Source organism: Lycium barbarum, chromosome 5 (genome assembly GCF_019175385.1).
Source record: "Lycium barbarum isolate Lr01 chromosome 5, ASM1917538v2, whole genome shotgun sequence".
Lineage (NCBI taxonomy): Eukaryota > Viridiplantae > Streptophyta > Magnoliopsida > Solanales > Solanaceae > Lycium > Lycium barbarum.
This window is the reverse complement of record NC_083341.1, coordinates 128,362,022-128,425,943: the sequence shown is the minus strand read 5'-3', so window position 1 is coordinate 128,425,943 and position 63,922 is coordinate 128,362,022. Positions and strand designations below refer to the sequence as shown.

The 63,922-nt window shown below is 39.1% G+C and overlaps 4 protein-coding genes and 1 non-coding gene across 7 annotated transcripts; 3 read left to right on the top strand and 2 right to left on the bottom strand.

The window, feature by feature from the left end:
* The first annotated feature begins 5,784 nt into the window (after positions 1-5,784).
* Positions 5,785-11,665, top strand: LOC132641513 (protein TWIN LOV 1). 3 transcript variants are annotated; one of them, XM_060358539.1, is made up of 9 exons: positions 5,785-5,977; positions 6,098-6,801; positions 8,163-8,370; positions 8,459-8,523; positions 8,699-8,778; positions 8,952-9,007; positions 9,098-9,161; positions 11,064-11,157; positions 11,251-11,665. In XM_060358539.1, exons 2-9 carry the CDS (start codon positions 6,225-6,227, stop codon positions 11,286-11,288), a joined length of 1,182 nt encoding a protein of 393 aa, XP_060214522.1. In that variant the 5' UTR covers positions 5,785-5,977; positions 6,098-6,224; the 3' UTR covers positions 11,289-11,665. The 3 variants fall into 3 exon arrangements, with proteins under 3 accessions (XP_060214522.1, XP_060214523.1, XP_060214521.1); XM_060358540.1 differs by lacking the exons at positions 11,064-11,157; positions 11,251-11,665 and adding an exon at positions 10,200-10,354 and having other exon boundaries at positions 5,789-5,977; XM_060358538.1 differs by lacking the exon at positions 11,064-11,157 and having other exon boundaries at positions 5,790-5,977.
* A 10,511-nt stretch (positions 11,666-22,176) lies between these two features.
* On the bottom strand, positions 22,177-23,174 carry LOC132639783 (uncharacterized). Its single transcript, XM_060356206.1, has 2 exons — positions 23,118-23,174; positions 22,177-23,031 (listed from the first exon to the last, which is right to left on the bottom strand). The coding sequence occupies exons 1-2, from the start codon at positions 23,172-23,174 to the stop codon at positions 22,177-22,179; spliced, it is 912 nt and encodes a 303-aa protein (XP_060212189.1).
* Positions 23,175-28,710: 5,536 nt separating this feature from the next.
* LOC132641512 (aldehyde oxidase GLOX-like) lies at positions 28,711-31,784 on the top strand. Its single transcript, XM_060358537.1, has 3 exons — positions 28,711-29,313; positions 29,772-30,562; positions 30,693-31,784. The coding sequence occupies exons 1-3, from the start codon at positions 28,940-28,942 to the stop codon at positions 31,316-31,318; spliced, it is 1,791 nt and encodes a 596-aa protein (XP_060214520.1). The 5' UTR covers positions 28,711-28,939; the 3' UTR covers positions 31,319-31,784.
* A 1,368-nt stretch (positions 31,785-33,152) lies between these two features.
* Positions 33,153-33,225, bottom strand: TRNAA-AGC (transfer RNA alanine (anticodon AGC)). Its single transcript has one exon. It is a non-coding gene; the product is annotated as a tRNA-Ala (tRNA).
* Positions 33,226-34,695: 1,470 nt separating this feature from the next.
* Positions 34,696-35,568, top strand: LOC132639782 (inorganic pyrophosphatase 2-like). The gene has a single exon (XM_060356205.1). The coding sequence runs from the start codon at positions 34,696-34,698 to the stop codon at positions 35,566-35,568; it is 873 nt and encodes a 290-aa protein (XP_060212188.1).
* The last annotated feature ends 28,354 nt before the right edge of the window (positions 35,569-63,922 follow it).

Sequence of the window (63,922 nt, the reverse complement as noted above, 5' to 3'; positions counted from 1 at the left end):
CTCATTGTCACATGGAGGTGGAGCAAGGATGGAAAAATATGAAAATATTATCGGATTCGTCAACTATGACTCAAATATATGTTTAACAAGAGAATAGCTCCTTCTTGGAATGTAATTACTATTTGTGAAAATATTTGACATTTTAGCTGTTATCTAGATGATGTAACTTTTATATATATATATATAAGTAGACACGCTAATGCGTGTAGAAATATATTAGTTAAGTTAAAGTTATCACTATTTCATGAAGTCTCTTGATCTAAAAACTTTTCATGTTGTGTTGTCGATGAGGCTTCTTCCTGCTTTGTACAATTGACTTCGGTCTGATTAAAAATGCATATCAGTTTTGTGTAAAAAAAATTGGTGTCACATAGAGGTGGCTGTTTAAACGTCATTTTCTCACTTTCCTCGTTCTTCACAAAAACAAGTTGTATATGCTTTGTCCCAGTTATACTTTTCCCTAGATACAGCTATAACTATAAAACCGACAAATTTGGCCACAAAATTATGGAGTATTATTCCCTAGTTCACCTTATACTATTTCTTCGCTAACATTCTTATCCAACCAAAATGTCACATCTAAAACAGTCATCACCATGTCCGCACAAATCAGTTGTCTTTAGAAATTAATTGAAAACTATTATTTTTTTAATGTTATAATCATAGTGTCCATATAAATTTTACTAATATCACGAGATACCTGCTACCTCCTACTGGTATTAGTACATGTATGGATAACTTTGTCAACTAAAGCTTAAACGTATGAAAAAATATCGCTTAATATTTGTGCCGTCGTTAGAGATTAACCTAAAATCTTATGATTCTCAACTCACTTTATGACCATTAGGTGAATTCCTCGAGTAAATATATACCGAGGGTGTTCAAAATATCTGAACAACCAAATTATTTAATAGATAATAATATATGTAATTTTATATAATAAATTAGTAAATGTGGCTCTATAATATAAAATGAGCAATAAATAACCTATTATAACACGATAAGCCACATTGTTGATATAAAATTCCGTTACGTAATCGGTGCAACTTGAATCTTTTATTAAGACAATCGTTTTTGGTATGCCAATAAAACAAAGACATTATAGCAACATGGATTCCCCACATAAATTATGTCCTCATAATAAATTATTATCAACTTTAGAGATCAATTTTCGTTTAATAATAAAGTATACAACTTTGTTTTTCATTAATTATTTCTTTACTCTTTGAAAATGAAGTACAATCTCTCTCTGATGATGAAAAAGGACCCTTTGGAATTTTTGAAAAAAATCTAAATTCGATTGGATGGAAACATATTTTTTTAAATCATAATACGTCTTTTCCCTTGAATGAAAGAGCACATTCTGTTGGATAAGAGCCTTTTTTTTGGGTTAATTTTAATTAATTATCATGGGAATTTTGTTAAAACATTGAGTAAGCTTTAACTTGTAGCCTAGATTCCACAGATCTGAATCTTGTTGTAGCAAATATAAGATGAATAATTCATATTGATTTATGTGTTATTCATATGTCACACAAATAGTGAATAAATACAACACAGACAATGAATATATTCATTAGGCTTATTGGACCACCCCTGTTTGTCGTAAACAAAAAAAAAAAAAAAAAAAAAAAAAGTAGAATAAAAAAATATATATACGTGTAACCGCGGCTATAAGCCCCACCGTTCATTTTCTGCATACACTGAAAATAATTAAAATAAATTTATTCTGAACGGTCACTAACCCAAGATGACTTTTCCTTATTTATTTCCTTTTTTTCTTTCATTCCCAATTTATTAATGTTTGCTTCATTCTAAATTTAATTATCAATTCTATATTTCTTTGTGTAGTATTTCCTTTGTCAAACTCATTATAAATGTCATTGTCGATAAGAATAAATTATGTCTATTCCGGATAACAAAACGTTTTTTTTTTCCTTTCACGTTATCTTGTTTTCCTGTACAATTTTTTTGTTTTGTTTTAAGAGATAAAATTGAATAAATGAAACACAAAAATAAATTCTCACACATTAATTTCAAAGTCAATACTCCAAAACTACACCAAAATAGTTGCAAAAAACATTATTTTCTAATTCAAACGACATTTTTTTTTTTAAATAAAAGAGTGTCCACAAGAGGGGGCGTTGATCACGTGGGTGGATAAGTCCTATTCTATAACACCTAAGACAAGTTTGGACTGTTGCATTGGCTCTAGCTAAATGACACTCTTTATTTTTAATATTATCAAAATTTGTGGCGTATATTAAAAAATTATTATGTACTTGTGTTCATCACACATCTAGTCCTCTTATGCATACATCTGTCTTGTAATAATTCAGCATGATTCTTGTGAAAGACCAACAAGAAAAATAGAGGAAAAAAAGGGGTGTAGCCTATATGAAGTTCCATCTTGGAATTAATTATTTTTTGGTATCTGGGGATTAATTCATGTAAATATTCATAAGAAATCATATCTAGCTCCATGTGTTTAATTCAGGTAACCTAGTCGCACTTAAATTTATAAAATATCCTGTTCATTTGGTTTAAACATGATTCTCATTTTTCATTTGAAAATCAAATTCATTCCTTTTTTATTACAAAAAGGGGTTCCAAGAAATAAATCTGAACAGAAATAATAATAATAATAACTATTAAATTTAAGCTCAACTAATGTTATCACATTAAATAAAAATAAAAGTGAAAATAAGTTAAATGTATATAAATAAATGTGTTAATAATAGTAATAATAACATTAAAAGTCCTCTAACAAAATTAAACATGATTGTCAACTAGTCGGTATTACCTATATGGATGTATTGGTGGTGGCAAACTAGTCGGTATAGTTCAGGGGTCATTTGATGTATTTTGCTAACAAGTTTGATTATAACTGTTCTTCAAAAATAATCTGTATAAGTCTAAATAAAGTTTCTGAATGTATAAAACACTTAGTAAAAGCTTATTACACAATCTGTAAAAACTAAAAAACCAGTAAATTACAGAAAATGGACAAATGAACAGAAACAGTGTTAGAAAAAAAAATATATTCAGAACATAATCGAGCCCACTTAGTTCAAAGTGTGTCCTTAAGGAAATTATTCCCCTCACAGTACTCGAGGTTGATGGAATATCCCCTCCCAGGATAGAACGATTATCTTACCAAAATAGTAGTACTCCAAATTCTGGTAGCGGCGAACCACTCAATGGCAGTATATCACACAGAAAAGAAAACTTGTAAGAAGAGTAGAAGAATAGAGGATTTCAGAAAAATTCGTGAGTAATAATCTGAATATTAACTGGAATTTATAGCCATTAACGCACTGGTTGGGAAAAGGTTTGCACCTTTTCAGAAAGGTTTGCAACCTTTCAGAAAATGTACGTTTTAAAAAAAAAAACGGAGGGAAATTTAAATTAATCTGGGGAGAAACGGGTCGCGGGTCAGACACGCGGATCCGGGTCACTAACGGGTCAGAATCTGGAAATAATTAATTAATTAATAAATAATTAAATTAAAATTTAAAAGAATTTTGGTCCAAAAAGATTATCAATCAATCAGATCATTTGACCAAATCCAAATCCAAATCCAAATCCAAATCCAAAGCCAAAGCCGAAGCCGAAGCCGAAGCCAAAGCCGAGCCGAGCGAGCGACGACGACGGCGCGTGGGGTCCTTTCCCCCTCAACCCTTTTAGCAACTAGAGAAGGTGTAATGTAATATGTACACCTCTCTTTTTCTCTTTTTTTCCTATGTGAGACAGATGCTTTAACCAAAGCACAAGGAACCTTTTACATTTCCCAAAGCAAAAAAGGGACCTTTTATATTCCCTTCACTTTTCATCCCATCATTTCCCATTCACCAGTATCAAAAAACCCAACAATCCCCCACATGAATGGGGAATGGCCATAATATAAAAGAATGCGCGGACAAGTGTGATATACAAGCGAAGATTGACTGCATCTGGATAAGTAGGTTTCCCTTTGAACTTTCCGTAGTGAACTTACATCGGATATACTCGATCAATCGGTAGATTTGATATCTTTGAACCGTCGAACTTTGTTGTATACCTAGACAACATAAATCACACAATCAACCTTCAACCATTTATGGTTCTCACGGTTGTGTTCGTTTCAGCCATGAACACCGCCTGGTTTCATGAGTGCATAGAGAATGGGCCTTCACTATCATTCCCTTTTAAAGCGGCTTACACTTAACACTCACATAGGTGATTTCTAAACATGTGGTCTTATAGCCACATTATCTGGTCATACACTGCCAGATTTAGATAATCATTAAAAATCTTAATGCTTTATTAACTCATTAACAAGCCATAAAGTTTTATCCTTATTTCTGAACATTGTCTTCATCCGAGAATGGGTTGAGTTGTTTGACAATGTTGAACCGTCAGTCATAACTTTGTTTGATCTCTTTGAACCTAGTTCTTGGGATCTCCAGTCTGCTAGGTAGAGTTACCGCCATGATGACTTGTCCTCGGCCTTAACCCCATTCCCATTGATGATCTACTAACTCCCTCTCTAGATAAGCCTTTTGTAAGCGGATCCGCTACGTTATCTATTGACTTTACATAGTCAATCGTGATAACGCCACTAGAGAGGAGTTGTCTAACGGTATTGTGTCTTCGTCGTATGTGACGAGATTTTCCGTTATACATTACGCTCCCTGCCCTTCCTATTGCTGCTTGACTGTCACAATGTATACATATAGGAGCCAAAGGTTTGGGCCAGAATGGAATATCTTCTAAGAAATTCCGGAGCCATTCAGCTTCTTCACCGGCCTTGTCTAAAGCTATGAATTCAGATTCCATAGTGGAACGGGCGATGCAAGTCTGTTTGGATGATTTCCAAGACACTGCTTCACTCCCAATTGTGAAAACATACCCACTCGTGGATTTAACTTCAGACGATCCAGTGATCCAATTTGCATCACTATATCCCTCAATCACTTCGGGATATTTATTATAATGCAAAGCATAGTCTTGAGTATGTTTCAGATACCCCAAAACTCGTTTCATTGCCATCCAATGTGTGTAATTGGGATTACTTGTAAACCGACTCAGTTTGCTAATGGCACATGCTATATCTGGTCGTGTACAATTCATGATATACATCAGACTTCCCAACACTCTCGCATAGTCCCCTTGTGATTTACTTTCACCTTCATTCTTTTGAAGTGCGTAACTCACATCAATTGGAGTTCTGGCAATCTTGAAATCCAAGTACTTGAACTTGTTAAGTACTTTCTCTATGTAGTGAGACTGTGATAATGCTATACCTTGTGGAGTTCTATGAATTCTGACTCCTAAGATTACATCAGCAACTCCTAAGTCTTTCATATCAAATTTGCTAGCCAGCATGCGCTTTGTAGCATTTATATCTGCCATTTCTTTGCTCATTATCAGCATGTCATCAACATACAAACAAACAATGACTTCGTGACCTGGAGTGTTTTTAATGTAAACACATTTATCACACTCATTGATTTTAAAGCCATTTGCCAACATGGTTTGGTCAAATTTAGCATGCCATTGTTTGGGTGCTTGTTTAAGTCCATAAAGCGACTTTACAAGTTTGCACACTTTATTATAGTTAATTAATATATATTAAATGACAGACCGATAGTTACGTACATTTAAATATATTGTGTATCCATTGATTTTCTATTTATTAAACACTTTTTTTTTTGATCTCTTCCTTCTTTTGGCAATAAAATAATTAGAGATAAGACTTTCACATTTCCAAACCACAATTGAGAATTGAGAAATAAGCAACTAGTAACCATAGACTAAAATATCTGCCATATGAATATTTCAAGACTTCGTTTCCAACTCTCTCTTTCCAATCATATTCAATTACTTCATACATATACTAATTCATTCACCAAAATAGATTGATGGGCATACCCCAATTCTTCTTGTTCATTCAATACCCTTGATATTTTTCCTAGTCAGTTAAATTTGCCTCTATGTAAGTAAGCTTAAAAAATATTCTTTTGTTTTATTAGTATGTGTGGTTTATTCAATTCTATGTGCTCTTTCTATGGTTTTCTTGATTATTGATGACTTGTTTGTTGTTCTTGTTTTGAAGTTTCCAATTGCAGGTTTATTATTGTTGTTATTATTATTATACTAGCTGAAAGTTGACACATGGGATTGGGGTTAATCTTTGGTGATAAAGTTACAATCTTTAAGCCAAAACAAGTAGTAGAATCAGTATGGAATCACAACTGGATTTAATTGAACAACAATTTAATGTTAGATACTCAGATGGGGTTGAAGAAGCACTTGATGAATTGCCTGATAGTTTTACAATTACTGATCCTTCTATTTGTGGACACCCTATTGTTTATGCATCAAAGGGTTTCTTGAAAATATTTGGTTATTCAAGAAATGAGGTTATTGGTAAGAATGGAAGGGTGTTTCAAGGGCCTAAGACGAATAGAAGATCAGTTATGGCGATACGAGAGGCGATACGAGAGGAGAGAGGTATACAAATCAGTTTGTTGAACTATAGGAAGGATGGGACACCCTTTTGGATGTTGTTTCATATGTGTCCTGTTTATAGTGAGAAGGATGGAAGGGTGGTTCATTTTTTGGGAGTTCAAGTTCCTATTTTAAGGAGGAGAAAGTTATTAGGAGGTGGAATTGGGAAAAATGGAGGAGTATGTAATGATGGAGGTAATTGCAGGGAGTCTGCTTATAGATGTTGTAGGAGGGAGGTCTGCTCGAATTCGATTATGGAATTGGATAGAGCATTATCAGTTGATTCGGTTTCAGGGTCGGACCATACAGGTATATATACTTGTTCTTTGTTTTTATTATTACTGTTGTTTCTTTTACTTTGTTTATCTCTAATATTTTTGCTGTCAGCACTTTTCTCTCTTCAATAATTTCATCATAGCTTTTTACTCTTGCATTTCTTTAAAGCCATGTGCTGAAAAAGCCGATAGTCTATCAGAAACAACCTCTCTACCTCACAAAGGTAGGGGTAAGGTTTGCGTACACCCAACTTGTGGGATTATACTGGGTATGTTGTTGTTGTTGTTGTTGTTATGCTTCTTAAATAGTCTATGCAATTTTCCAGTGACATTGTAGTGAACTTATTGTTTGACCTTCATTGTAAATATGCCCACAGTTGCTACATGATTGTGAAATTTGCTGCACTGATCTCCAATCATCTGATTATTGTCGTCTTTATCTTATGGTCCTAATTTTCTTTTTCATGGCTGCCCTTGCTCCCTCTCAAATAACCAAATTGGAAAACTAGAATAGACAGCCTATTTAGGACTTCGTTAGCATGGAGCTTAAATAACTCACTCAGACCGCTTTTTAAAAGATCACGCGATACAATTTGGTCAAATAAACCCTTCTGGAATAAGGATTCAGCTGCTTGCGAACCTACGGTTGACACTTTAGGGCCTATAGATACTAGTACAGCGTATCCTATTCATAGGTCTGTGCCAGCCTTCAGATAGTTGGATACCAAATTATCTATTTTTGAAACCTCCTATCCTGTTTTCATTTTTTTCTTTTCTGGGAATGCCTGCCCTGCTGCCTCTGCTCTCGTTGGATCCCCCTAGAATCCCTTGCTTTTGGCTAAGATCTTTATTTACCTTTTTTTATTCTAGCTGCTTCATTTGTCTGAAGCTTAAATTTATGTTTTGAGTCAATTTCTTCAGTCGCTTGAGTTAGATTGAACATATTGTCATTATGCTTTGACAGTGGCGGATTTAGATTTTAGTTTATGGGGTCGCGGGAGCCCGGTAGCTTTTGCGTAGACTCTTTTTATTTTTATTTTTTATAAAGATATTAATTATATATCTATAAATATGTAACAATGAGTTAAATCATCATTGTATATTAACTTGAAGTCGTTCTAGGAACCCATAAACTTCAAATCCTGAATCACCTTTGTGCTTTAAGGTGCATACACTTTTCCCATTTACATTGTGTTGGAGTTTCAACGTGCAAATGCAGTCCAAGACAGTATATATAAAAGGGCAATGTTTCACTTTTCCCAGCTACCTTTGTAGTGCACAAGGGCAATGTTTCACTTTGTTTCCCGTTTTTGTGCATTTGGGTTATTTCTTTCCTAGTCTTGTTGCTTGAGGTTCAATTCATAGGATTCCTTTCATAAGGCTTATTTATCACAGAAGTAGACGTTGAAGGGCCATGTGAAGCAAGTGATCAAGAGAAGACAAAAGCCAGTGTTGCTGTTAACAACATAATGTCCGTGTTGGCACATTACAGCGAGTTGACAGGCAGACTAGTCAGTGACAAGAGATGCTGTCAATCCGGAACGAGTCTGCTCAGTGCATCCTTAAATATATCTTTTGGTAGAATAAAACAAAGCTTTGTATTGTGAGTTTTTTTGAAATTCCTAATTTTGTTGTTTTGATGACCGATATGATTGCTCTTGGATGGACTTACCACTTTCTGAAATGTGCAGAACTGATGCGCACTTACCTGACATGCCGATTGTCTATGCAAGTGATGCCTTCCTAAAATTAACAGGTGCTGAAGCTGTAGCTAATTTATACTAGTGTAAACTTTTATTCATTCAATGGGATGTTCTCATTTTTACGGGGTTGGTAGGGAGTACATAAATCTATTTCTTGTGTTCTTACAAAGAGCATGAGGGCTTACTCTAACTAATATTGCTAACAGGAACCGTTCTTTTCTTCAATAGGCTTCGCGAGACATGAAGTATTGGGTCGTAATTGTCGGTTCTTAAGTGGAGAAGATACAGACAGAGACACACAATTTCAGGTAATAATTTTTTTGTTGATCTGCTCTTATTTGCTTAATTTCGTCGTCTGCATATGCTAGTTGCCACATTTTGGGATAAGAGATTTAGTGTCCTTCTTAAGATTAAGATTTTCTTAAAGGTATGCGGTTGAGCAGATGATCTCAATCCTTTTCGCCTTTTTTTCTCTTTGCAGATAAAACAATGCATCCAAAATGAACAACCATGTACTGTACATATCTTAAATTACAGGTTGGTTCTGGTCGTTGCATGATATTCAGATAAGGATTGTTTCCTTGTTCTTTAGGCTTAATCTCTTGGTGACTGCATGTTTCCTTTCAGAAAAGATGGAACCGCATTTTGGAATTTTCTTCACATTTCACCGATCCGGAATGCTTCAGGAAAGGTATTATTTTTAACTAATAAGTACATATGGACCATCCTTGTTTTCATTTTGTAGAATGTTGGCCTAAAATGAATTTAAGTTGGGGACATGGTCACTGAGGATTCATATAGGCGACCACGACTTGTTTGAGATTTGAGGCATAGTAATTGTAGGTACATATTTACCATCCCATAAAAATCTTAAGAAATGCCCTGTTGAGGCAGCAGAGGTATCTTTTAACATGTAACTTCTCTAGTTTGTTTAGATTGCATTTGTTGGTCGAGGGAGGAGTTATAAATTAATAATTTCGTAACGACGGGGATGTTGTATCATGAAAGAACGCCGAGCATGGGTGTGTTTGCCATAAACTTGATAAAAAGAAATTAACAATTTCGTATCTTGTGGATGAACTTCTTCCAAATTCACTTTTGTAGAGCACTTGGTTTAGATAAAGAAGTGAGCCTAATCAATTTCTTATTTTCTTTTTTCGTGTCACATTAAAACGAAAGGAAGCATACCAGAAAGAACTGTTGGTAGTTTAAACAAGTAGAGATAATTTATCTTTGACTAAACAAGCTCCGAACAATTTTTTATACTCCCAATAGTATGTTGGCCGAAGAGCTGAAACGAGCTACGTTTGCAGTAGTTGAGTTATGGTGCTCTAATGATTCCCTCAGCCAATCCAGGTGCTACATAGTCTATTAACAGAACATATCCACATATTTTTCTCAATGTAAACAACCATTCCACAGGTTGTTTTAGGTTGAAGACTTGGTTTTTTCCAGTTTCTGGTTCCAGAATGTTTGCATCTGAACAAACGAGTCATCGGTCTGAGGAAAGAAAAGGACCGCCCTTTTTGTTAGTCTTTCCAGTTTTACAAAATATAGGGTTATGAATTAGAAATTTATCGGTTACCTTTCCGTACATTATGTTTATTTGAGATATCCGTTTGATGGTTTCCTGTCGTGAGAGATGCTTCAATCAAGATTCGAGATACGAATTGGTTCTCAGGTGTCAAGAGTAACAGATAGACTAAAATTCTTCTTTTCTTTTTGTTAGGAGGAGTAGATCTGAGATTAGTTCAACGTCTTCCTGAATAATGAGTGCTTGAAAAGATTTGAGTTTTTGTCCATAGATTTGAGTAATGCTCACAACAAAAAGTGAAATATCTGTAACTAAAGAACAGAATGAGAAAGCTGGTATGGTTTTCATTATGTGATCTTTGTCTAGTTTGTGATGATTAGTGGTAGCCATAATGTTTTCAGAGTATGAATAAAAGGGATTTTTTGATGTCTATACAGTCTAAAAGTGGAGATAATGCTATTATGAGTCATGTAGATCTGGTGCAAGAGGCTGCCCCAATAGACAGAGAAGTTAAAAGAAATACCATAGAAGAAACGGAAAGTATAAAGCGAAACCAGTTAATTGTTTTGTTTAGGCAGGAGACGAAGCTGACATTTATGTTGGGCAACGTCTATACGAGTAGAATACATAGGTGTATAGTTCGGGTAAAGAAATCAGATTATGAAACGTATACCTTTTATTGGAAACCTACAAAGTCGCAATCCTGGCAGATCTTTTGAGATTTCTTCTTGCATCAAAGAGCGGCGTAATTCCCATTCATCCTTTTTAGTAAAGAAGCGAGGCATTTTGGGCCGAGCACTATGACTACAGGCCCATCTTAATACAAATTAACCTAATGAGGCTCAGTCTCAATCCACTTTTCAATATTGGATTGAGGCAAGTATGCATGGAGCGACATGGACAACGAGGGTTCACATAGTCAACCTCGACTAACTTGAAATTGAGGCATAGTTGTTCTATTGTTGTTGTTATTGTTTGTTGCTGGAGCTCAGTGACATGTCATATTAGACATTTAAAGATCATCATTTATGCATAGCTTGTTATTTTCTTTTTTTACAGAAGTTTGGGGTAGAATTCTTGTTTCCAAAGCCAATCCATTTTCTGCACATAATCAGAACAAATGAAGCCTCACAAAAATATGCGCATAGCTTAGGTCGAGCCTACCTATATACCTACTGGTATTTGTCGAAAAATGTATTCCTACTGGTGCTAACCGGTTGTAATTATGTCAATTTGGCTTGCATAGGTTGCATACTATGTTGGTATTCAGATAGAAGATACTAGCGAGGTTCGGGGGAAACAAGGTTTAAATCCGGAGATTGGGCAGCGCAGTGTTGTTGCTGCTGTAAAGGTTGCTGTAAGAGGCTGGTCAATGGGTGCAAGCACCTCCTAGTTCTTCAACAAATTTGTCTTTCCTTTTTTGTTCTGATAAACACTCTGGACTCTGTTAGAAAAAAATGTACTGTCTCATATAGCTCATTAGCATCAGAGTAAAAAAGAAAAAAAAGAAGAGTATGTTATGGTAATTTAAATTTGATATTTTCTTTGTCATATATGAGGATGCTAGTGCCTGAATGTTAATTGAATCCAATAGCCTATTCGTTGCAATTTATTCACCATACATCTACGGTAATTAAATTCAATCAGTCTAATATTTAAAATCTTGTACTTGGACTACTTATTTCATTTTTATGCAGAAAGAGAGCCTCATTTCATATGTCCAATTTAACTATACTTGGTTGATTTTCGTGATAAAAATATAAGAACTGATCATAATATTCTCAGGGGTTATTTGGTTTAAGATATAGAGAAAGATAATCTCGGTATAAAATTCTGAATACCTAATACAACTTTTGGTTAGTGACATAAAGCTTCATACCTTTTTTTGATAACCGTGGTTTGGAATCTTGTTTACGTGCACCTCAACTTATTCTACGTGGTACTTGTGACCTTTCATCAACATAAATATTGAATAACTCCTTCCAAGCTTCATATTATTGACTTAACCTTTGCATAACTAATGTTACATTTGATCTCTTGGTATAAGACTCTACTACTGCAATGGTTGGTTTATGGTAGTATTAAACTTTGCATCACTAATACTGGTATAATATAATATTCCGGAATGTATTATTTGGTGCAAAATAGAATGTCCAATGAGAATACAAGTACATTAATAATATTTTGATAAGAGTATTTAACAAAAACTGCCCTTCAGGCAGCAGTCCTCGTATTATAGTTATTTTGCAGGGTAAATATCTCAAAAGGTCATTGAACTTTGAGAAATTATGTAGTAAAGTCATTGAACTTTGCTACATATCAATAAAATCACTCAACTTTGACCTCTTATCTCATAAAATCACTCAACTACATATGTCATAAAAAAAATCTGACATGGTAATATTAATTAATTATTTTATGCCTTGTAGACGTGGGCCCCACAATAAAATAAAATAAATCCATATCTTTATACTCACGCCCACTCACCAACCCTTCATCCAAAACCCATTTTTCCCTTATCTATTCCTTCTTCTCATTATTTCCTTAAAATTAGCTTGGATCAAAATAATTACTTAATCAATATAACTTAGAGAGTAAATCAAAATAATTATGGTAATTTACACATATCTTATTACCTCAAACATGAACAATTCCACTAACATTCCAACCTGGATCAACTTAAAAATATGGAAATACTTTCTAGCAATGTGCTTAGGAGATTAGTGGAAATTGTCAAAAACCTCAGCCAGTGGCGGATTCAGGATTTTCATTCAGAGTGTTCGGTAAAAAAAAAAAAGAAGCTAAATATAATTTATTCAGGGTGTTCAAAAGTTAATATATGCACATAAATGCAGAAAATTTATCCTATATATACACTGTAATTTTTTGCTGAGGGTGTTCGGGTGAACACCCTCGACAACATGTGCATCCAGCCCTGACCTTAGCACCCTTATGTTTCAAGTAAAGTGACTTAATTTGAACAGTTGGGTCGCGTTTACCACTTTCCTAGCATAAATTCGAAAGGGGCAGCTTTGACTGTCGGGTGAGTGGGTGTGGGTATAAAGGTATGAATTTATTTTATTTTATTGTGAGGCATACGTCTACATGACATAAAATAATTAATTAATATTGTCATGTTAGATGTTTTTTATGACATATATAGTTGAGTGATTTTATGAGATGATAGGCCAAAGTTGAGTGATTTTATTGATATGTAGCAAAGTTCAATGAATTTACTACATAATTTCTCAAAGTTCAATAACCTTTTGAGATATTTACCCTTATTTTGCATATAACATTAATCAACTCCCATTTTATTGTTCATTGCACGATAATGCCTGCATTATAATTAATGTATAATTAGTCCCTGAACGCAATGATTGTGTAGAGTACTTAATGGTTTACGATGGGATTCGTTCCTCTTCGATGGAAAATCACATTGTATATATATAATTTATTTTAATGTATATATAGTAGATGTTGACCCCGAACTCCCAAGCTCCATACCTAATATAATAGCCTTGACCCATCCTCCTATTTTACATCTCCCACCTCAAGTTTTAATTTGTTCCCAATTTGGTGTTTGTTTTTCCAATTTTTTCTCTCAATGGCCATGAATAATTGTCTGTATTGGGTCTATCGTATATTAAAAATTTAAAATACTTAAATTCAATAAAATATTAACATTTTCTTCAACTCAGTTTTCTTTAAACAAATACTACAACAAATTTTAACTTCTATTCTTGAACTGCTTTCATGTATTCCGATTTATTTATGCAACAAGAGCTGCGGTATTTTCTGCCAAACCTAAAGATCATCTAAAAGATTAGTGAGCCAATTTTTGCGCAAATACTACAAAATATCTTTGTGACCATCTAGGCAGCCGCTATCCTTCGGGTGGTGCGCACAAGGTAAATCTCGCTCCATCATGTAATAGCCCGCAAATCACACAGGAGAGGTAAAACCGCATTAGACAAACTCCTTGCGACGAGCTCGACCGAGAAAACAAGCGTGGGCTTTCGAACCTGAAACTCTCTATTTGAGAGATCGCCTGCTCAACCAACTCAGCCACCCTTAGAGGTCATATCGAGTATCATTAATGGTATAAAATTTTACGTCATCGGTGCATTTAAGTTCAATCCCAAAATCAAGAAAGACTGAAATGAACATAACCGCATATGTAAAATGCATTCTTTCAGACCATAAATCAAGAGTTATTTGCAGCTACAACTTGCATTAAATTCGAGCCTTTTAAGAAGGTCCATGCTGACCAACAAAATATTAATGTTAGGGGACCCTTATGATACCAATTTACTAGTTCTACTTGACTTGACTGAATCTTAATAGTGCCCTTCTGGACTTTTTAAAGCTATTTAAAATTATTTAACCCCTGAGACCAGTCGGTGAATCTAAGGAAGAAATATCATACGTGAATTATGTCATCAAAGGATAAGTACATTTAGATTCAACATAATTAAGAAATCAATGCAGGCGAGTCGATAAAATCATAAAGTATACTTTCTTGTTACACTTGTATACGGTGAAAACCGAATATGAGCCAGAACGGTGATAAGGTAAATTGGTGATGGAAAAGGAGCGAGAACATACCGGATGCTGTTCAGTCCTACCCGGGGAGGGCATCTGTACCGGAGCTAAACGAGTCTGTCTTCTCCGTCATCGAAACAGCCAAGTCTGCTGATCCGAGCGTCTGTGGTCGTTGCTCCGAATAGCCGTTTGACCGAATAGCCGTTTGACTGGGTGGCCGTTGCTCCGAATAGCCGTTTGACCGAATGGCCGTTGGACCGGGTGGCCGTTGGTCCGCGTAACCGTTGCATGCGGATCTCGCACCAGTGGCGTGCTGTCATAGTCAACTACCTACCATGCGTGTGTCAGACGGCGCCGTCAGTCTAATCCCACCAAATCCGTGCAGGGCTGTCATTGTCATGATTATTTTATTAGTCTTCATTTGTGTGAGATCCAGAGGGGGGCACTATAAATAGGGCATGTCCTCCTTCCTTATGGAGGTTGGTTCCTACATTCTCCCCAAGAACACTTGTAATAGAATAGCTCATATATATAATCTTTCCTTCAATTTCTGATCCGGCCACGACTGTTTTGTTCACGTTTTTAGCGTATTTAATCCATCAAGCATTCTATGCTGTTCACAAGCATTTGTGTTCGTAAACAAACCGCCATCATTAGCCGTTTCATTAAAGAACTCTTGCATATATATTTTCTCTATCTCATATATATATATATTAAGATCCAAGCACATATCCTATACCCGCTTATAAATTCAATTGATTATCCGATTTCGGGGTAAACAGTTTGGCGCCCACCGTGGGGCTAGGATAATAGTGGCTTTCGATCTTGACTTATACCACATTCATCAAAATCTAAAACGCCCCTGCCCATATCCACGAAAACGGACTAAATGGCCGACGCTGAGCAATCCGGTCATGTCAACAATACTGAAATTGTGGCGGAAAACGCAGGCAGCGGATTACGGAGATTGCCAAACCCCGCTGACCCGAACCTCGTCGATTCAAGGGAGGGACTCGACCGGCAAAATACCGTGGATCAAGAGAATGCCGCCCTGCCGGCCACCGATCCTCTAAATACTCACAATTCCGCTACGTTGTCTCGGACCCAAGGCCGAGGAAACCCGGATGCGCCAAATGACGGTGTGAGCTTACGTTTAATTTTTGAAATGTTGCGGGAACAAAGAGCGACGATTGCCGAGCAAGCGATAGCGATTGCCCGGTTACAGAGCGGGAAAGGTGAACCGGGGCCGGAAAAGGCAAAGGATACTGCCGAGATCGAAAGAAATGAGACACGAATGGTTGAGAGCGACGGTTCCGGAGCCGGCTCCTCTACCGAGGTTCTAAAGATGATCGAAACTTTGGCAAAACGGGTAAATTCGACCGAAAAGAGGGTCGAGACATACAATTCTCGGGTAGACCAAATACCGGGGGCCCCACCTTAATTGAAGGGGCCGAATTCGAAAAGGTACATTCAGAGACCTTTTCCGCCAAGTGCGACCCCAAAACTGATCCCGAAGAGATTCAAAATGCCCGATGTACAGAAGTATGACGGCACAACGGACCCGCACGAGCATGTGACCTCATATACCTGTGCCATAAAGGGCAATGACATGGAGGAAGATGAGATCGAGTCGGTGTTGCTGAAAACATTTGGCGAAACTCTGTCGAAGGGGGCGCTGACGTGGTATGACCACCTACCCAAGCATTCGATCACTTCCTTTGAAATGCTCGCCGATGCCTTCGTAAAGGCACATGCCGGTGCCATAAAGGTGCAGGCCTATAAGGCCGACATCTTCCGAATAACCCAAAGGGACGACGAGCTACTGCGGGAGTTCGTTAACCGGTTTCAGAGGGAACGAATGGAACTCCCCCCGGTACCTGAAGAATGGGCCGCGCAAGCTTTCACAAAGGGGCTCAACATGCTAAGTTCAGCTGCTTCTGCCAAATTGAAGGAAAATTTGTTAGAATATGAGCCCGTCACATGGGCCGATGTCCACAATCGGTACGAGTCAAAGATTCGGGTGGAAGATGATCAGCTCGAATTCTCTCTGGTAAAGTTAAAAGTGAATGGAAGCTTCGAGAAACCGAGGAAGGGTTATGAAGGGAAATCCGAATCATCTAAAGAAAGGTTTCGGCCATACTCACACTCAGAGAGATCAAATTTCAGGTCGGAGAAGCCAAGGGAAGGCCCGAGCCGCTTCTCAGGTCGAGGTAGCAAGCAGGTCGAGCGCCCATCAAACAGCCGGGGGCTCTCGTTCAGGAGCGACGCCGGAAGTTCTGGCAGCAATAAGGTCCCACCAAATATCTTGGAGTACAACTTCAACGTCAGTACCTTGGATCTTGTCTCGGCCATCGGTCGCGTCCCGAATGTGCGGTGGCCGAAACCACTAAGGACAGATCCGGGACAACGGGATCCGAATATGGTGTGTGAATATCACGGAACCCACGGTCACAAAACTGAGGATTGCTGCCAGTTTAGAGAGGAGGTAGCCCGGTTATTGGAAAACGGCCACCTCAGAGATCTATTGAGCGAGCGAGCCAAAAACCATTATAAGGAAAGGGAAGCTTAACGGAGGGTCGAACCGGTTGAACATCAGTATACAATCAACATGATAGTAGGGGGTATCGACATCCCTCGGGGTCCGGTAATGAAGCGGACCAGGATTTCCATTGTTCGGGAAAAATGCACCCGGGATCATTTACCCGGGGGTTCTATCTCCTTCGACGACGAGGACGCAGAGGGCGTCATTCAACCGCACAATGATGCGTTGGTAATTTCTATACTTATCTTTAAAACTAAGGTTAAACGTATCTTGATTGACCCAGATAGTTCAGCCAACATCATTCGGTGGAGAGTGGTCGAACAACTGGGGCTGTTTGATCAGATCGTACCAGCAACCCGGGTACTCAGCGGGTTTAACATGGCAAGCGAAACCACAAAAGGGGAGATCTCATTGCCCGTGAACGTTGAAGGCTCCATTCAACAAACTTTGTTCTACGTGATCGAAGGGGACATGAAGTACAATGCATTATTGGGCAGACCTTGGATACATAGTATGAGGGCAGTGCCTTCAACGCTGCATCAGTTGCTGAAATTCCCCACCCTAGAGGGGGTGAAAACCATCCACGGTGAGCAACCCGCAGCAAAGGAAATGTTCGCTGTGGAGGAATCAACGCCCCGGTCCAAGGAGTCGGCTCACGAAGAAAGGGGTGTAACCGGAGGGGAAGCCCCCCAATAGCAATCAAAGAACACCGGGTCAGATCCGGTATATGAAGAGGATGACTTCGGGGTACCCAGATCTTTTGTCATGCCGGATGACTCGGACGCGACCAAATCGACCGTGGAGGAACTGGAGCAGATCATCCTGTTCGAGTTCTTACCAGACAGAAAGGTATACCTGGGCACGGGGCTCACCCCGGAGCTCAGGCGCAAATTAATTGAGTTTCTTCAGGCTAACGCCGATTGCTTTGCGTGGTCGCATATAGATATGACAGGTATATCACCAGAGATAGCATCACATAAACTCAGCTTGGACGGGAGGTTTCCCCCGGTGAAGCAAAAAAGGAGGCCCATGGCGGAGCCAAAATACGCCTTCGTCAAAGACGAGGTAACAAAGCTTTTAAATACAGGTTCCATCCGGGTGGTAAAATATCTGGATTGGCTCGCTAATGTGGTGGTGGTGCCCAAAAAAGGTAACAAATTTCGAATGTGTGTCGATTATAAAGACTTAAACAAGGCATGCCCGAATGATTCATTTCCGTTACCTCACATCGATAGAATGATCGATGCGACGGCCGGACATGAAATGTTAAGTTTTCTCGACGCTTACTCCGGGTATAACCAGATCCGGATGCACCCGGAGGATCAAGAGAAAACATCCTTCATTACCCGATATGGGACTTACTGCTATAATGTCATGCCTTTCGGATTAAAAAATGCCGGTGCTACTTACCAACGCCTAGTTAATGAAATGTTCGAATAACAAATAGGGAAAACGATGGAAGTTTATGTTGACGATATGGTTGTCAAGTCCCTGGAAACAGAGGACCATTTAAAGCATTTGCAGGAAACCTTCGATGTGCTCCGCAGATATGGCATGAAGCTCAACCCGGAGAAGTGTGCCTTCGGGGGAAGGTCCGGTAAATTTCTGGGTTTCATGGTGTCAAACCGGGGAATTGAAATCAATCCGGACAAGATTAAAGCCATCGAGGACATCGAAGTTGTGAACAACATAAAAGGGGTGCAAAGGCTCACCGGAAGAATAGCGGCATTAAGTCGCTTCATATCAAGGTCCTCCGACAAAAGTCACCGTTTCTTCTCCTTGCTCAGGAAGAAGAACGACTTCGTTTGGACACCGGAGTGTCAAGAAGCTCTACGGGAGTTGAAAAGGTACCTGACCAGCCCTCTGTTGCTGCACACGCCGAAGGCCGACGAGCCGCTTTTCCTCTACCTAGCTGTCTCTGAAGTAGCGGTAAGTGGCGTTTTGGTCCGGGAAGAATCAGGTACGCAATTCCCTGTCTATTATGTAAGTAGAACTTTGGGGGATGCGGAAACCCGGTACCCTCATCTGGAAAAACTGGCATTAGCATTGGTGAGCGCTTCCAGAAAACTCAAACCTTATTTTCAATGCCACCCTATATGTGTAGTGACCACTTACCCTTTAAAAAACGTCATGCACAAACCGGAGCTGTCCGGTAGGTTAACAAAATGGGCTGTAGAAATCAGCGGTTACGAAATCGAATATAAACCACGAACGACCATCAAATCCCAAATCTTGGCCGATTTCGTGGCAGACTTTGCCCCAGCTATGGTCCCCGAGGTCGAAAAAGAACTTTTGCTGACCTCGGGAAAAAGCACGGGCATCTGGACCCTGCACACGGACGGAGCCTCGAACCTTAAAGGTTCCGGGCTGGGAATCGTCCTTAGAAGTCCAGCCGGGGATGTCATTCGACAGTCCATTAGAACTGCTAAATTGACTAACAATGAAGCCGAGTATGAGGCTATGATTGCAGGTTTGGAGTTGGCTCGAAGTATGGGAGCCGAAGTCATCGAAGTTCAATGCGACTCGCTCCTGGTCGCAACCAGGTGAACGGCGTTTTCGAGGTCAAGGATGAGCGGATGTAGAGGTACCTTGAGAAGACCCAAGTGGTACTTCACCGATTCAGAGAATGGACCGTGCAACACATACCGAGGGAACAAAACAGCGAGGCCGATGCCTTGGCAAATTTAGGATCCTCGGTCTACGGGGAGTAAATCAACCCCGGGTCAACGGTGCACCTGTCAAACACGGTTATAGAAAACGAACACGCCTAGATAAACACAATGGGCCTAACTTGGGATTGGCGCAACAGGTACATTGACTACTTGTGTGATGGTAAGCTCCCAAACGACCCAAAAGAATCACGGTCGTTAAGGACAAAGGCAGCCCGATTTTGCTTAGTAGACGGTCAATTGTATCGACGACTTTTCTCGGCCCCCTGGATAAATGCTTGGGCCCCGGCGAAACGGAATATGTTATGAGAGAGGTGCACGAAGGAACCTGTGGCAACCACTCCTGTGCTGAAGCTCTGGTCCGAAAAATCATCCGGGCCGGTTATTATTGGAATCGGATGGACGAGGACTCTAAGCATTTCGTCCGAAAGTGTGACGGATGCCAGAAACACGCCCCGATGATTCACCAGCCCGGGGAGCTACTGCACTCGGTGGCTCGCCCTGGCCTTTCATGAAGTGGGGAATGGACATTGTGGGCCCGTTACCACGGGCACCAGGTAAGGCCCGTTTTATTTTGTTTATGACTGACTATTTTTCTAAGTGGGTTGAAGCGCAGGCCTTTCAAAAAATCAGGGTAAAGGAAGTCATCAACTTCATATGGGACCACATCATCTGCCGATTCGGCATCCCTGCCGAGATAACTTGTGATAATGGCCCTCAGTTCGTAGGCAGCAAGGTCAACGGTTTCCTCGAAGGCTTGAAGATCAAGAAAATCGTATCAACCCCGTATCACCCATGTGCGAACGGGCAGGCAGAGTCCACGAACAAAACAATAATCCAAAATCTGAGGAAGAGACTTGAAACATCGAAGCACCATTGGTGGGACGTGTTGCCGGAAGTGCTGTGGGCTTACAGAACCACATCCAAATCGAGCACCAGGGAAACTCCATTCTCGTTGGTTTACGGGGCCGAAGCCCTTATCCCCGTAGAAGTCGGTGAACCGACCCTCCGTTTCAGGTATTCCACCGGGGAGTCAAACGAGGAAGCCAGGACCGTGAAACTCGACCTCACAGATGAACTACGCGAAAGCGCGTCTGTCCGCATAGCGGCCCAAAAACAGAGAATGGAAAGATACTACAACCGAAGAGCGAACTTTCGACATTTTCAAGTCGGGGACTTGGTGCTTCGAAAAGTTACCTTGCACACCAAGAACCCCAACGAAGGAAAGCTGGGTCCGAACTGGGAGGGCCCGTACAAGGTAACCGGTATAACGGGCAAAGGATCGTACCAATTGGAATCAATAGACGGGCAGCGTCTGCGCAACAACTGGAACGTGGCCCATCTAAAGAGATACTACTGCTAAGGTATGGCCCGTACTCTCTCATTGACTTTTCTCTTTTGCAGGGGGACGAGAACGGGAGAAAAATAGAATTTAGGTCTGAAAACACGTGTTGCACTCTTTTCCTTGGTGCGGTTTTGTCCCAAAAAGGGTTTTCCCACAAGGTTTTTAATGAGGCAACAAGTACAACGTGTTACTGAACAAACAAGAAGAACATAACAGCACTCACCCAACCTAAAAAGCTCGGATCAGTGCTGGGGGAATACTATGCCCGTACCGAAGATGACACCGATCAAAGTAGACGGGGAGACTCAACATTTACTACGGCAAAACAAAGGCCCGGCCATCGGCCTTAGCCTTCAATGTGAGGACCAAACGATCATAATGAATCGTGTCCCATCCGATATTTGCTACGGCAAAACAAAGGCCCGGCCATCGGCCATAGCCTTCAATGTAAGGACCAAACGATCATAACGAATCGTGTCCTACCCGATATTTGCTACGGCGAAACAAAGGACCGATCACCGGCCATAGCTTTCGATGTAAGGACCAAACGATCATAGTGAATCGTGTCCTATTTTTACACTTGCTACGACAAAAGAAGAAAGAGTCAAAACTTTCATATGAACAAACGTTTTGCAAAATCAAAATTGTCAAAATTTACTAAAGTTAGCAGCTTTTACTAAGGCCGAAACTCGGCAAAGGCAACTGGCCAAAATTTGACAAACTCCCCAAAGGGGGGCTGCCACATCAAAAACTTTGCTAGCCAAGGCTGAAAAGACATCGGTTCTAAAATACAGCCGAAGAAAAACATCGGCTCTAATAAGACGCTCCTCGAACATTCGGAGACGACAAAACTACCGAAACATCGGCCAAGACCCAAACGAGACCGATGAATCAATGACTACGAGTCACCTCGTCCCAAAACGGACCAGCAATAAACAACAAAAATAAGGACAAACAGTCAAAACGAGGAAGCAGAAAGATGCACTTTTCATTTATACAACGAATGATTCTTTACATCAAAAGAAGAACAAAGCACTATGAAAACAAAAATACCAAAGTACTGGCCCTATGCTACCCGGTACGACTAGAAGAGGATGAATGCTCGGACTCGGTCCGCTCGGAGTCGTCTGACTCGGACCCGAGGGTAAGGTTAGCCTCCTTCTCCATTCCTTTGGCTTCAAGTATCAGGGCCGGAAGACCCTCCAGGCCGTGCTCAGCTTGCTCGAGAGTAAGACGCCGAGACTTCCATTTCTCATATTCAGCGACAATAGCGGTATGAGCCTCGGCCGCCTCCACACTTTTCCAAGCTTCCTCCAAATCGGCCTCAGCCTTGGCCAGTTTGGTTTCCAAATGAGCTCGGTTCCTCTCAAGATCATCCCTCGTAAGATTGGCCGCATCCAGCTCGGTCTTAAGGGTATCATTAGCGTTAATCGCCTCCTCAAGTTCAGTTCTAAGGCCCTCGCATATCCGAGCCCGCTCCTCGGCTTTCTCTTCGAGTACCCTGCTGCGCTCGTTGAACAAAGCAGCCTCGGACTCAAGCTGCCGGCTCCTCTCGGTCAAGCCCGTAGCATCAGCCTTCACCGAGTTAAGTTCTCCCCGAAGTTGGGAAACCGTGGTCTCGAGTTCATCTAACCGCAAAGAAAATTGGGTTTTATCCCGGAAAAGGACGATCTTCTCGGCCTCGAGGCTCCGATTGTAATCAGTCATGGCGGCCAGATCACTTTTCAATCGACGGTTTTCGTCCTTAACCGCATCAAGATCGGGGCGAAGGTTGGCCAGCATGACCGCCCGGTTTAATTCTTCTTCCTTCTCCCGAAGAAGGTGTTGGTATTTCTCTGTCTCTCGGCCCTGAGCATCGAGTTGGCCCCGAAGATCGTCTATCTCATGTCGGGAACGAATGAAGGCCTCATTGACCAGCACCACACTCTGCAGATGAAACAAACCAAAAGACTTAGGCAAGGAAAGGATGACATTCTCAAAATGAAATGTATAAGAGGGGCTAAAAATCTTACCCGGTTGCCCGCGTGCATGCCCTCGTTAATATGGAATTCCCAAGTAACCCCGGTCATTTTGCGTTTGTCCGAATCTGATACAAGGGGACGCAAATAGCTCGCTACGCCCACCGGACGTGATAGGAAGCTGCAGTCCTCGGGGACGGTGACTACTGCTGATCGGGTTCTCCTTGGCTCCACGCTCGGGGCTGGGAAAATGTTCACCAAGCTATCCCTGGCACCGGAATCGGAGGCCCGATAAGCCGGCCTCGTGGCTCGAGGGATAGAAAGGTGATCGAATCCCGCTGCTTCACAGGACGCGGGGGGAGTTCTGGAGAACATATCGTCAAAGTCATCCACCCGCGTAGCCGGGGTAGATGAACTTCGAGCAGTCTCGACAAATTCGGCAAAGGCTGAGGGCTCCACAGTTGTAGCGGGCTCGTGCTCGGGAGATGGACGCGCGCCTGTGTGGGCTTCGATCTCCGGTGCTGGTTCGGTCCTTTTTTCGGTTTCAACAGCAACCGCTTCCTCGGACCTCTTTCTTTGAAGGGGAGCATCTTCCGAAGAAGTTTCACCTGAAATGTCGACAAAGTCAATCGACCGAAGAGGAGCTGGTGAAAGTATTTCTTCCGCACCTGGATGGCCTTCGCCAATGGAAGGAAGGGGCGGAACGGAGATCGCCTCTTCCGGTATTGAAGACACGGTGGGGACGGAGCCGACTCTTCGATCAATGATGTCGAGCTCTGCCTCTTCCCTCGAGGGGCGGCCAACGCTCCTTGCTTTCTTTCCTTTCGGTGTCTGCCCCTTTTCGGAGGGTCGCTTCCTTTTTACGGCCTCGGAGAGGACGCGGGAAGAGCCTGCTGTGTCAAATTCGGGCGCCGATGCTGATGGGGCGGTCCCCGATTCCGACCTGGGGGCTACCGAGCCCTTAGGCAAACTTGAAAAGACGAGAGGTTAGCAGAAACCAGAGGGCGAAACGAGTAAAAGAAGAATACGGTAGGATAAAAATAGGGGGTTACCGTGATTTTGGGCAATCCATTGGCCACGGGACAAGTGGGCCCATGTCCGGTCTTCATAGGGATGCTGAGAGAGAAGCACTGTGACCCAGTCGTTCAAATCCCGGATGACCGGAGGAACGTACCCATTGGCTAGCAAAAGTAAAGAATTTCAAGAAATAATCAAAAATTTGACAAAGCAATGCCAAAGCAATTGTTCGAGGCTTGAAACCTACGTTTGTCATTCCATTTCTCCGGGAAAGGCATGTGCCCAGCCGGAATTATGTCCTCGGTCTTCACCCGGACAAATCGCTCCAACTATCCCCGGTCTCTGTCTTCGTCCATTTTCGCAAAGAAAGGATTCCGGCTGCGCTTGGCCAGTTTCATTACGCCACCTCGAAACAGCCTGGGGGTGTATAGGCGTATCAGGTGGGCTAGTGTGAACTCCTTCTCGGCATTGTTGGCCAATGACCGGAAACACGCTACGACCCTCCAAACATTTGGGCCAATCTGGGCCAGCGTAACGCCGTAGATGCGGCACATGTCGAGAATGACCGGATCCACCGGAGGGTTCAGTCTGAGAGTGAAGGGGTATGTGTAAATGTACAAAAACCCTTCACGGTGGTCGGTAACGGATTCATCAGGTCCGGGAGCGAAGACCCGAACAGGACGGGTGTTCCACCCGCAATCGGCTCGGACTGTGTCAAGCTTCTCCTCGGTGATGGACGAGGGATACCGCCTCACGTCGTATCCCCTGTCTGAAACGGAGGAAGGCTTTTCGACCTCAAGGTCTTTGTTGAAATTAAACTTGGCCGGTATGATATCCGATGCTGTGGGCTCGAATTTAACCGGGGACGCAGGCTCGACTCCCGAGGACGATATCAATGGGGCATCATGGGAAGTCGATTCGGACATCCTGAAAATGTGAAAGAGAGAAGGCCGAAGAGAGGGATTTAAGAAGAACGAAGGAGCTGATGGTTCGATAAAAGGCAAAATTGAAACAGCAACGCTCGAACAAAGGATACTCGACAGTAGCAGTGATGAAGTTGACTCCTGTGCACACGATATGAAGCAACAGATCAATAGGGAGACCAGATTTGAAGTTGGTTGTGTGTTGATCAAGAAGAAAGAAGAACACAAAATTGAAGTAGGGTTAAAGAGGAGGCAAAAACGTGAAAATGGCAAAATGAAGGGGTAGAAGGCCTTATATAGGCATGTTAGGGGAGGAACGGCTCCTGAGGACGACCAATCAGATGGCGCCACGTGCCCCATCATTAATTTGAAGCGACTCGAAATGACGTGAAAAAGGCGGTTGACAGAAGCGGACCACCAGTGTTGAGACACGTGGCAGGTAAAGGGCATGCGTTACGCGCTCGTTCCCGCCAAAATACGAAGGAGAGGTCGGGATGAGAGAGCCACCGATTTAGGAACTTATCCACTCCCCGTTACTCCGATAGATCGGGGATCCGGGGAGCGTCGGGGCTATCTGTATACGGTGAAAACCGGATATGAGCCAGAACAGTGATAAGGTAAATTGGTGATGGAAAAGGAGCGAGAACATACCGGATGCTGTTCAGTCCTAACCGGGGAGGGCATTTGTACCGGAGCTAAACGAGTCTGTCTTCTCCGTCATCGAAACGGCCAAGTCTGCTGATTCGAGCATCTGTGGCCGTTGCTCCGAATAGCCGTTTGACCGGGTGGCCGTTGCTCCGAATAGCCGTTTGACCGAATGGCCGTTGGACCGGGTGGCCGTTGGTCCGCGTAACCGTCGCATGCGGATCCCGCACCAGTGGCGTGCTGTCATAGTCAACTACCTACCATGCGTGTGTCAGACGGCGCCGTCAGTCTAATCCCACCAAATCCGTGCAGGGCTGTCATTGTCATGATTATTTTATTAGTCTTCATTTGTGTGAGATCCAGAGGGGGGCACTATAAATAGGGCATGTCCTCCTTCCTTATGGAGGTTGGTTCCTACATTCTCCCCAAGAACACTTGTAATAGAATAGCTCATATATATAATCTTTCCTTCAATTTCTGATCCGGCCACGACTGTTTTGTTCACGTTTTTAGCGTATTTAATCCATCAAGCATTCTACGCTGTTCACAAGCATTTGTGTTCGTAAACAAACCGCCATCATTAGCCGTTTCATTAAAGAACTCTTGCATATATATTTTCTCTATCTCATATATATATATATATATTAAGATCCAAGCACATATCCTATACCCGCTTATAAATTCAATTGATTATCCGATTTCAGGGTAAACAACACTCATTCATGCAAAGTTGATCTTAATTTTCAAAGATGGAGTAACATAGTTCTCTACGCCAATGACATTATGACAGGCAGTGACGAATCTAGAGCATAACTTACGGGTTCAGGAGAATCAGTAATTTTTGTTAAAATTATGTGTAAATATTAAGAAGTTTATTCAAATATCTATAAATATTTGACTGGGTACCTAATTAGTATTGTATATTAATTACCCTCCGTCCATTTTTACTTTTCATGTATTGACTTGACACGCTCCTTCAGAAGCCATGAATAGAATAACAATTTTACTATATCACCGCTAATTATTACTAAGTCATCTAATGGTTGAAATCAATAAAACATGCTTTAAAAGTTGTGCACCACTAACAAATTCTCGAAGTTTCCAATTCAATAATTAATAATAAGGGAAAAATAGGTATGAAATCGTCAATTATCCCTTGATTTTCTAAACCAGACAAGTAAAAGTAGACATCTATTTTTAATATGCATGACAAGTAAATATGGACGGGGGAGTAATTAACTTGATGTCTATGTACCAACAAGGGTTGTAGTGGATTTAAGTGGTAAGTACTCCTTTATTCTTAATCAGAAATCTCGGGTTTAAGCCTTGATATGGAGTCACCTTTGTTAGTTAATGCTTTATCCCATAATCTGAGACTCTTCGGCGCGAATTCCGAGTCGGGCCACTACTGCACATCGGGTGGGAATATAAGAATCTTTGAACTTTTAATCTTAAATCTGCCTCTCATGACAGGTCCAAAGCTCTTTAAACTTTTTTTCATTATTATTTGAAAGTTGCACAAGTGCTAAATTTTAGGATTTTAACTTATTATTGTCCTGGCCACGGTTCATATGACTCTTGTGGAATATCATCTAAAAAAGCAGCTTAATTTCGTGTGGTTAAGCTAACTTTCTTTTGTGAGCATGGACAAAAGATGCCATGATTGCTTTTATTATGAGACATTTTATGGTGCAAAACGAAAAAATATATATGGAGTTATTATAGACTGTGATAGGAAACCAAAAGCAATGGGGCAATTGTAAATTGGCAGTATATTCAATATATTCTACGGTGGGAAAGCCTCTGGTCGGTATAGGAAACGCCCTATGGCGATTTTTTTTAACCATTTGATTTCTGGTGGTTCGATTAATTGTGTTATGTAAAATTCATTTAAGAAAAAAGCGCTCACTATCAGAATTATTTCTACACTCCAAAACTCAAACTAGAAATATCTAGTTGATCTATTGGCAAATGTAAGCTTTAAAGGTTCTAAATTCTAGGATAATACATCAAGTGTTAATAATCGAGTTTTGAATTTACTTTTATACATATTTAACAAAATAATTAATATAAATATAGAGTTTGAACTAAACCTACTAAATTCAGTTCAACCGTGTGATAATCTTCTAGCTTCCCCTGCCTATTGATTAGTTAAGTGATATTTTCACTCCCAAAGTTTAACTGGGAAAGTGATACGTCCATCAGCAAACCAGCACTATAAGTTCTCTTTATTACATCCAAATCAAACAGCTAGTAAGAATACGAAATGAAATTGGCAGTAATTAGAGGCAACCAACTAGAGTAAAATGTAACTTATTAAGTGCTTTCGCTGTCTCAAATTATTTGTCATGGTTATTAAAAAAGTTGTCTCAAATTATTTGTTGTTTTAGGAGTTCAAGGCGCAAATAATTATTTTTTTCCATTTCATTCTTAATAGAATTTTGTCATTAATAGAGATGATTAGTAGAATTTTATCATTAATGGAGATGACACATAAATATAGTAAACATTTAATGATGAGAGATTATAACTTAGTCATAAATAAAGGCAAAGTTAGTCAAATTAACCCTCGTAATTAATATTATTCTAAGGGACGTGTAAAAAAAAAACGACAAATAATTTGAGACAGAGGGAGTATCTAAAGAAAAAGAAGGACTTACTTTCTTTTTCTTTAAATAAATCAATAATACTCCGTCCGTCTCATTTTAAGTGTCTTACTTTCCTTTTTGGTCTATTCCGAAAAGAGTACCTCTTTTTATATTTAGTAAGTTGACATCTCAAACATCCTATATGACAAATTTAGAACCACAAGATCCAAAGTACCTTTTAGTACATTACGTACATCTTTAAATTAGGATCAGAAGATTCAAAAGTCTTTCTTTATTTCTTAAATCCCGTGGCTAGTCAAACTAAGACATTTAAATTGGGACGAAGGGAGTAATAAATACTCCTAATATTATTGGTGGAAGTCAAATTATTTTAAACCAATGCAAGAACTTCCTCTCTCCGCCTATCCATATATTTAGCAACTGATCAATTTCACCCAATCCGTGCATGCATTTCTGATTTCCCTACTCTCTTCGTGGACCAATTTTTTTTTCCCTACTCTCATCTATTTATATTCATCTCTCTTTCTACTTTCACACTAATCAATTAATTTCATATTCCTTCAAGAACTCTTTACCTATCAAACTACTAGCTAGTATTCCTTTTTGTTACTTATCCACTTCCCATTTTTTAAAATCACCTCAAAGAAAAACATAAATTTGAATTTGAACTTCTTTTTTTGTTATGGCATTGATCAAGATTCTATCGGTTCCTTTCCTTTTTGTTCTCCTTCTTCTTTTCCCTCTCTCATATTCATCATCTTCATCTCACAAACATGGTACTAGCAAAAAAAGCCACCGACAACATTCATCACTTCCTAATATTATTCAAAAACAGTCATCACTTTCCACTTCTTTTGACTTCAAATTCTCAGGTTCAGCAGGGCCATTATTGAACCAAGAAACCTCTGATCATAGAAGTGGTAAATGGATTCTTCTTCAAAAATCCATTGGTGTCTCTGCCATGCACATGCAACTTCTCCATAATAACAAGGTTGTCATCTTCGACCGCACGGATTTTGGTTCTTCTAACCTTTCCCTTCCTCAAGGCAAATGCAGGTACGATCGAATTGTCTGATCATCTCATCTCTAATTTGAAAATTCAATAGGATTTTTGGAAATACAAATTATTTGAAAACCAATGCTTGTTTTGCAATCGTGTTAAGTATTTCAACTTCAAATATTGGTCTAAAGCATTTCAAGTGAATTAACACTTTTTGTCAACTTCCAAATACGCTTTCACAGCTAGAGACGGATTCAAATTTTATGTTTATGAGTTCAACAACTCTATTTGTTTACTGGGTTTGAGATACATTATACACATATTAACTAAATTTCTTAAGATAAATATATAAGATTTGAGCTAAAATTATTAAATTTTACCAAACCCCATAACTTATAATATGGGATTCCTTTCATGTTCAGCTTACTATTTTTTTAACGTCAATCAAATATTGTCTAAACGGGGAACTGTTAGAAATAACACACTTTAATTTATTTAATTATATTTTCAACAGGTACAATGACGAAGCCCTCAAAGTAGATTGTACCGCTCATTCTATCCTTTACAATGTTGCCACCAATACATACCGTCCTCTCATGGTACACACGGACGTTTGGTGTTCATCTGGTGCCGTTAACTCTAACGGCACCCTCATACAAACGGGTGGATACCATGATGGTGAACGTAAAATACGTTTATTTTCGCCGTGTAGTGAAGATGAAGAAATTTGTGATTGGACGGAACTTTCACAGAATCTTACCGTTAAAAGATGGTATTCTACGGATCATATACTTCCAGATGGACGTATTATAATTGTTGGTGGAAGAAGTGCTTTTAGTTATGAGTTTTTTCCACAAAATACAAACAATAATGGTACTTTTTATCTTCCATTCTTGAAGGAAACAACTGATCCAGAAGAAAACAATCTTTATCCATTTTTGTACGTTTTACCCGATGGAAATCTTTACATTTTCGCTAATCAACGCTCCATAGTGTTGGATTACGTGAAAAATATAATTATTAGGGAGTTTCCCAGAATTCCAGGTGAAAAAAGGAATTATCCGTCGACTGGATCATCGGTATTGTTACCGCTGAAATTAGTCGGCGGTGATAAGTCACCAGTGGTAGAGGTGATGGTATGTGGTGGTGCTAGCAGTGGCACGTTTTCACAAGTGGGGCAGGGTGTATTTATGCCTGCTTCGAGGACATGTGGGCGAATTAAGATAACGGATCCGGAGCCTGTATGGGTCATGGAGGATATGCCAATGGGTCGGGTCATGCCCGATATGTTGTTATTGCCTACAGGTAACGACTGAGTTAATAAATAAGTGGGTCATTGATTAAGTCTAAGTTTTAAGTTCTTTGTCAGTTTTCTTATAATTTGTCTGAGTACTTTATAAAACTTTTTTTCTTATATGTTTGTTATTGCCTATAGGAGATGTAATTATATTGAATGGAGCATCAAAAGGGACAGCCGGGTGGGAAAGTGCAATTGACCCGGTATTGAACCCGGTTCTTTACAAGCCAAATGAACCCGACCCGAGTGAGAGATTCAGTGTGCTCAAGCCTACCAGCATTCCAAGAATGTACCACTCAGCAGCGACGTTATTGCCAGATGGCAGGATATTAGTGGGTGGAAGTAATCCACATGTAAGGTACAACTTCACAGGCGTAAAGTACCCCACAGAGTTAAGCTTAGAAGCATTTATACCACCATATTTGAGTCCACAACACTCTCATCTTCGCCCATCAATCTTGACCGTTAAAGGACCCATATCGTACGGTCAGGAATTCTCCATCACATTTACTCTCGGGTTTTCTCAGCCTACAAAGGACCTCATGGTAACCATGATTGCGCCCTCATTTACCACACACTCTTTCGCTATGAATCAACGGTTGTTAATATTGGACATTGTGAAAGTTCAACAACTGTCAGGGTTCGCGCAAAGGATTACAGTGTGTGCGCCTCCATCGCGTAATATTGCACCTCCGAGTTATTACATGGTGTTTGTGGTTCACAAAGGCGTTCCTGGACATTCAGCTTGGGTAAAAATGAAGTAATTTTGATAACCACATTTTTTTGGCGTTGGCTTTGGCACAACAACTCAGTGTAATCTTATAAGTGTGATCTGTACGCAGACCTTACCCCTATCTTTGTGGGGGTAAATAAACCGTTTCCAATAGACGTAATGGAATTGGCATCGTGTGGAATTTAATAGGTGCATTACTATTTCACCTATAGGTAGCTGGAATACGAAATTTGGTACAGTTGATAAAATGTCACCATTTTTTCCCAAAGTGGGAAAAAAGGATTGGCGTAGCTTGTAGTCGGTTATATTTTTGTTTAGAGGATTTTTCCTTCTTTTGGTATAGTTGCCTAGCTTTCACTATAGAGGCCTAGGTGAGTTATTGTTTTGAATACAAACAATAAGAGGGGCAGGGAAGAAGATTCCTCCTTTTTTACATGTAAAACTATGTTTCGAGCATGTAAAGTTTTTAATACTATTGCTTTGATTATGTGCACAAATTCTTGTCAAAAGGGGTAATGTAAAGAGAGAAATATGGAAATTTATCATATATGAACACAACATTCGACTCGAACTATATATAAAGTATATATCTACTGTCAAAGAACTTTTTTTAATTACTAAAAAAAGTTATGCAATCATGCAATAATGCTTAGCTATCGTTTAATCAAAACTACTCCATCTGTTCTAATTTATGTGACGATGTTTGACTGGACACGAAATTTAACAAAGAAAGAATAACTTTTAAAATTTATAATATAAAATGACCAGAAACAATTGTGTGGCCGTAAATCGTTTCCTCAAGATAAAATCAAATATTTAAAATTAATTTGAAATAAACTAAAAAGAAAAGCATATCACATAGATAAAGACGAAAATAATAATTTTGTATCACTGAGAAAAGAAAAGGAATATTACCACCTATATACAACTCATATATATAATTTTGAGATTGAAACTTAACAGGCTGGTGGAATTAATGAGAAGTTGTAAAGCAAGTGGGGAAGGGACCCTTAGATTAAAAACACAATCGAGGGAGTCCCCCATCTTTGTTTTATTGGACAGTACAATTTGTCACAGGGCAACTGCCCTATATTGGACCATTAATATACCTTTGTGATTTAGTGGGGTTCAAAAGTGATGAACAAAGAAAGAAGAGTCCCTACTCTTAACTCAATCCCCACAAGCAGCTTCCCAATATTTTCTTCCTTCTTAATTGATGTGATGGGCATAAAAATTATTCATTTGGCCATAAAAATTATTCTTTTTTTTTTGAAATAATTTTTTATTTGATTTGGAATCAATGTTTGGCTATGAAAAATTTAAATTTAAATTGAAGTTGTATTTCAAATATGAAAAACAGATTGATATGTTTACTTTTGAAGTTGTATTTAAGTATACTCTAGCATGAACATTATTCCAAATATTCTTTGCAAAAAATATAATCAAACACAGCTTCATCTTCAACTCCGTAAATTTCAAATAAAATGAAAAATATTTGAAATCTATGACCAAACGCCTATTATTTTTTTTCAAATTGAATTTTTTATTTAAAAATAAATCGTATAGCTATAAATTATCTAATTGAAAGTATGTATGAAGTTTAGAGTTAAATAATATCTAAATAAAAAAGTATATACTTTATTATTAGAATGGCAAAAAATGTACTCTCGCCGTTTCAATTTCTGTGATATAGTTTTACTAAGTACGAAGTTTAAAAGAGAGGAAGAAGTTCTAAATTAAATTATTTCTAAACATCAAAATGTATCATTCTTATTAAGGCAGGCTAAAAAGAAAAATGTATATCACATAAATTGAAACAACACACAAATTCAAATGAAGAGGAAGTACATAAAGCAAAAAAGCAATGGAGATGCGGGGTATCGATCCCCGTACCTCTCGCATGCTAAGCGAGCGCTCTACCATCTGAGCTACATCCCCTGTATGCTTAGGAGTTCTAGAATGTCCTAGAAGGTATCTGGCTTTTTATTTTTGCCAACATATCTAATTTTTTTTTTGGCTACAAGATATCTATTTTTTTTTTCTTCAAGATATCTAATTTTATCTTTTTTGTTACAAGATATCTAATGCACCTGAAGACTGTTGGACAGCGAGTAAGGGCCGTAGGGCACTTTTCTTCTAAGGAAAAATTACTTGGTGTAGCTTCTTCGAAGAGGTAATTATTGATAATAACTATCTTCTGCAACAATTACATTTTGTAGCTAGATTCTCATTTCGTATCTACATGATACATCAAGCGATCGTGGCTGGAGTGGTTATTGGGTGTGGGCTCTGCCCCTGCACGCAGGTTTGAAACCAGCCGACTACATTATTTTTCATAGCTTCTTCTCCTTGTATTTTGAGTGTATTTCGTCATATGTATTTGACTTCTTGTATCTCATTCAAATACAGTGAATACATTCAACTTCACGGTAGCTTAATATGAAAAAGATAGTTATAGATGATTAATTGCTCCTAAAAGGTAGTTATTTATGTAAGTTGCCGTTCTTTTAACGACTAAAAATGATGGTTAATTTTTTATAATATTATTCCCAACTCAATAAGATTTGAAGTCATTATATATTGTTAGAAAGTTGACTATGATCTCCTTTTACATAAATGATTAGAAAATCAACTGCGTAATCATTATACGAATCAAAATACATGTAGTCCTCCTAAATATCGAAAAGCATAGAAGCAAAATGAGTTGCCTGTGTTCTAGGAAAAAGCATATGCTTTGATAGTTAAATAGTGTATTCTATGTTAAGAGTCTCTTACGTAACATAGAGCCCATTTAGATAGTTGATTAAAAGTTAATAAGTATATATGCAGCGAGCTTCCCATACATAAATTTATATGGCAATTAAAAATACATACAATACACGAATTTAAATGGTGGAACAGTTAATGATTTTGAAAATTTATAAATATTGACAAACAAAAGTGACCAAAGTATATCATTTCAAGTAATTGAAAATTAAATTTGCTTAATCAAATATCATAAGTACGAAAATTCAAATTTACAAATAATTGATAGACTATAAATGCTATTAGCCCAATTAAGCACAAGGAGTTTCCTAAAAAACAAATAAAGATAGAACAAGAATCTTTAGATCTCCTAATTTGACTCAATCTCGGAAAACCTATCTAGTCCTTCAAACTATTTATTTCCATAAACAACTCTTTTCCTAAACCCAATATAATAAGGAAACCAACACCAATAAAAAAGAGAAAAAGGAATTTATATATAATTGAATCCAAATCTATTTAGGAAATCAGAAAAACACTTATAAAAAGAGAGCCTTTGTCTCTCAAAAGTAATATCCCAAAGTTTTTTGTTGCTGATCTCTGAGAACAAAAACATAAGTTTTCTATATTCATCTCTTTTTTTCTTGTCAGTTACTCGGAGAAATGGCTGGAATTGTGGTGATTTTCGACTTCGACAAGACGATCATCGACGTGGACAGTGATAATTGGGTAGTAGATGAGTTAGGAGGCACTGATTTATTCAATCAACTTCTCCCCAGTATGCCATGGAACGCTCTCATGGATAGAATGATGAAGGAGTTTCATGCAGGTGGAAAAACAATTGAAGACATTGAAGAGGTCCTTAAACGGGCACCTATAATTTCCAGGATTGTCCCATGCATTAAATCAGCTTATGCATTAGGGTGTGATTTGAGAATAATAAGCGATGCAAATATATTCTTCATTGAAACAATCTTGAAACATCTGGGAATAAGAGATTGCTTCTCTGAAATCAACACGAATCCATGCTACGTCGATGAGGAAGATAGGCTTGAAATCTTCCCTTACGATGATTTTCATGGCTGCAAGAATGTTTTGTGCCCTCCCAATATGTGCAAGGGTATGATAATAGAAAGAATGCAAGCTTCCATAGGCAATAGAAGAATGATCTATCTTGGTGATGGAAATGGCGATTTCTGCCCTAGTTTGAAGCTCAGAGAAGGAGATTTCGTCATGCCAAGAAAAGATTTCCCCGCATGGAATTTGATAAACGAAAACAGGACGTTGGTAAAAGCATCGGTCCACAAGTGGACGGATGGGGAAGAGCTTGAGTACATTCTGCTACAATTGATTGACGCAATCATCATGGAAGAAAGTCAATTGTTATCAATGAAGAATTTGATTGGAAACGACAATTGCTACAATTGCAAAGCAAGTTATAGTCTCAACGTCACACCTTTGAACAAGCCTATTGACATATACTATGAGTGGATCGATGAATGTCAACGTGCCAATAAGAGACCCGTTGTCGAATAAATTTAGATGACAACTTATGTAATGTATTTTGATAGGCGGTCATGTTATAACATATGATTTTGTATATGGAACCATTCTTGTTATTTCTTGTAGTGTTAGCTCTTTTTCAATCATATATAGTAGCTTGATTTACGATATGTTGGCTGAAAAATTTCATCTTATAGTTGCTTTGTGATATGTAGACATATTATGTAAGTGCTTAGGAAGCTATATGTCGAGAAGTCATGCAAAAACTTAGAAAAATCACAATTTATCTGAAGTATAATTAACTAGGATTAGGTTAATGACAGACAAAATTCGATGACCAACTTAATTAATTTGGATTCTAGTACAGTGATACCGAATTTGTCACAATATTGAAAGTGAAAACTTACAGTTCCTTTATCTGTGGTTTCATCCATTGTTCTACGGAGAAGTTCAAGGATCAAACTCCTTCCTTCAATAAAAATATAAAACGAGTTTTATATCTTGCATTTCCTTCAAAAGAAGAAGAAAATTATATATTAAAAAACACAACTTCAACTACAATTTTCCCATAAGATTAAATCATAATAGTATATTCATCCTACATTAATCAGTTGATCTACTTACATGATCTATTTTTAAAGAGTATATGTCTAATTTCTCACTATTGCATAATGCTCTACATACATTTCCCAAAAGTACGTGTTTTAGGTGATTAGTCAACAATTTCCTGTATAGCGATCCTGGTATAAAATTGTTTTTATATAAAATAGATGAATGAAGAAAGTTGAGGGGAAAGAGTTAGGAAGTTTTTTTTAAAGCATATCTCGGGGATTATGAATAAAATAGTAAATATTTTGATCTAATAAAAATGTGAAAAGTCATACATTGAGGATGACCAATTTATTACTTTTGGTTAATTTTATTTTTTATATTTACCTAACATGCAGATAAGTCCAAAAATTCAATACGCCTTCAATTTGGACTAGAAAGGAAAAGAGTTTACCTCTAGAACGGTTCAGTTGAATTTACAGATCTGGTCAGGGACACGTAGATCAAAGTGACCAATAAGATTATGATGCTCGTATCGAGATAATGTAAATATAAGTAAATAAAGTAAGTAGTAAGGAAAAGCTTGGGTGCAGCAGGTGGCAATTCCGGACTTAGATTTCTCCGTTCCGGTCAGGCCGTGGCACCGGAGCTTAGTAAGTATGACAATAAGATTAAAGTTTATGCAAAGAATAAGTATGAGAACTGAGTATATATTAGCTTGTATCGCTTGTATCTCGTGGCCTTACAATGGGAATGACAATCCCTATTTATACTAAGAGCTAGGGGCGCATATTTCATGTATTACGGCCCTGCCCATAATGAGCTTTAAATACATGGAAATAATGAGTAATGAAGAGGTTCATTAAGCATAATCACACCGTATCCGTAACGCTTGAATTGACTCATAATGGAAGACCGTTATGTTCTCGACCGGGGCTTTTCTAATGCCCCACCGGGCCTAGCGCTTTCTCCGGTACGATGGTTCTATTATCGGTATGACTTGTCCTCTGTGCCACATATCCTAACCGTATTAGTACAATAGTATTATCCGCATTTTACCCAGTACAGATAGTCCCCCCACTTCTCGGGATTCGAACAGATTTTCACGGGAAATGGAAGAGATTCCCAAAACTTTATAAGACCTCAATCATCGCGCCAATCAACCGAAGCGTCATAAGGCAATAAAGATGACCCTTGACGCTTTGTCGTCCCCGTTGATGCCTCGATTTCTGGGTTTTCAAAGATTTTCTTCCTTATATAAACCCCAAATATTTTCTCAATCTTTCTATTCAAGCCAATTATTTCTTTCTTTGCACGAAGTTTAGATTCCCTCTACTTAGGACTCAGACCTTTCTTTCCAGAATATTAACATCAATTTCAACCATGGCCTTGTCTCTTCAAAGTCCAGAGAATTTAGTCCCTTTTTCCCCTCGTTCTTATGATAATTCCCGACTTGGGGACAGGAGAAGAGCCCTGAAGCATCCATTACCAAACAAATCGACCTAGGACCCTTTGCCACATAAATTCTGCCCCTTGACTGTGTGTATATATGAGACTTCCGCATAGATACTCGCCATGAATCTGTGGGTGATATTAATTCCCTGATAACCGACGAAGAGTTGCCACAAGTTTATGCTGACTGCAACGGGGGTCCGGAAGTCGTGTCCCTCACTGTTGGTTCCGAGGACAGGATGACTCACCATGTCGAGAGGTATTCCATGGTTCATACTTACCCATTCACCATCGGGTTAACCTTACCAGTTCCCTGTTTGATCGAGACCTTCTGCCATAGGTACTGAGTTTGCTTAGGCCAACTCGCTCTTCAGTTACTGAGGACCATTTACTGTATTCAGAAACTCGCTGACCGCGCCGGACTCGCCCTCTCTATTTATCACCTTATGCAGCTCTATTTCGGGGTGGAATGATCCATTTGTTCCCCCACGACTCTTGTGGGCTAATTACCAGTGCCGAAGATGAGTTTGACAGAGGCTGGTGTGAGCGGTTTGTGATGATACAAACAGATCTTCTCCACCATGCCTCTCTGGAGCCCTTTCCAGAGACGTGGAACAACACTCGTAAGTTCGTAAACCCTTCCTTCTGATTATCTGAATTTTCCTTTGTTGCCGCATAACCTTCTCTAACTTTGCAGCTGCCCTTGTGGCACTGAAATTAGTGCCTGGGATGTTTGAATGGGTCCTAGACCTGCTGAGAGCCATTGAAGGAGTAGCCATAACTTGGAAAAGCTTTACTGTGGAGTGGTGGAGAGGGAAGAACCACAGTGAGATTTTGGACCCAGGTTTAAAAATAATTCCTCGTGCTTCTTCATCTTCCCTGACGAAGCCTCTTGGCTGCATGCAGGAATCCCTACTAGAAGATCGTCATCCCGGAGGATCCCCCCAAGTGCTACCGCCCTTTCCAATATCATGTCTGCCATTACTCGACACTCTGGCGGCTAAAAACGCACAGTTCAAAGTCCCTTACAGGTTGCCCGAGCCTCGACTGATGGGATCAGCTCCCGAGTGCGATCCCGGCGCCGCCTCGTTGAGGCTTGGAAAGAGGTGCAGGAAAACCAGGGTGTGATCAAACTTGATGACGGAGAGGAGAATCCCCCGACCCCTAGAATGGCAGAGGTTGAAATGCTCCGAATAAGATGCCGTGAATCAAAATCCTTGAAGCACTCCCTACGACTGAGTTACGATGAAGCCAAGCAACAACTGGTCGAAGAAAAGAGGTCCTTGTGGGCCAACGATTCCGATCTCCAAAACCTACAGGTTCGAGTCCGCTGTTAGACAAGCGAACTGGAGGACACTAGGGGTCAGCTGAGATGTTCAAAAGCTTCCCGGGCCCGTCTCCGAGCAAGGTGGGAAAGTTTGCAGCGGCGCTGGGCTGCCCAGGAATATAAGGCTAGTCTGATACGCGACCTTGCCGTTCTGAAGTCCCGTCGGGATGCCTTCCAGGAGGCCTTGGATAAGAAGTTGGACCTGTCAGAAGCCTTCTATATGCCGACATAGATTTTTATGGCCACTAAGTCTGCTATAGAGAACCTGCGATCGTCCAAGGACACAAGGCCCAGGGATCCTCCCCTAACTTTTAGTTTCTGGTAACTTTGAGGGGCTTGAGGATCATGCTTTATTTATCTTAGGGCTTGCATGCCCTTGTTTTAATTCGCTTTTGAACAATTGTGTTTGCTATTTTTGTTTTATATCGAGGTCTTCGCGAAGTCTGATTTTTACAGCTTCTTTTGTGGGCCTTGAAATTGTCTCTTGCCTCTGGGCCCCTGAGAGATTTTATATAGATTTAACTTTTTCTTTAGCTCCCGTATTCTCTTATCTTTTCAAAGGACATGGGGCGTAAATTCACAACTCCAAAACCTCAAAGGCTAGGCACGTACGCTGTTTTCTGCTTTCTGGACCTTCGGGTACAAGTCGCCTGATCATTTAAGGCTTATTGTTTTAAAGATACCCCTTACTAAATCAGAATATTTTTCGTCCGACTCGAAATTTATGCTGACTTCCGGACTAGTTATTATGGTTTCCGAACTTAACCTTCTTTGTACAAAGTTTTTATCGTTATAAGAGAGGGCCCTTATTTCTCGGTGCTTAGAAAAGGACGTTTGCTATTCGCTTTGGCACAAAGGTTTTCAGTATGACGTTAGTCGCATCCTTTTAATGTGTTTTGCTTAACATGACAAAGATATTCGCTTAATATGGCAAAAATATTCGCTTAACATGTGATAATGTCCAAATCCACTCCTCAAAGAGAAAGTGTACACGGTCGTCGTAATATAATTTACCCAACTATGAGTCGGGGTCGAATCCACAGGGAACAATATAAAGGCATTTAAAGAAGTAAGGACTTATCACTTTCTATGCTACGCCAAACACTTTTTAATATTTTGATTTTGAGAAAATTATAACTAATGCGAAAATATAAACTAATCTAGGAAGCGGGTAAAATAATCAATAGCCACAAGCATGGATACAAGGGAAATTACTCTCAAGTAACGATCCAATGTATTTCACGATTTTACAACTAAGAGCGAGTTTATGTTGAAAGATAATGATTTCTAAAATCTCATCAAAAGTCTCTCGACCAAATGGATAAATGTCATTACTAAGCTTTCTCAAGCCTTAGAATGTAGAAAATGTGAACAATCAATATAATCTCAAGTAACTTTCCTATCTCTAGCTCAAGTTATTAGATGAGGTTTAAAGCCCCAAATTCTTGTTAATTAATCTTTCCCAACCTCAATCTTCCTCTCTCGAGCTCAAAATGGAAGTAAATAGGCGGGTCTTAGGGTTAGCTAATCCCTTAAAAAACATTAAAGAACAATATTAATTAAAACAACATTAACTCACTTCATTAGCAATAAAAATCATTCAATACATAAGCATAACAAGAGTTTCAATCCAAACTTTAACAACGTATATTTTCATAAACAAGTTTCAAGCATTGAAATGAAAAGCTACACACTTAAATAGTCAATACAAAGCAAGGAATTGAAGAAATGAGTAAAGGATTAAGAAATTTCTTATCAAGATCTTCAAATCTTCAATTCCCAAGTGTGGATGCAAAAACCCTAGCTCTCCAAGCTTGTAAATATGGCCAAAGATGAAAATATTTTATCCCAAGCTTCACTTTTATAATTCCCAAATTTCCGAACTAAAAAAAGAAGAAGACAAAAACAGCCCCCAAAGTTTCAGATTTTCGAAATTGCAAATCTGACCGTTTTTGCAAATTTAGCCACTTTTCTTGTTTTCTTCAATTTGGCCTCTTTTTTACTTGTTTTCAATTGATTTCTTTTTTATCACTTCTAAATCACATAAAACCCACAAAATGGAAGTAAAAGACATTAAATGCACTATTTTCTCAATCAAGCATAACAAAAATCTAAGATTGAAGAATAGATAAGTTGGTAATTACTAACTTATCAAACCCCAAACTTAAACTATTGTTTGTCTTCGAGCAATTCAAAATATACAGTCTCCTTACAAGAAATCAACTCAATAGTGCACCAACATCACACCAAGTCAAAAAGATCTATTTTAAGCACAAAAAATATGATTTTGATTGGTACCAACAATTAATCCAAAACATATGATCACCAACAAAATCTCAAAAACTCTTTTTTTTTCAAGCGTGCAAATACTAAACTAATCAAAGTAGCAATCTAGTCATCACACTAAAGCTTCAAAATTTGCCTCTTTATCACAAAACAACATTCTTTTTGTTATATCCCGTAATTTTGCACATTTGGATAAATTGAAATAATTGTGACTAGTAAGAGATAAAGCAATATTTTTATTTTATTTAATATATAAGTTGTTCATGGAAAATATTGGTGCGGAACTATGGAGGAAGGCTAAGGGCAAAATTGAAATTTCGGAAATTAGTTTCATGAATTACAAACATTAACTATAAGAAGTTGGGCTTGGAAAAAAAAAAAAGGGGGCCCAACAAGGTGGCCGGCCATATAGCAATGGCCCCAGCCCATGAAAAAAAAAATTAAATCCAAGTTATAAAAGGAAAGGGGCCACTAGTCTTCAATACATATTAGAACATTCAAGAAAAGAAAAGCAAGACTTGAGAGAGAGAGAGGGGCAAGTTTTGGCCAAGGAAAGAAAAAGAGAGAAATTATTTTAGCCATCAATCTTTGACCCGAAAATTATAATTTTCTAGTATTCTTACTAATTCAAGACCCTCTTCAACGTGGTATAATTATTTAAGCAAGAAAACCACTTTGGTGGCAAGTGCAAAATTGAAGAAAAGGTAAAAATTCTATCCTCTTTTTATGTTATGAAGGTTTATATATATGTTGTAGTGAGTAGAGTTGAATGAAAATCATGTAAATGTCGTGTGTTGTGTCTGGGCCGTGTGGGTGTGTTGTGTGTGTGTGGTCGTGTGGTTCATATGGGTGAAGGAAGATGAATTAATTTTTATTTAGTATGTTAGTTGTGTTGTTGTGGCCTTTGTGATGTAAATGAAAGACTAATGGTTCAAGTTGGCATGAAAATTGGTTGTAGGTTATTGTAGGAAATTATGTGATTTTAATATGGTTTTTATGTAATTATGGAAGTGGAGTTGCTAAAGTGTGAATTGTTGTTGTTGTTGATGAATTTGAAAGAAGAAAATGCGTCGTCGTAGTTTCGTTGCATTTGTAGAAGTTTCGGGTGGAATATGGTGTTAGTGGGATTGTTGGAATATTGCACAAATTGTTTAAAGCGTTCTTGAATTGTGTTTGAATGATCTTGGATTAGTAATGAATATGTGAGCGTTGATATTGGCTTGAAAATACGTAGTTGAATTGGATGTGATAAGCTACGTAGAGATAGAGGGTTACTAATATTAGAATGCGCTTTAAATTGATTCTTGATGTTATTGGTATGGTTGTTGGTATTGTTGGTATGGTTGTTGATGAATTTGGCCGAGTTAAATTCTCGGGGATGTTGAATTTACAGGGGAGATGCTGCCAAAATTTCTGTAGACAAGTACTAGTTAGAATTGGATTTCTAAGTACTTGTAGCTAATGTTTGGTAATTGATAACGTTATTGTAGATATTGGGGAGCTCGAGACTTGAGTCGAGATTTGTTTAGTGAGCGATCGAGGTATGTAAAGCCTACCTTTGGCTTCTTTTGGCATGATCCTTTTGAAATGAACAAAAATGTATATGTATGCTTATAAAGAAAATCCTACTCTTAGAGCCACTAGGATGGCTAACATCTTTGACTTCCATAAGATATTTCATATGGCTTGATACATATTTGTGATATTCGACGATTCTAGTTGTCATGTTTCTGAAGGTTGTTCGAAAGAAAATCGAAATGACTAAAGTCTTTGATGAATACTTTGATACGTAAATATGGTCCTAAAGTCTCCATTTGATTTGATCCATAATGTTATTCGAAAGTTTCCTAATATGATTGATACTTGAATTTCCAAATATGGCTTATGAAATGTTTTTAGAAGGTTCTGTACTTCAAAAGCTCGTAACTTTCGTATACTAATTCCGATTGACTCGATACTTGTTTCTGAGCTTTCTGATATCGGTATATATATTTATTCATCGAGTCTTGGAATCTATTTACTTATATGCATATGGTTTTCTCACTACTCCGCTCGTGCATACTACTATTATATCGTTCGCCGGGTCCCGGGCCGGTTTTGTGATCGTGCGCACTATGATATATTCGGCAGTATGATGTGTTACGGTTCCCGAGTTCCTCGCCATAGGGCCGGGTACCGCTTATATACGGCGTTATGATGTGATATGGAATATAATGTGTTCTGATGTTGTGATATGTTCTGATGATATGATATGTTCGGGGATTGTACGGAGATTTGAAACCTTCTGGAGTATGATGTGTTGTGGCGCCAGCGTCGGAGTGGCGACCACGTTCCTGAGCCCTATGCATGATTTTTATTTGCATTATTTATGTTTCCAGCACAGGTTTTGATATACTAATTCTGCATCCATTTTCGTACTTCTCACTTCAGTTATGCTTCAGATTACTATATTTCATGCTTTACATACTCAGTACATATTTCGTACTGACCCCCTTTCTTCGGGGGGCTGCATTTCATGCCCGCAGGTACAGACATTCGTTCTGGTGACCCGCCAGTGTAGGATACTAATTCTGCTATTTGGAGTACTCCTTTGATCCGGAGCTCATATTTTGGTACATATCTTTTGTGATACATGTTTCTGTATATATGACTATCTGGGGTACGGCAGGGCCCTGTCCCGTCATATGTTTCTGTTATGGTTTGTAGAGGCCTGTAGACATATATGTGGGTCATGAGTCATGTTTGTTCGATTATGTTTGTGATTTGTGCCTTAAGCGGTCCCATTTGCTATTATGGCCAAAACGGCCCACATATTTGTATATGTATGTATATTTGGGCGATGTGTATTCCGCCAGCTTGTCGGCTTTTGGTATGATATTTCTGTTACAGGTGACCGCTTAAGATGACGTCTGTTTTCAGTATCTGTTCAAAATAGCGTATGTTAAATTTGAATATGTCTTTGATATTTCGGTTTGGTAAGCGAATGGGTTTGGGTGTCCAAATAGGGCACCAGTCGCGGCCCACGGGGTTGTGTCGTGACAAAAGTGGTATCAGAGCGGTTTGTCCTCGGAATGTCTACAGGCCGTGTCTAGTAGAGTCTTGTTTATCGGTGTGTTGTGCACCACATCTATAAACAGGAGGCTACAGGCCATTTAGGGTGTTACCTTTCTTTGGATCCTAGATCGTGCGATAGAGCTGTGCTATTAGGATGATTTCTTTCTAACCGATTGCTATGTTTACAGTGATGCCTCCGAAGAAGGTGACGGTTGCCCAGAAGGGCAAAGTAGTGGCAGGAGAGACCAGCCAGATACAGAGAGTTACTTGGGCTCGTGCTCAGACTATGCCCGATATTGCACCCCAGTTAGCGGGTTCTGCTACACCCCCACCATTAGCTCCAGAGGCCCCAGCGCCCGAGCCTCCAGCTCCTCAGCCAGGGGCGGAGGACAGGGCAATGAGAGATGCGATGCTGTTATTGACGAGATTAGTAGCAGGACAGGCTCGCAGACGCGGGCTAGGGGGTGATGATGTAGACAGACGCGACAGTTTGAGGGTCCGTGATTTCTTGACCTGTAATCCCCCAGAGTTCTACAGGTCTAAGCCCGAAGAGGACCCCCAGGATTTCATTCGACAAATGCAGCGCACACTGAGACTGGTCAGGGCTTCCGAGACTGAGTCTGTCGAGCTGGCTTCACACAGATTGCGGGACGTAGCGATTAATTGGTACGAGTCTTGGGAGCTGTCCAGAGGCGAGGATGCTCCTCCAACTGTGTGGGATAAGTTTACAGCAGCTTTTCTCAGCCACTTTTTGCCCCCCGAGTTGCGGCGGGCGAGAGTTGACAGAATTTTACAACTGAGGTAGAGAGGCAGGAGTGTCCGAGAGTACAGCTTAGAGTTTGATTCTCTGGCCAGATATGCACCTACCATTGTGGTGGATATGGCTGACAGGATGCATCGGTACGTGATAGGGCTGGATCATTATTTGGTGGATAGCTGTATGACGATGGCGTCGCAGACTGGGATGGACATTGCCCGATTACAGGCCTACGTACAGGGTATGGAGGACCGGCACAGAGGGCGCCAGCCTGATAGAGATCGTGACAGGAGGTTTGTGGAGAATTTTGCTTCTATTGCAGCACCATTAACGAAGCTAACTCAGAAGGCAGCAAAATTTCAGTGGACCGATGCTTGTGAACGCAGCTTGCAGTTGCTGAAGGAAGAATTGATTACAGCTCCAGTTCTAACTCTTCCATAGGGGTCAGATGGGTATGTTATCTATTGTGATGCTTCCGGTATTGGGATAGGTTGTGTACTAATGCAACATGATAGAGTTATAGCCTATGCTTCCCGGCAGCTAAGACCGCACGAGAGAAATTGTCCTACTCATGATCTGGAACTAGCCGCGGTAATTCATGATTTGAAAATATGGCGGCATTACTTATATGGGGTTCATGTTGATATCTATACGGATCACAAAAGCCTTCAGTACATTTTTAAACAAAAAAAGTTGAATTTGCGGCAAAGAAGGTGGCTCGAATTATTGAAAGATTATGACGTCGATATTTTGTATCATCCTGGAAAATCCAATGTTGTAGCAGATGCACTTTGCCGCAAGTCTATGGGCAGTTTGACCGACGTGTAGCCAGAAAGGAAAGAATTAGTTCGTGAGATTCATCAGCTAGCCAGTCTTGGGGTTCGTTTGGCCGATTCTGGAAATATTAGAGTTTCTGTTCGAGAAGTTGCTGAATCATCTATTATGGAAGAAGTAAATCGACGTCAGTTCGAGGATCCTATTCTGGTACAGTACAGAGACACAGCCCTTGATAAGGAAAAGACCCAATTCGAGATTTCACCTGACAGGGTATTACTATATGGAGACAGGTTATGTGTGCCTGACATGGCAGGGCTGCGGCGACAGATTATGGGAGAGACACATTATGCTCGGTATTATGTTCATCCTGGATCCACTAAAATGTACCATGATCTTAGATGTTTATATTGGTGGGATGGTATGAAAAGAGACATTGCAGAGTTCGTTGCTCAGTGCCCAAATTGCCAACAAGTTAAGATCGAGCATCAGAAGCCCGGTGGGTTGTTACAGGAAATGGAAATTCCGGCTTGGAAATGAGAAATAATCAACATAGATTTCATTACAGGCTTACCGCGTACTCCACGAAGGTATGATTCTATTTGGGTTATTGTTGATAGGCTGATAAAATCGGCCCATTTTCTTTCAGTCAGGACCACTTATTCGGCTGAGGATTATGCCCAGATGTATATTAAAGAGAAAGTAAGGCTTCACGGAGTTCCTACATCTATTATATCCGACAGAGGTGCACAGTTTACAGCCAACTTCTGGAGATCGTTTCAGGACGGATTAGGGACTCAGGTGAGTCTTAATACATCATTCCATCCTCAGTCTGACGGGCAGGCCGAGCGCACTATTCAGACGCTGCAAGATATGCTACGGGCCTGTGTTATTGATTTTAGAGGTAGTTGGGATGATCATTTGCCGCTTATTGAATTCACTTATAATAATAGTTATCATTCCAGCATCCAGATGGCACCGTATGAAGCCCTATATGGAAGAAAATGCAGGTCTCTGATTGGTTGGTTCGATGTGGGTGAAACTAAATTGAGTGGTCCAGCTATGATCCAACAAGCAGTCGATAAGGTGAAACTCATTCGAGAGCAGTTATTAGCAGCCCAGAGTCGACAGAAGTCATATGCAGATAAACGACGTCGACCTTTAGAGTTCCAGATTGGTGACTGGGTATTTCTAAAAGTGTCACCTATGAAAGGTGTGATGCGATTTGGCAAAAAAGGAAAGCTCAGTCCGAGGTATATCGGGCCTTATCAGATTGTTCGAAAGATAGGCGAGGTCGCCTACGAGCTAGACTTACCATCCGATCCGGAAGCAGTACATCCAGTATTTCATGTATCAATGCTCCGTAAGTGTATTGGTGATCCTTCCATAATATTTCCTATAGAGGATATCCAGGTAACAGAGGAACTGTCCTATGAAGAACGACCTGTAGCTATTTTGGATCGTCAGGTGAGGAGACTACGCACCAAAGATGTACCTTCTGTTAAGGTCTTCTGGCGAAACAATAACCGAGAAGAAATGACCTGGGAAATGGAGGACGAGATGAAGAAGAAGTATCCTCACTTGTTTCCTATACCTACAAGTAATCTAAATTTCTTAATTGGTTATATTGATTGGTGAATGAATTATATGTGCTGTCCATAAAAAGAAACTCCCTCGAAATGCTTGTAAGATCCTATAAGGCTAGTTTAACATTTGAGGACGAATGTTCTAAAGGAGGGGGGGGGGGGGGGGGAGGATGTTATATCCCGTAATTTTGCACATTTGTATAAACATTAACCACAAGAAGTTGGGCTTGGAAAAAAAAAAGGGGGCCTAACAAGGTGGCCGGCCATATAACAATGGCCCAAGCCCATGAAAATAATAATTAAATCCAAGTTATAAAAGGAAAGGGGCCACTAGTCTTCAATACATATTAGAACATTCAAGAAAAGAAAAGCAAGACTTGAGAGAGAGAGGGGCAAGTTTTGGCCAAGGAAAGAAAAAGAGAGAAAATTTTTTAGCCATCAATCTTTGACCCGAAAATTATAATTTTCTAGTATTCTTACTAATTCAAGACCCTCTTCAACGTGGTATAATTATTTAAGCAAGAAAACCACTTTGGTGGCAAGTGCAAAATTGAAGAAAAGGTAAAAATTCTATCCTCTTTTTATGTTATGAAGGTTTATATATATGTTGTAGTGAGTAGAGTTGAATGAAAATCATGGAAATGTCGTGTGTTGTGTGTGGGCCGTGTGGGTTTGTTGTGTGTGTGTGGCCGTGTGGTTCATATGGGTGAAGGAAGATGAATTAATTTTTATTTAGTATGTTAGTTGTGTTGTTGTGGCCTTTGTGATGTAAATGAAAGACTAATGGTTCAAGTTGGCATGGAAATTGGTTGCAGGTTATTGTAGGAAATTATGTGATTTTAATATGGTTTTTATGTAATTATGGAAGTGGAGTTGCTAAAGTGTGAATTGTTGTTGTGGTTGATGAATTTGAAAAAAAAATGTGTCGTCGTAGTTTCGTTGCATTTGTAGAAGTTTCGGGTGGAATATGGTGTTAGTGGGATTGCTGGAATATCGCACAAATTGTTTAAAGCGTTCTTGAATTGTGTTTGAATGATCTTGGATTAGTAATGAATATGTGAGCGTTGATATTGGCTTGAAAATACGTAGTTGAATTGGATGTGATAAGCTACGTAGAGATAGAGGGTTACTAATATTAGAATGTGCTTTAAATTGATTCTTGATGTTATTGGTATGGTTGTTGGTATTGTTGGTATGGTTGTTGATGAATTTGGCCGAGTTAAATTCTCGGGGATGTTGAATTTACAGGGGAGATGCTGCCAAAATTTCTGTAGACAAGTACTAGTTAGAATTGGATTTCTAAGTACTTGTAGCTAATGTTTGGTAATTGATAACGTTATTGTAGATATTGGGGAGCTCGAGACTTGAGTCGGGATTTGTTTAGTGAGCGATCGAGGTATGTAAAGCCTACCTTTCCTTCTTTTGGCATGATCCTTTTGAAATGAACAAAAATGTATATGTATGCTTATAAAGAAAATCCTACTCTTAGAGTCACTAGGATGGCTAACATCTTTGACTTCCATAAGATATTTCATATGGCTTGATACATATTTGTGATATTCGACGATTCTAGTTGTTATGTTTCCGAAGGTTGTTCGAAAGAAAATCGAGATGACTAAAGTCTTTGATGAATACTTTGATACGTAAATATGGTCCTAAAGTCTCCATTTGATTTGATCCATAATGTTATTCGAAAGTTTCCTAATATGATTGATACTTGAATTTCCAAATATGGCTTATGAAATGTTTTTAGAAAGTTCTGTACTTCAAAAGCTCGTAACTTTCGTATACTAATTCTGATTGACTCGATACTTGTTTCTGAGCTTTCTGATATCGGTATATATATTTATTCATCGAGTCTTGGAATCTATTTACTTATATGCATATGGTTTTCTCACTACTCCGCTCGTGCATACTACTATTACATCGTTCGCCGGGTCCCGGGCCGGTTTTGTGATCGTGCGCACTATGATATATTCGGCAGTATGATGTGTTACGGTTCCCGAGTTCCTCGCCATAGGGCCGGGTACCGCTTATATACGGCGTTATGATGTGATATGGAATATAATGTGTTCTGATGTTGTGATATGTTCTGATGATATGATATGTTCGGGGATTGTACGGAGATTTGAAACCTTCTGGAGTATGATGTGTTGTGGCGCCAGCGTCGGAGTGGCGACCACGTTCCTGAGCCCTATGCATGATTTTTATTTGCATTATTTATGTTTCCAGCACAGGTTTTGATATACTAATTCTGCATCCATTTTCGTACTTCTCACTTCAGTTATGCTTCAGATTACTATATTTCATGCTTTACATACTCAGTACATATTTCGTACTGACCCCCTTTCTTCGGGGGGCTGCATTTCATGCCCGCAGGTACAGACATTCGTTCTGGTGACCCGCCAGTGTAGGATACTAATTCTGCTATTTGGAGTACTCCTTTGATCCGGAGCTCATATTTTGGTACATATCTTTTGTGATACATGTTTCTGTATATATGACTATCTGGGGTACGGCAGGGCCCTGTCCCGTCATATGTTTCTGTTATGGTTTGTAGAGGCCTGTAGACATATATGTGGGTCATGAGTCATGTTTGTTCGATTATGTTTGTGATTTGTGCCTTAAGCGGTCCCATTTGCTATTATGGCCAAAACGGCCCACATATTTGTATATGTATGTATATTTGGGCGATGTGTATTCCGCCAGCTTGTCGGCTTTTGGTATGATATTTCTGTTACAGGTGACCGCTTAAGATGACGTCTGTTTTCAGTATCTGTTCAAAATAGCGTATGTTAAATTTGAATATGTCTTTGATATTTCGGTTTGGTAAGCGAATGGGTTTGGGTGTCCAAATAGGGCACCAATCGCGGCCCATGGGGTTGGGTCGTGACACTTTTGTTCATTCCTCTCAATTGGACTATGGAATAAATTCACAACTCAAGTTCTCATGTGCCCTCACAATTAAGAGAGAATCCCCACTCACAAATTGCAATTTAAAACACAAATGGGATATCAAATGGAAAGAATTAACTCTCTTCTCTCACAAAGATGTTCAAATGCACCAGTAGTACCATAAGCTTGCCCTTCATTTATTTCTCCACTAATGTAGACACACTTGGTTCAAAATCAATTAGGACTTAAAGGGTTGTAATGTAGGCTTTTGGTTAAGGTAGGGGCATAATTTGGAAATAGTGACTAAAAAACCTCCCTAAGCACTACAATTTTCAACAATCAAAACACACTTCCATTAAAACTCTTCCACCATTTTCTTCATCTTTTCATTTCACCGCCTAGTTTTCCCATTATTCACAACTCTTTATTCTTCCTTCATTTTTCTTCATTCTTTTTGTTGTTGTTTGTTCTTTTTTTTTTTTCCTCCCAAAGTTTTAAGGAAGACCACTATTTTTTTATTTTTTATTTTCATTTTCACCTTTCAAGCAACTTCCACATCACACTTTACCAACCATCACCCCCAAACTTAGGCTTTTAGCCAATGTTTGCACTTTCAACACACCTAAGGAGATAGGGTACCAAAAGATGGATAAATGAAAAATGGGATAAAGCTTGTAACATGGTTGTAAAAAAAAAGGGTTAAAGGCTCAAAAGGGGTTGACTAGAGAAAATATGCAAGGGTAGGAAACTTAAGGCACAAAAACGGTCCAAGGAAGGCCTAACATCATTTTCTAAACCAAGTGTAATCTAGAATTTTGCCTTAAAACTCATTCCGGGCAAGTTCTAGACCACAAATAATGCAAAAGAACTCACAAATAAACCTCACCACACATGGCACATGAAAACTCAAGTAGAATATGTATCCAAGAACCAATTGAAATAAATGAACTCAAAAAGTCACTCATAGTCTAAAGAGACTAATTAGTGAAAGTAAGAGTGAAAAATTGAGTCTAAAAGTCCGAAAAATTGAGTCTAAAAGTCATAACAAGAATCCTTACTTCAATCATTTTTCTTTTTCAAAAATCAATAATTCATACGCCAAGGTTTAAATGTGTTGGTACCAAGCAAGCCAAAATTCACATCCCAACACCATTCCTACAACTAAACTACAAAAAAAAACTAAAGAAGCTAGTAATAAAAAAAAATCAAAAATAATAATCATACTAATATAAATGTCATTAAAAAATACCAAAATAAAATCAATCTATCAAATTATTATCCATCATGACATATCACACCCATCACAAAAATATCTATCAATATAAAGCCTCCCCCAACTTAAAATGTTGCATTGTCCTCAATGTAACTAAAAAGTGAAAACCAAAGTTAAGAGAGACTCCCTGTTAGCACATTATCTTGTTTTTTATTTGCTTGCCATGATCAAACTATCACAAGAAAATTCATCCATACAATTCCGAATAGTTTTAAGTCACAATTCAGCCCATATCCTCAAGTTGTAGTAGGACGCAATTTTCACGAAAGACACAAAATATTCAATGCTCCTAATCTCGCCTAGACCACCTTACACTTAATTCGACGCATCTTCTAATAGCGCTCGGTTACTCAGACTTCACGGGCGAATGAAACCACCTCTCAGACAATTCATCGAACAAGTTGTGTGCATCTCTTTAACTAAGCTTTTTCTTACAATTAGGAAGTTGAATTACCCCTCCTAAAAGTATGGGAATTATATTTCAACGATCATGATTCCATCTCAAACAAACAATAACACCACAAGAATTTCTTAATTTGAGCTCTCAATTCAACACCAAAAAGAACCACAAGAAAAGAAAAAGAAAGAAGTGAGAGAGAAAAGATTTACCCGGTGTAGCCTGGTTGTTTGTGGTGGTGGAACGAGGCTGGTGGTCAAGGAGTGTCCAGAGCAAGAGAAGAGATACTTACTTGAGTGAGAAACGCTGTGTGACTGAGAGCTGAGTTGTTGAAATGTTTTCAGCCTTCATGTGTCTGTGCTTTATGGGAGTGCTTTTGTTGGCTACTGTTTTAAGCCAGGTCCACATTTTAAAGTCAATTCCTGGTCTTGGAATGGGCCTACTGAGGGCTGTTTTGCAATGCCAATGACCACAATATCAAAAATTTTGCAAAGCCACACAGTGGTTTACACAGTTTTCTTTTTTTATGCAACTTCCCAACTCTTCTACCCTTTTAAATGAAGTCCAAAAGTTGTGTAATTTCGTAGAATGACTAAAAATAATAAAAGAAACTTATCTAAAAATTACAATTGTAAAAGTGAATTTAAAATAAACAAAATATGGTTTGCCTCACATAAAGCGCCACATTTAACGTCAAGGCACGACGTGTGTCAACTTTACAACTTTTCCTTCCACTTGGAGGATATGATTTTTCGCCCCAATTTTGAATCAAGATTCCGGTGATGTACGAGGGGCGGTGGTAGAAAAGCAAAGAAGCCAACTCTCGGGTATCGCATTTTGCACTTTTTGGCATTTAAGTGAGGCATGTCATTTTGTCTTCGTGGCATAACAAACTTCAAAACGAAAACACTTTGTTCTTCATCTCCAAAATTCTTCATAGGCTCGGTTAGTTCAACTTCCATTTCACTAACCAAGCATAATGTTGAAAAATGGTTGGAATGCGTTCTAAGGCGCTCCATTTTCAAATTCGCTTTATTTTTGACATCCTCACCCACAAATGAACTAGAGCCTTCAAAAATTATGTTATGAACTCTTCCATTCAACTCTAGTATCATTTCTTCAATTTCGGCATCTTACATTATTTTTGGGTTGGTCGGTTGACAATGCACCATTAAGCCCTTTGACCTCTTCTTCATTGGAAACCAACTCAAAATTACACTCCGTGGCTTTTTGATATTGAGCATCACATTCCTCAATTTTTGCATTCAATTCGGCCTCCAATTTCCGGATAGCATTTCAAGTAGCTCCACTTCTTGACTTTTGCTCAGCATGCATTTTTAGAAATTCTTCCATCATCCGTGAAATGCCTTCACGGTGATCCCCATAGATTCCAAGTTGTTGAGCTTGATTCATTAGCCACTCTTGGCTCACAATTTCCACTTTGTCAAGTGTTTCTCCATGGTGAGAGTCGTTCAAAGTTTGTAAAAATTCACCTATGAAAAAATTCATGTTTTGGACACTCTCTTGTCTACTTTCAACACCCTCAAGTTGGTAAGCATTATGAGCCTCAACCAATAATTTCATCTGATCCTCCATGGTGTGAATAGCTTTGTCATTGTAGATAATTGCTTGCTTCAAGTCATTAAGTGGTTGCCTCAGGTCCTCGAGTTCTAAGTTCAACTTTTCCTCCAGTTCGAGAATGGTCTCTGTTATACCCCATTTAAACCGGGTCAAAATGGAGTACAACATATTGGTGATGCCTAATTATTAACTTAAGGAGTTGCCACCTAATTATTTTAACGGTGAATTATGACACCTATTTAAACTAAGTAAATGCCTAAAATAAACTCTAATATTAAAGGTCTTACTAACCTAATAAATTCTAGGTAAGGGTTCTAAATATCCTAACAGGAAGGTCTTAGGCATCCCTTAGAATCCGCTAAATACGGTTACCGACCAAACTTAGGTTACTATAAGGAATTTTGACAAAAATAATATTTTTATATTTTATAGGTAATATAGGAGAAAGTATTTCATCTTAAGTAATTAGGTGATTATACAAAATTTTGCGTTTGATGACACAATGGATTTAGTACTTAGAATACTAGCCGAATTTAAGGAATAGCAAGACGTAAGTGGACATCATAATTAAACAAAAGCGATTGATTAATTAAGTCTCAAATGAAATGATGAGGCACTATAGGAAATCTTGTCTTATATGTTTAGAAAATTATTTTTTAGACAGAGGTTTGAACTGTTAGAAATAAATTTTGAGGACATACAGAAAAACATACTGTTTTTATTTAAAGAAATAAAGCAAAGATGATCTTTTAGCTTTCCAAAGACTCATTTTGTTTTTTATATATATATTTTTTTATTTATTTTTTTAAAAAAAGAAATATGTTATTTGACTCCATGCTTCACTTGGTGTAATTGAATTAGCAAATTTAGCTACCGGTCTGAGGCATGATTAGACGTAAACTCCATTTTTTAACCTTGTAAAAGAATAGCTTAAGCATCTTGAACCGAAGAGAATAGACTAAATTACTAAACCTTTAAATGCGTTACTCCAAAAAAATATTAGAACTCTATATATCCATTATCTGTAAACTACCCCCCATAAGATTAACTACTTAGAGGCCTCTTAATTTAACTATATCCATGAGAGGAACTGAGAAAAATATTAGCAAATCATTAAGCAAGACTCAATCGACACGATAGGAGAGAATGTCCGCTGGTTCTCCCCCTCTTTTGGCATTCCGTTCGAGTGCATTTTTCAGAGAATGAGAGATGCTACTGGAGATACAAATACAAGTCTCGGGCCTAGCAGCGAGGTCGAGTCTCATTGCAAGACTCTAGAATGCTCCCATATGTCATGAAAACAAAGAAAAGAAAATACAAAGGATTAGGAAATAAGCAGATTCAATAAGGGAAACAAATGGACAAAGAAAAATTCTTAAAGAGCATAACCAGCAGCATCCAACAAAATACAAATTGCAAAGAGAAACAAATTTGAAACTTAATTGCAAGCACAAATTAAAATTCAGAGCATTCAAAGGAGTGTTATATAAATCATTTTAAAGCCTAGGTTTTAACCTTAACTCAACTATAATTTCAGTTTAAAGAGGACAAATATTTAAACTTTTAACTTCTTTAAAGTCATGAAACAAGGCATGCGATATCGTTTGAACTATACTCACAATTAACCATGGTATTTATAATAGACTAAAGGAGGTAACATGAAAATATACTGATAGCAAACCTCATACTTTCACGCGGGCGATAAAGGAAATCTATTTTTTGTTAAAGAAAAATGTAGAAGAAAGGATCTTCACCAGTAGCATGGACAACTAGCACTCAAAAACAAACTTTGACACTAATGTAAAGGAAGATTCGGCACTTGGTGCTCCAAACTCGCGACTCTAGTACCACACGTGACTTAGAGAGAACCCCAAAGATGACTAATGTGACTATATTGCAAGGACTGACCATAAACAGGTAGAACAAGACATCGCTATAAGACAGCAAGACAACAAAGGGGGGGGGGGGGGGGGGGGCATTTTCGTTATTCAAGTATGAAGATAAAGAGAAGGGGAAGAAACATTACTACAATAAGAGAATAAGAATCAAAGAGTACAAAGACCCCAAGTAATCCACTGCAACATGCTTTTCACATTGGAAATACGTGGAAGCTATGACACATCGTTGCATTTTTTAATAGATTCAGAACATAGCATAGTGAAGTCATAACTGATGATGATGAACATGAAAACAAAACTCGCTTTCTAGAAGTAGGTACCTCTTGTAAAAAATAACTATCCAGCAACCAAGGGAATTAACATGCTCAATCACATTTTTTCTTTAAAGGGGCAACATCAGGTCTTAAAATAACGGTCCATATTTTAATTACTTCCAGGTATCTTATTCATAGATCGTAAAACTGATTTTAAATGAACACTTCAAATAACATTTCTCGAACGTAGCTTACTTACTAAAACAGAGACAAAACTGGACCTTAAACAACTGAATCTTAAAGATAAGATTAAATTTGGTGATTTATTATTCCAGGATATGTTAGAGCTTACCACAGGAACCTATTGCCAATTAGTTAGGAAGACATATCATTCTTTTAAACACTCTACAATTAACTAAATTTGAATAACACATTAAGAGGTAATATCATTCTTAACCAGACCACATATGCAGACCAAGATATGAAGTTAAAGAGAAATTAAATACTTCTACCGGACTTCTCAATAATTGTTGACACACTATATATTCTTTTAGCTAATCTTGTACTCTTATAGTTAGTTCCAAGAACTAATTAACCAACATCAATCAACACACTAATGGCAGGATAATCAAATAATCATTTTTCTAACATTGACAATAGATTAATAGCAGTAGCTAACAACAAACAAGCTAGTCACACAGCTGATTACTGATAACTAAACCATCCCTATACCAAAGTACAGAAGCAAAGCTAACCAATCAGAAAGAACTGGAAATGGAAACAAACATAGAAACACATAAATTTGTAAAAAAGCTTAGACAGAACTGGGAGTTATACAAAGCACCAAAGCAAGGGTGAAATATGACAGAATTAAAATAAAAAAAAAACTCGATATTTATATCTTTTTAACATTTTTTATGCATCATTATGAATAAAAAAAACGGTTACCATTATACTCAAAACAGATTCAGCGAAGTATTTATATTACGCGTTACCGGTAATGTAATTTCCTCATAACAATGCGAACGACACAGATCTGGAAGGACCAAAACATAACCTATTACCTCCAAACATGTTTTCGCAAACAACACGTATTTCTCAGATGAACGAAGAAAGAGTACTAGTTCATATTCTAACATGGATAGCAACAAAATCATATTCGTAAGAGCAACTTGACTAAAAAAATCTCGCGCTTTTATATAATAGTGAATCAGAGATCTGAAGCCATATTTTCGAATAAAACAGTAATCTTAATTTAAAGAGCACCAGCAGTCATCGAACAAGACAACAAACATGCTATTTTATAACATCCGACATAGGAGAAGCAACTCGAAATCGAAAGCATTTTTTTTTTGTTTTTTTCACAGAAACAACATTATGAACACAACCGCAAAACTCTAAACTGAATTGACAAGAGAGAAAAGGAATGAATAACACTGACCTTTTTCGGGTGCAGTGAACTATTGCTTTAGGTCGCGAATCCACACTCAAAAGACGATGAATATGGGCACGCTCAGGTTAAACCAAAGTTTCGAACATAGAGGTGAAAAAATAGTTATTTCGAATGGTATGTGGCTGCTTTCGTTGTTTTTAGGGTGAGAAGTCGTGGCTGTCAACCCCCTTACGACTGAAAGCTTAAGATGCATTTATAGGAGAAGAATGCTAGGGTTAGGGCTCTAATGAGCGGGAATTTGAAATAAAAAAATTCAAAGTTGAGTCAAAACTCGTGCAAATCCGAACGTTTGAGGTTTCTTCACGTGATTGGTTCAGATTTTGCGTAAAATGGACAGATCTTCTCTGGTCCTTGAAGATTTTAATGCGTCTATATTCAAGAATGGGAAATCCTTCTCTTTAAACAACGTAGCACATGGATAGGCAGATGTAGAGACAAATTTTGCGCGAAAATGGGATAGGCAAGACCTGTCCATGGCTGAGTCGCGGCTGACACAGGCAAAAAAATGGAATGAGAGAGGAGGGATGTTGGAGCGGGCGGCTGAAAGGTTAAAGATTAGGTTTTGGAAAGAGACAAAAATGTGTATTGTTTTATTGGGCTGGTCTTACACGAATTGGGCCTCAGTCCAACTGATCTTGGGCTGAATTAACATAATACTATGTAGGGAACATCTACATGTGATACTAATAATAATTTAGCCATTAGAATTAATAAGGTGTAATTTAATGAAATATAAGTAACATGATAATAAAGTAAGAATATTATTTAGATTATAGCAATATACGATGTATTAATAAAGAGATAGTTCCTAATAATAAAATAAGGACGAAAAATAATATATTTAGTTTATTAATAATTATTAGAAGCTCAAAAGAATGAATTGGAATAAAGGAGGGACAAAATCGGGTGTCAACAGTCTCCAACATGAACATTATCCTCTCATTTTGACCATTTGAGACTTCTTCCACTTTCATATCCCTGTCATCATCAAAACCAAAAGTAGAATCGTCATAGTGGGGGCTTGGGGAAGGGAAGGAACAATAAGCACAATTAGCCTAATGACCATTTTGACCACCACACCTATTACAAATACTCCACTCATAGGTTTGAGATTGTGCGCACAATCCGCCCCCGGGAGAATTCAAACAATTTTGCTATGAGTGTGGTCCTCCACAATAAGGACAAGGGTCATCAAAATATGAACAACTACCATCCGACCAATTTTCATTATATGATGACATTTACAAAAACTAAGAAAATAAACAAAGACAAAGAAAATAACTACACAAATATTCAAAAGTTTGAATCAAAACAAGTAAGTTTAAATCCCAAACTAACCCAAATACGCCAAATTGTTCCCCGGCAACGACGCCAAAATTGATAACGTCCAAATCCACTCCTCAAAGAGAAAGTGTACACGGTCATCCAATATAATTTACCCAACTATGAGTCGGGGTCGAATCCATAGGGAACAATATAAAGGCGATTTAAACAAGTAAGGACTTATCACTTTCAACGCTAAGCCAAACACTTTTTAATATTTTGATTTTGAGAAAATTATAACTAATGCGAAAATATAAACTAATCAGGAAGCGGGTAAAATGATCAATAGCCACAAGCATGGATACAAGGGAAATTACTCTCAAGTAACGATCCAATGTATTTCACGATTTTACAACTAAGAGCGAGTTTATGTTGAAAGATAATGATTTCTAAAATCTCATCAAAAGTCTCTCGACCAAATTGATAAATGTCATTACTAAGCTTTCTCAAGCCTTAGAATGTAGAAAATGTGAACAATCAATATAATCTCAAGTAACTTTCCTATCTCTAGCTCAAGTTATTAGATGAGGTTTAAAACCCTAAATTCTTTTTAATTAATCTTTCCCAACCTCAATCTTCCTCTCTCGAGCTCAAAATGGAAGTAAATAGGCGGGTCTTAGGGTTAGCTAATCCCTTAAGAAACATTAAAGAACAAGGTTAATTAAAATAACATTAACTCACTTCATTAGCAATAAAAATCATTCAATACATAAGCATAACAAGAGTTTCAATCTAAACTTTAACAACGTATATTTTCATAAACAAGTTTCAAGCATTGAAATGAAAAACTACACACTTAAATAGTCAATACAAAGCAAGGAATTGAAGAGATGAGTAAAGGATTAAGAAATTTCTTATCAAGATCTTCAAATCTTTAATCCCCAAGTGTGGATGCAAAAACACTAGCTCTCCAAGCTTGTAACTATGGCCAAAGATGAAAATATTTTATCCCAAGCTTCACTTTTATAATTCTCAAACTTCCCAACTAAAAAAAGAGACAAAAACAGCCCCCAAAGTTTCAGATTTTCAAAATTGCAAATCTGGCCGTTTTTTCAAATTTAGCCACTTTTCTTGTTTTCTTCAATTTGGCCTCTTTTTAACTTGTTTTTAATTGATTTCTTCTCGATCACTTCTAAATCACATAAAACCTACAAAATGAAAGTAAACGACATTAAATGCACTATTTTCTCAATCAAGCATAGCAAAAATCTAAGATTAAAGAAGAGATAAGTTGGTAAAATACTAACTTATCAACATGGCAAAAAAAATTTCATAATACGAAAATTTCATTTATATCCTTAACTTTAACTTGAGTTATAGAAATTTGGCTGCGATCTAGTGTGGTCAGTCCGGTTACATGCATGCGATTATTTCGTCTGGGTAGTCGTCGGTGATGATGTTTAAATTTCTGGGACGTAGCCACAGTTGCTTTCTCTGCAGTCTTCAATATATATTTATGTGTGTGTGTGTGTATGGAAGTAAAGAATGAAGTTCCAAACATTGTATAATGCCTCCGAAAAAACCTAGTAAAGGCCAAGCAGTGCTGCCTCATTAAAAACTTTCCCAGAAAAACCCAATTGGGATAAAAATCGGTCGAAAGGAAAAAGAGTGCAGCGCCACCAGCCAGAATTTTTCAGATAAGCATAATATCTTTTGAGTAAACTAACATTCCAATTACTAGGGACCTAATTACCGTCTCCGTCCTCTAGTTTGTATGACCCTTTTTCGACAATGTTGATCACCTTGTACGGGCCTTTCCAATTTAGGCCTAGCTTTCCCGCATTGACGTCTCGAGTACTTTGTGTTACCTTCCCTAGCACCAAGTCCCCGATTGTGAAATGTCAGAGGTTGGTGCAACGATTGTAGTAGCGCTCCATCTGTTGTTTCTGTGCGACCATCCGGACGTATGCGAAGTCTCTGTGTTCTTCCAACAAGTCTAACTGCATCAACATCGCCTCGGCGTTGGATTGTTCTAGAGCCCAGTCGTACCTTGGACTGGGAGCTCCGACTTCTACCAGGATCAACGCCTCTGCGCCGTATACAAGGGAGAAAGGAGTTTCACCGGTACTGGATTTTGTCGTGGTTCTGTAAGCCCATAGTACCTCTGGTAATTTCGACAGCCACGCCCCTTTGGCATCTTCCAGCTTCTTCTTCAAATTTTTTGATAACCGTCTTGTTCGTTGATTCTGCCTGACCATTATCACTGGGATGATAGGGAGAAGTGGTTCTCTTGATGTTCAATTCTTCGAGGAAAATCGTGATCTTGGCTCCAACAAACTGCGTGCCGTTGTTACAAATGATCTCTTTCGGGATCTCGAACCAGTAGATTATATGATTCCAAATGAAGTCGATTACTTTCTTCTCTCGGACCTTTTTATACACTATTTCCTCGATCCATTTAGAGAAATAATCGGTTACCATTAATACGAATCGTACCTGACCAAGTCCCGCTGGCAACAACCCGACTATATCCATCCCCCATTTCATGAATGACCATGGTGATGTAACGGGTGCAACTATTCACCTGGTTGATGTAGCATTTGTGCATACCGTTGACATTTATCACACTTTCGGACGAACGCCTTAGCATCCTCCTCCATTCAGGGCCAGTAATACCCAGCCCGGAGTAACTTCTTGGTGAGTGACTCCGCACCGGAATAATTACTGCAAATGCCTTCGTGAACCTCCCGCATGACGTAATTCGACTCTTTAGGACCTATGCATCTTGCCATTGGGCCGAAAAAACACCTGCGGTGAATTAGGCTAGCAACAACACAGCGCCGAGCTGCCCTGGTTTGCAAGGCCCGAAAAGCCTTCGAATCCTTTGGTAACTTCTCGTGATTGAGGTAGTCCACGAATTCGTTTCGCCAGTCCCAAACCAGGCTTGTGGAATTGATCTCGTCATATCCCGATTGATCCAACGCTGAGTGCAGTAGTTGGACCACTGATTCTGAGTTCGGGCCCATCGATTCCGTGGACGAGCTTAAGTTGGCCAATGCATCGGCTTTTACGTTTTCTTCTCTGGAGACACGCATCACCGTCTATTCTTGAAACAGGGCAAGCAACATTAGTACCTTCTCCGGGTACTTCAGCATGCGCTCCTCTTTGGTTTCGAACACTCTGTGAACTTGATTTACCACCAGTTGGGAGTCACATTTTGCCTCAATGACTTTCACACTTAGCCCCCATGCTAGCTTGAGACCTGCAATCAAAGCTTCATACTCCGCTTCATTGTTAGCTGGAGACACGCTATTAATTGCTTGCCGCTAAACATCTCCCGTGGGGGTACAGAGTGCCACACCTAGCCCCGTGCCTTTCATATTGGATGCCCCATCCGTGTAGAGTGTCCAAACTCTGAATATAGCCCGTTGAACTAAAGAAGCTTCCTTCTAAGCTTGGGGGGCCACACCCGGACTGAAATCTGCCACAAAGTCTGCCAGGACTTGGGACTTGATCGTAGTACGGAGGCTATATTCAATATCGAACTTGCTTAATTCAATCGCCTACTTTGCCAATCGCCCTGAAAGTTCGGGCTTGTGGAGCATGTTCTTTAACGGGAAGGTGCTTACCCCGGTAATCGGGTGGCATCGAAAATAAGGCCGAAGCTTCCGCGACGCCATTACCAAGCAGAAGGCCAAACTTTCCAAGAGGGGGTACCGAGTTTCGGCCCTAGACATGACTTGACTCACGTAGTAAACAGGAAATTTTGTGCCTTGATCCTCTCGTAAGAGACGACACATACCCCTACCAAGCTCTCCGTTTTTTGGTTTGGACATTAGCGGAGGGACGGACAAATGTGCTTTGAGATCCTGAAACTCCTATTGACACTCCGGTATCAACTTGAAATCATTCTTCTTTTTGAGTAAAGAGAAGAATTTGTGGCACTTTTCCCAAGATCTTGATATGAATCTGCTAAGGGCGGCTATTCGTCTAGTTAGCTGTTGCACTACCTTTATGTCCTCCAGTGTGTTCGGAATATCTTTGATAGCCTTTATCTTCCCCAGGTTTATCTCAATTCCCTTTTGAGAGATAAGGAAACCCAAGAATTTTTCGGACTCGACTCCGAACGCATACTTCTCAAGGTTCAGCTTCATGCTGTATTGTCTCAAGATAACAAATGTTTCCTGCAAATGACTAATATGGTCCCCGGTATGGAGACTTTTAACTAACATATCAACTATATAGACTTCCATGGATTTACCTATTTGTTGTTAAAACATTATATTTACGAGCCTCTGATAAGTGGCTCCAGCATTCTTTAATCCGAAAAGCATTATGTTACCACAGTATGTACCAAAATTAGTTATGAAGGATGTTTTCTCTTACCTCATGTCTGACCGTAGCATCGATCATCTGATCGATACTTGGTAGCGGAAATGAATCCTTCGGACACGCTTTATTTAGATCTTTAAAGTCTATGCACATCCTAAATTTATTACCCTCTTTCGGTACCACAACTACATTTGCGAGCCAGTATGAATATTTGACTTCTTGTATGGACCCAATATTTAACAAGCGAGCTACCTCTTCTATAACAAAGCGGTTGCGGACTTCCGCTATGGGACACTTCTTCTGGTGCACCGGCGGAAAGCTGAGGTCCAGCCCGAGCTTGTGGGTTGCTACGTTTGATGGAATACCTGTCATATCCTTATGGGACCAAGAAAAGTAGTCATTGTTATTTCTTAAATAAGCAAGGATAGTTTCCCTGAGCTCTGGGGTTAACCCCGTACCCAGGAATACTTTTTGCTCTGGAAGGTCAGGATGTAATGTAATCTGCTCAAGCTTCTTAGCAGTGGATTTGTTAGCATCCGAATCTTCCGGTGGCTGGTAATACCTTGGGACCCCGTAGAAGTGATCTTCAACCTCCTCAGGCCTCACATCGTTCTTGCTCTCTGTTGGTTCCTGTTGATCTGCATCCAATGCGAGACCTGGGTTTTGTAATTGTTATAGGACGGGTTTGCGAACATTTCCTTTGAAGCCGACTGTTCTCCCGAATCTGCCTGATCCCATCCGGGGTAAGAAGTATGAGCAACAGATAAACCGTTGAGGAGACAACTTTCATATCGTGGAGCCCGGGCCTCCCGAAAATAGCATTGTACTGCATGTCGTCGTCAATCACATGGAACTTTAACAATTTTGTGACTCCGTCGGCTTCTACAGGCAGATCAATCTCGCCCTTGGTGGTCTCGCTGGACATATTGAACCAGGAGAGCGTCCTTGCCGTCGATATCATTTTCTCAAGAAGTCCCATTTCCTCCACCATCTTTCAGCGAAGGATATTAGCAGAACTACCTGGATCTATCCTGACCCGTTTGACTTGACAGTTACCAATGAGTACAGTGATGACTAGAGCGTCATTGTGCGGTAAGGTGATGCCTGCCGCGTCTTCGTCGGAGAAAGTAATCAAGGCCTCATTTGGAAGTTCCCGAGTTCTCTTTTCTCGTGTTACCGAAATCTTCATTTTTCTTGATGCAGTTAAGCTGGTTCCGGCGATCATGGATTCGCCGAAAATCATATTTATGACGTGT

What these genes read in the sequence shown, in the direction of transcription:
- LOC132639783 (XM_060356206.1), bottom strand. Translation starts at nt 23,174, where the DNA reads ATGACCGGGGTTACTTGGGAATTCCATATTAACGAGGGCATGCACGCG. An exon ending in GCATGCACGCGGGCAACCGG is followed by an intron (nt 23,032 to 23,117) that starts GTAAGATTTTTA and finishes TTTCATCTGCAG; the next exon opens with AGTGTGGTGCTGGTCAATGA.
- LOC132639782 (XM_060356205.1), top strand. Translation starts at nt 34,696, where the DNA reads ATGGCTGGAATTGTGGTGATTTTCGACTTCGACAAGACGATCATCGAC.
- LOC132641513 (XM_060358538.1), top strand. Translation starts at nt 6,225, where the DNA reads ATGGAATCACAACTGGATTTAATTGAACAACAATTTAATGTTAGATAC. An exon ending in ATAAAACAAAGCTTTGTATT is followed by an intron (nt 8,371 to 8,458) that starts GTGAGTTTTTTT and finishes TGAAATGTGCAG; the next exon opens with AACTGATGCGCACTTACCTG. An exon ending in TCCGGAATGCTTCAGGAAAG is followed by an intron (nt 9,162 to 11,250) that starts GTATTATTTTTA and finishes TGGCTTGCATAG; the next exon opens with GTTGCATACTATGTTGGTAT.
- LOC132641512 (XM_060358537.1), top strand. Translation starts at nt 28,940, where the DNA reads ATGGCATTGATCAAGATTCTATCGGTTCCTTTCCTTTTTGTTCTCCTT. An exon ending in CTTCCTCAAGGCAAATGCAG is followed by an intron (nt 29,314 to 29,771) that starts GTACGATCGAAT and finishes TATTTTCAACAG; the next exon opens with GTACAATGACGAAGCCCTCA. An exon ending in TATGTTGTTATTGCCTACAG is followed by an intron (nt 30,563 to 30,692) that starts GTAACGACTGAG and finishes TATTGCCTATAG; the next exon opens with GAGATGTAATTATATTGAAT.